Raw genomic sequence first — 72,089 nt, forward strand, 5'->3', positions numbered from 1 at the left:
TGGGCCAGACCAGAGGGGACTCAAGCTCCACCGGACCATAACCCATTGGCACAAGAACTTTCGGATGTTGCTAGTCATGAAGGTGGTATAAAAGAGCAACATATCTATCTTGTGAACAGGATTGGCCTTCATAATTGTAATTCCAATTGTTTGCGTTATCGCCGTAAGAATAAAAAAGATACTGCTCCACAGAAGTACTGTCGCTTTCATTTTGGCGATCTTGATCCACAAACCAAAAAAACAAGTGGTAAAGAGATTCATCCTTTTAATGCTGTCATAACAGAAGGGGAACATCCTAGATATGAGGGACCACGGGATCATCCTCGCTTCATGATGCATGTAAAAACACGCCTACTTAGTTGGCTAGCAAATTGTGATAGTCAACCCATTATCGATTAGAACCTTCTCGCTCTACAAAAATACATTGCTAGTTATGCTTGCAAAGGTGCTGCTTCAACGGAAGGTTTAGTACATGTTTATCGCCATCTCATTGAAAACACTGATGATGGAAGCACTGTTAAAAATTTGGCTCAACGACTTCTTCAAAAAATTGCGGGTTTAGTAGATGTTCCAGGTGCTGCGGCGGATTTCATTAATAGTGGTGGTCGTCTGACTAGATGTACCAGAAATTTTCGATACATTGGTTTCAGTGGTTTCCGAGCCTTGGATACGTCTGGTGAAGATGGAACTGTTACAAAAAGTAGCGCATTAGACAAATACTTAAGTGATAAGCGGAGAGAAACTGAGCCAGAAATATCATTATGGAACTGGAGCAAAAAGTGTAATTGTACCTGCAAAGTAGATCACGTCCCAGTTTTTACAGGAATATCTACAAAACCTGTCTGGTCTGTTACTGAGGACTATGCAAAAGCTATGCTCATTATATTTTCTGTTGGAACGTGGCACAATACCGAAGATTTGAAGGGACAACATGAGTCATTTGCTGCTGCTTTGGCTTCCCTTGTTCAAACTGAAGAATGCCCATCAATATTAATTGATTCATTGAAAGAGGCTAAACAATCATTCGATAAAAAAAGCGAGAGAACACAAAGTCACACCCGTGCAATCAATATTGAAACCAATACTCAGTGTTCGGATCAATCATCACAATATACAGATGCAAGTTCCCAATGTTCCCAAAATTCTGCCATTGCACAAATGAACATAGGTAGAGCAATAATGAGAGATATTGCTAGGCACCATGTTGCTGATATCAATGAGCCGAATGTACAACAGGTTCTTCCTGATGGTGGGCCTACATTTGATTGGAATAATTATGCAATTCAAAGTTTTGGTAGTCAATGGCCAATTAATGCTGACATATGGTTACAATCCATATCTGAAGAAGCAGAAAAAAATGAATTGCAGCATGCTGAAGATTGTACTTTACCCCAAATAAACATCTTAAATGCTAATGAATTACAAAGAACAGTCATTGGTATAAATCTTCAGCATTTATTACAAGTCGCAAAAGGAACTTCGCCAACAGGTACCCAGCCAATACGTTTATTAATACAAGGAACAGCCGGTGTCGGGAAAACATTCATCATTACCGCGCTTACTAGAATCGTTCGTCGTATTTTTAAGCAAAATTCTGCTGTACCACACAAACTTAAAAAAGATAAGAATTTAAATTCTGTCCAGCTTTCTGACTATCCGTTGGGTGATGTAGCTCTAAGAAAGCTATGAAAATATACAGGCATGCATGAAAACAATGAACTGAAATTGATTCAACTTAATATTGATGAACGTAGCATGCAGTCGAAGCTTCTAGTGGCTTGGTGTAGCCAAAGATTATGTGAGGCAACAGGAGACTTTGATAATTATTATGGAGGTGTACCAACTGTCAATTTCTTTGGGGACCTTGGTCAACTTGGACCAATTCGTGCTTTGGATTTACATCAGCTGCCGAAACATGATGATTCCACAATCAACTTTGCTGGTTATGCAATCTATCGCTCACGATGTTATTGTTCTTACAGAAACAATGCGCCAAGGACCCGATCAGTTGGCCCTTCTACAGCGGCTAATTAGAATACGCAATGGATCGATTACTCAACAAGACTGGCAAGATATAAATAGTCGTTATGAAAATGCTTTACCCCATGCCGAAAAATGTAACTTTTTGCATGGTCGCGTCCTTACATTAATGGAAACATGGAATGAAGTTAATGAGGAAAATCACAATAAATTAGCTAGCCTTGGTGTGCCTGTTGCTGTAATTCCATCAAGAGGCCGTGGTAAACACCACTCTTTGACTGATAAGCAACTGGGTCAAATACCGCTGAGATCTTTAATGGCAGTTGGTGCAACTGTAATACTCACTAAGAACCAAAAAGGTCTTACGGGCCTCGGTCTTAATAATGGTGCGATGGGAAAAGTAATTGCAATCCTTTATTCGCCAAATATGTCACCACCTGAATTTCCTATAGCTGTCATTGTCGATTTCCCAAATTATAAAGGCCCAATATGGATTCCAGAACATCCAACATGGATACCAATTACTGCTGTTGAAGGTCGATGTGAGTCTGATTGTTGCAGCAGAAATGGCCTGCTGTTAATGCCAGGATATGCAATAACTATTGCCAAAAGTCAGGGTATGTCAATTGGAGATGGTAAAACTGCCACCCACATGCGTATCAAGTTACAACAATCAATTCAGATGGAAAAAATAACCTTGGTACAGCTTACACTGCATTCTCCAGATGCGAAAAAGAAAGAAATTGGGCACTTGTCGAACCAATTACTCAAGAACGACTCTTGTACATTAATTCACATCCCCGTATGAAAGCCAGACAAGAGGAAGAGAAACGCCTGAAGGCATTATCGAATAAAACTGTCAAAAAATACAATATCACTATGGAAAAGTAAATTAACTTGTTGAAAGAACTTGACCAGTTTTGTGATGATGGTATTGAAGATGCAGTTTGTCCTTCACCATCTGTAAATTGCACATGTATAATATGCCTATCTCATTCATAATGATAATTACAATCTGAATTCACCTATTTTGCAGACAATCACAATCTTGGCCACTAAAAACCATTCTAATTATGAGAAAGGTGCAATTGCAACCTGAACAAGGTGCATTAACATTACGGCTTTGTGCTGATTATTAATGGCGTTGTAAGCCAATTGCAACCTGAACAAGGTGCATTAACATTACAGCTTTGTGCTGATTATTAATGGCGTTGTAGGCCAATTGCAACCTGAACAAGGTGCATTAACATTACAGCTTTGTGCTGATTACTAATGGCGTTGTAGGCCAATTGCAACCTGAACAAGGTGCACATGCAACCTGAACAAAGGTGCAGTACAGCATTGAGCTTTTTTATTTAATATGTTAATTACAACATAAGTCTGTCCTTCATTTTAGGTGTGACCTGCTGAGTCCCATTGGCTACCTTTTCGTGGTGCAGGTTGTCAAGAAGAGCTTGTAGACATCTAATATTTTTACTTGGGATATTAAAATTTAGTAAATATGTTTTTTAAATACACCTGATGTTGATAGGCATACACATTTTTTGAATAAGAAAAAAGTCTATATAAAAAACCCACAACTTACACAGGCCAAGTTTTAAGAAACATTTAAAAAACTTTATCAGGCTCAGAAATCTCTGACATCAAACTTATACATATAACATAAAAATACATACAAACATGTCATTTGTCAATGTTATTCATATATATCAAATTTATAGTTTAAGCAGCAAATAAGGAAAATTCAAGAAACTCTAGGCTTAGCAAATGTTTAGGTTTCTTATAAAGAAACGTGTAATTAACCTCACTTTTACAAAATTCACGAACGTATACTTTAATTGGAGAAACTTTCGCGAGAGAAACTTTCGCGGAAAAAAAAATTCGCGAAATTTTTTGGATAAACTTTTGCGAATGAAGAAATTCGGAAAAAATTCGCGAGATTAACTTTCGCGAATGAAGAAACCCGCAAATTTTTGCGAGATAAACTTTCGCGAACAACGATTTTTCAGTTAGAAAAAACTTCAAAATTCTTAGCATAATTGAAAATGTTATAAATTTTCTTTCTTGAAATAAGATTTCTAAGTATTTTGTGCGTTTTTGGTGAAAAATGATAAAATAGCTTACTGGATAAACTTTCGCGAATGAAGAAATTCGGAAACTTTCGCGAGATAAAGTTTCGCGAAAATGGCGAAAAATCGTGAATTCGCGAAAGTTTCTCTCGCGAAAGTTTCTCCAATTAAAGTATGTAAAATATTATTTAACAAAAAAATGCAAAACATTAAAATTAAGTAGAATATGTGAATTTTGTCTACATGCTCTTCAACCAACAGCCAGGGCATTAAAACTTTCTGCTTTACAGGAAGTAAATTTTGTACACTTTCTTTATCCTTTTTCATGGCTAATTACAGAACAAAAGTAGAATATTTTCTACTTCCGTTAAAAGGCTTCATTTAAATGCGTCAAGATAGATATGAAACAAATACTTTATTAGTTTTAATTTATTTATAGATTTATAGATATTTATAAATAAAATGGCACAAAATGTTGCAATGGAGCATTTATTAGAAAAGGCCAATGTAAGTATTTTTATATTTTTTTTACCCATCTAGTACAATGATAAGGCATTTTTCATGATGCAAATTTTAAGATTTTTATGTGCTACTTTAAATAGTCAGTGGATAAAATAAAGTGATTAGTCTGATCAACATGCAAGGGTTAGCATAATAGGTGCAGAGTATGGAATTAATTTAATGAGGGATTTTGTTGTAGGAGTTACAGCAGAGAGTGGACTTCCTGGAAGAAAAAGTTAAAGTAAGTTATACGTCGTAATTAGTTTGAAATGTAGAATGTGTTAAAGCAGCAACAATGCGATTAGAAAAATAGTATTAGATAAAAAGTTTACCAAGTTCACATTTTTATGGTAGTTTAGAATGTAGCATTTCCATAAGTTGTTTCATTCATTTAGGAATTACAAACTAAGAAGGTTAATTTGAGTTGGGACGCCTTTCGGGACTTCTGTGCCGAAAAACAGTCGTTGGGAGCATTTATCAGCTCCAAAAACTACAGGTCCTGGAAGGCGTCAGGTGGTGTTTGCGTTTACACCCAGGAGGTTGACCGGAGGGGAAGAATGAACATGAAGAGGAGAGGAGGCAGCTATAGCGGGGGGAGGGGAGGGAAGTGGTTTTAGGGGTTTTTTTTGTTTTAAGTTTATTTTTTGTTAATTTGTTCCAATTTATTTTAGTTTATCAAGTTATGTGTATATATATATGAGAAAATTTAGTCGTTTTGTTGACGATGCAGCACTATAATTCTGTTCATTAACAATAGCGCCAAGATAGCTTTAGAGGGAGAAGTATAAAAGACTTAATACTTTAGTATTTTCTTATTTTGTGGTAAAGTTTAGATCGGCGTTGTTCTTTAGTTTTCGAAGGTGATTGTTTAGTTTTTATTCTATCATCAACCACTTTTTGTAATTATTTATAAACTACAGACTGCGTACTTATTACTTTACATTTTCAAATATAAGCCTTGTTCTTTAGTTAAAATGTGAACATTTTGTTTGTTAATAATATATATATAACGTATTTACTTGAAAAAGCAACACCCCTCCCCCGAATTATCTTCCTTTTTGGCGTAAATATTTAAAAAATGCCTTAAATAAGCGCCTCTATTTTCTCAGGAGGTGTTAATTTCACACCAACTATTTAAAGCAGCGCTTTTTTAAAATAAAATTTGTTAACATAATACACGCTTTTTTTATAAAAATAGTGTTTTTTTTGTTGAGGGTGAAGTATTCTTATGATTTAGCAAAATATGGGGGTGAAGTATTCTTAATGTAGTCTTATTTTTCAGAGTAAAGTTTTTGTTACATGTATGAACAAGAATAACTATTTTGCGACAGCTGAATATGTTTCTTTTTCTAAGCAAACTCACCCTGGAAATATTCTTAAGATATTCTTACAATTTAGGCAATTTTCACCCTGATATTCTTATAGAAGTTATTCTTTTAAAAAAAACGTGCAGTTTAGCAATCTTTCTTTGACACATACATTTTTTGTTAGATTTATTACTTTCATTGTTTAGTTTAGAGAGAAGATAGAGCTATATTGTGGTGTCCTTGATTTTATTTAATAAGTGCCTTATTTTAGAATATAAAATTATCACCCACCTTTGAAAACTTAAAATTAAATAAGAGCCGCAGGTACTCAAGTACGGTACAGTTGAATTTTAAAAATTTTGTTAATATTTATAAAAGAATATAAACCATAAAATGTTGATATTTCTTTTTGAGAAGTTCCTTCTTTGTTTCCCGTTTATAGGTGTCATTCATTTATATCAAAATCATAGTCCAAGCGGCAAAAATAATTTTTATGGTTAAAAAAGGAAAATTTAAGAAACTACAATTATTTGAGCCTGAATCTGTTCTCATTTTGTTTTTATTTTTTGGAAAAATTTGAGTGCTTGTCTCTTATGAAATTGTTCTTATAAAAATACGTATATTTTTTTCGATATGCCGTTTTTACTTCCTAAAACAGTGAATAATTTTATGCCCCGTTGGTCTAATGGCTACGACACTCATGCAAATGAGAGATCCGGGTTCGAATCCTGGACGGGGCTAGGAAACACAATTATGCATCTAACAACGGCCAGGTAATCCGTCGGTATACCTTATGGAGGGAAAAAAAAAAACGAGTAAATTCGAGGTTTGGTGGGTTTCCCCCGACCAACATTTCCCCCATGTTTTTTCCCTGATGAGATACAAAGTCAGGGAGCCAGGGGTCAAAATTGGACAATCAAGGGCGGCAATTGACTTTGCTTTTATTCAAATACCCCAAATTTAACAAAATTAAATGTTGCCCATCGAACTTTTACTTATAGATTAATTTGTATTTAATTTGAAATTCCCGGACTATATATACCTTAGAAATATTAAGTATACGTAATCTTTGATTTGTAGGGGGAGAGTTTCTATTAAGGTGCCTGCCCCTGCCTTGCCGTTGCCTTGCCAGCACTTACGGTGCCTTTGCCTACCCTTCCTATACCTTTTCTGCTGCCTGCCCACTATGCCCTTGCCTGTGCCTCCCATGCCTTGCCTACCCCTGCCTTGCTGATTCCTCTTCCTGTTCCCTTGCTTGCCTTGCCAGCACTGACCATGCCTTTCTTTACCTGCCCTTCCTATGCCTTTTCTGGTGCCTGCCTACTAAGTCCTTGCCTGTGCCTCTCATGCCTGTGCCTCGCATGCCTTGCCTACCCCTGCCTTCCTGATTCCTTTTCCTGTTTCCTTGCCTGCCTTTGCCCTTTCCTTTCCTTGCCGTGCTTAATGCCTTTGCCTTGGCAACCTCTCCGCAACACTTTCTATACTGGTACATACTTTTTTAATAAAAAAGAACATAAAATGATGATTTAATAAGTTTTATCTATCCTACATCTCCCGTCCTTCGAACTTGTCCTCAAAAAACATTGATGGAGGGTGACCTCCGAGATAAAGTGTATTTGAAAAAAATATGATGGTTCTAAATCGCGCTACATCTAGCCACTACCGTTTCCTTGCCTGTCTTCGCCGTGTCCTTTTACTTTCTATATTGATAACAGTATCATTTAGCGATGAGCGAAAAGAAAACATTTTTTTTAGTTTTGCTACACGATTTTGTGTATTAATAGAAAATATAATGGATTGAAAGTATTGCGCCAGCACTAGAAAGAATATCAATCAATCAATCAAGCTTATTTCATTCTGACAACTCTTACAAAAAAATCGTCGTACAATGTAAAATAAATAGATAACTATATAATATATAAGTTATATAACTATTTTAAATTACTGTTAGGGAGTCACACGAGGTTAAGCAATAATAGATAAACTAAAAAATGTGGCTACCTAAGTTAGAAGGATATGTAAGTAAGTAAGTAACTGAAAATGTATTCTAAATAAATACTAAAGTTATATTCGTAAACAAAATCTAGGTGCAAAAATATATACACAAACTAAATCTTGGTAGCAAAAAAGAGTCTAACCAAGTGTTGTTGCAAAAAGTATTTACAGTAGTGTACATAGTGCAAATCAATTCTTTTATTGACTCAATAACTCTTTTCAGGTTGTAAATGAAGGTACATTTAAGGGTACTTTTTTCAATATCTAAGCAATATCGGTTCCAGTAAGATGGTCCAAATTAGGGCAGTGAAAAATATGTTTTTGTGAGGAATATTAAGACCCATGTTATGTGATTGTCTAGTGTCACGATCATGAAATTTATTTGAGTATTTAAAAAGTTTACAAATGTTAAGTTTTTATAATGAAAGTGATATCACAGACCACAGCTATTAGTGATAAATATTTGATTAAGTGTTAATAGGTTTAAGTCTGTGGATACATTGCAACGATAGAGCAGTAATTTTCTGTGATGACCGCATTATTAACAGTCACGAGTCATATGTTTTCTTTTTAGAAGAGCTGAGATAAGAATATTTTAAGCAGAATGAGTCAGCAGGGGGGCTTGACTACACTCAGTCTTGTCTTTGGAGAGTGACGACTCCACTTATTATCCCAGTCAAAAAACAAAATCAAATAAAATTAAGTTAGCAAGGGGGTTTGATCACACATGATCTTGTCTTTGAAGAGTAACCACTCGACTTATTACCCCAGTTAAAAAAAAAAAAATAGCAGGGGGGTTTGATCACACATGATCTTGTCTTTGGAGAGTAACGACTCCACTTATTACCTGAGTTAAAAACAAAGAATAGCACAGTTGAACAGAAAGTGGTCAAAGTTTACTTTAGGAAGATAGGGATGTCTAGTTTCTGCTTATGACCGTCGGCGGACCTCTTCGAGGTGACCCAGCTAGACATCCAGGGTACTTAGGTTCAGAAACCTACCTGCCCTTGGTTAAAGTTCTGTTCATCTTTTCAAATGTGTTGTGTCCTTTTTATTTTTTTAAATATTTTTTTAAATAATTCCTTTTAAAAAGGGAGATATGTGTATTTAGGGGCATTTTCTCTAGAGATAAGATAAGATAAGATAATTTTATCAATCAAAAACAGCTGTACAGTTCAAATAATTAAATAAATTTTAATATGAAGAGAAAAAACAAACAAACTATTTTTGAAGGGAGACCTTACCTAATAGCAGAAGATAAGACGAGGATAAGGCCACCCTTGGACGAGTACAATAGACTGTACAGGACACACAAGACGGCACGAACATATATAATCACCAGAAAAATGAACCGTGTGAGAACAAAGGGAAAATTTGTTACAAATTAATAAGAGGCAATAAAATACTTCTTTAGATCACTTTTCAGACCAAAGTAATCTATGGAAACAAATTTTTTAGTCATTGATGTCTGTATCTTATTCCAGGATTTAATGGTGTTAAATCTAATAGAATTTTTACCAAAACAAACCGGATTTTACAGTAGGAAGATTGATCAAGCCAGCCTTTTCTGCACGAGTGCTCTGGGCATGGTTGAAGTCAACCGCAAAAGTATTCTGGATAGTAGCAGGCATTTTATTATGAAAGAGCTTATGCAAAAACAGAATGTTCTGACACTGGACAATATCATTGAATTTGAGGATTTCCAGGTTGCCATAGATGATACTGGATGATGCTCTTCGAGATTCAAAAGTCATTAGTCTGATAGCAAAATTTTGTAAAACAGCAATACGATTAACATCAAAACTATTTGGTTGACCCCAAATTTGATTACAATATTGCAGGTGGGAATGAAAAAAAGGCATAGTAGACTAGGATAAGGACATTTTGAGGCACAAAATGACGAAGTTTAGCTAAAGCTCCATTAGCCCTCTTGAGCTTGGCAACAGTATTATTGATCTGAGTCTTCCAGCTTAAATCAGAATCTAATAGAACACCAAGATATTTAATAGAATCACTAGGCATAAGCCTTTTACCATTGATGAGAAGCCTAAAATCATAATTAAGAGGTCTATCCCAGCAAACACAAAGACGTCTTAAAGACGTCTTTTCTCGTCTCTAGCTCGTTCGGACGTCTTTCGACCAGAAAAAGACGTCTTAAAGACGTCTTTATAAGACGAGTCAAATCTCGTTTAAAAGAAACGTCTTAAAGACGTCTTTATTTGGTCTCCGTTAGACCAGTTACATCTCGTTCTAAAGAAACGTCTCAAAGACGTCTTTATTTGGTCTCTGTAAGACCAGTAAAATCTCGTTCGAAAGAAACGTCTCAAAGACGTCTTCATTTGGTCTCTGTAAGACAAGTATAATCTCATTTGAAATGAATGTCATCATTTCTTTTCGTTAGGATAATTTCACAAGAAACAAATAACTACGTTATTTCTTTGCCCATTTGCAATAATTGGCGTAGAAATAAACGTTTTTGATATTTCAGAATTTCTTATACAGAGGTAGCCAAAAATTCGAATTAAATTTGTCTAAAAAAGGATACATTTTACAATGAAAACAGCGTTCGAAAGACCGCATAGAATAAACTTGTAAAGAACATCGTTCCATTTCAACAAATGTTACATTTGACGTTTACTTTTGAAGTTAAAGGAATAATGTGCTCCATAAAACAACAAGTAAATGGTAAAGCAAAAGGCTGTTTTTACCCGAGATATGAATGGACAATGAAGAAAATATTTTGGTGATTAAAAGTAAGTATCTTAGATATTCTTTTTTGTACTTTCTCGGTCAGGAACATTTGTGATTTTTGGTCTTTCAAGGGGAGCTTTCATTAATACTTGGGAAAATAATACTTTAAATGCTTAGTTTTAGCTATTCATTTTGCTCCAAGTGCACGTCACACATGTTCGAAAGCTTTAGACCTATAAAGTTTGTTCTTGAAAAAAAAGCAGTAGCTACTTTATATATTGGTGTAATGACTGAAATGCATTTTATTAAAGGGTTGTTTGGATATAACTTCAAAGAATAAACACATCATCCAACGTGCACAATATGACAGACATATTTTACAAGCAGGGCTCAGGCCAAAGTGTTACTGATTGGCGAAATAAAATGACGCTGTTGTTCAAGACAACCTTCAAAGATACTAACTGTTATTGTTTATGGTCAACAATTTTAAATATTTCTAGTATTAGCTACGCTGTATATTTTTTTGAATGCACGCTTTTTTATAAGCAAAACAGCAGTTTAGCTTAATGAATCTTAGGTTATTCTGTTTTAAATGCTTGATTGTTGCTTATCTGTTGCTCATTGAACATTCATCTTTTAGAACAAGAAAAGTTTCCGAAAGTATATAATGAATTTGTTCTCGTTGTTGTTGCTTATAAAAAAGCTTGTATGTGATATTATTTTATTCTTATTAAACTGTTTATTTATATAAATGATAGATATATAAATTTTCTATTAAATACTACATCGTCGTTTTTTTAACCCTTTTCTTGTTTTGGTTTGTCACACCTCCATCAGAATTAAAATTACTAAAATCCTAATACGCATAGGCTAAAATTATTTGAAGCAGGCCTGCCTTGGCAGTATAACGTTTGAAACAGACTAAATATGGACGTCCTTAAGACGTTTTGATACCTACGGGAACGTCTCTTAAACGTCTTTAAAACGTCTTTAACACGTCGCAAAAAGACGTCTTTTTTACGTTTCTTAAAGACGTCTTTAGGCGTTACGCTTTTAGACGGGTCAGAGACGTCTTAGAGACGTCTCATCTGGTCTTTAAAAGACGTTTTAAAGACGTGTTTAAGACGTCTCGTGTTTACTGGGATGTGCATGTTTAAATATAATGTATTCTGTCTTGCAAGCATTAAGAGAAGTCTTATTAGCATTCAGCCAATGGCAGAGAAGCTTGAGGTCTAAATTCATTTGTTTGGCCAGTTGTTTCAAACAGTTACTGAAATGCAGGAGGTTTGTATCATCAGCAAAGTGGTGTACCATAGAATAGTTAATTGCACAATTCAAGTCGTTTATATAAATTAAAAATAAAAGTGGTCCTAAAACAGAGCCTTGAGGGACACCATGTCTGGTAAGATTATTTGCTGATCTAGCTCCATTTAAAGACACAAATTGTTGACGACCTATTAAGTAGGACCTAAATAAAGAGAGTACCTCGAATTCCATAATGATGAAGCTTTGTAAGCAGAATTTCATGATCAACAGTATCAAAAGCCTTCTGGAGATCAATAAACACTCCACATGCATAATTTCCTTTATCAAGAGCATCCATAATTTTTTGAGAGATATTCATTAGTGATTGACAGGTTGAGTAATTTTTTCTGAAACCAAATTGTTGCTTATACAGGACATTGTTAGCTTCAAGAAACCGATACACCCGTTTATATTCAAGTTTTTCAAATATCTTATCAATGTTTGAAAGTAAGGATATAGGTCGATAATTTGTAAGTTCCAATTTGGATCCTTTTTATGAATAGGGATAACCCTGGCAGTTTTTAAATTAGAAGGAAAAATGCCTGAAGTAAAAGACATATTTATAAGTTTAGAGAGTGGAACGGATAATTCAGTTTTAACAGTAGAAAAAATTTGGGAAGGAATGCTAAATGGCCCAGAAGATTTACCAAGGTCCAAGGAAGAAATACAATGGAGAACTTCAATATCATCAGTTGGTGAAAGAAACATTGAATTAGGAACAGAATCTTTTAAGAAGGAAGAGAAATGTTTTGATGTGAATGGGATGCCCATTCTTATATTGTCAGCAATTGATGAAAAATAATTATTAAAAGAGCTAGCAATTGTCACTGGATCAGTGACAAGTAAGTTATCAATGTTCATACAGGTTGGAGAAGCAGAAGCAGAAGAACGAACAGAAATTATATTTTTAACACCTTTCCAAATGTTGCCAATATTTTTTTGGTTATCACTAAAATATTTATTGAAAAAAATACTCTTGCTCAATCTACACAGAGTTACAATTTTATTGCGGTACTTTTTGAAACGCTCTAACAAGAGAGACTTAGAATATGGATCTTTTTCTCTTAAAAAATGTTTATGAAGAAGGTCACTTTTAGTAATAGAGGTAAGGATACCATTAGTAATCCAAGGATTGGATTTTTTTCTACTTTTTTTATTACAAGTCGTTTTTTAATGGAGCGTATTTATCCAAAAGACTGTTGAAACTGTGGTAAAAATTATCAAACGATACATTGGGATCATCTGTGCTTGGTTGAAGTATAGCATCCCAATCCGTATATTGTAGTTCAGTGCGAAAGGCATCATGACTGAATTTTTTCCAGTTATGAGCATAAATATCATTAGATACATGAGCCGGATTGACAGCAGACAAATCTCTTAACACCAAGAACTGGGGGAAATGATCAGATATTGAATTAATAATATTACCACACAAAGTATCCCACTTGGCAGAGTTAAAATATATATTATCTATAATTGTGCTGGTAGATTCAGTGACTCTTGTGGGCAAATTTATGAGGCATTAAATTAAACTGGGAGGTAATATTAATATAATCAGAAACTTCTTTAACCGATTCGGACATTAGAAGGTCAATATTAAAATCACCAAGGAGAAAGATTGGCTTATTTTCAGAAGACGCTTTCTCAAGAAGGGGCATTAAAAATTGGTTGTTGAACTCATCAACAGACATTGAGGGGTGTCTATAAATGCGTCCTACAATCATGTTTTTATCTTTAGCCTCTATAATTTCAATGAATTTAGATTCAAGTTCACTGCCTTTGTATGCAAGTGTATCAAGATCAAGACGTTCAATAAATTGCAAGTGATTAGAAACATACAACAGAGCACCACCTTTTTCACCTTCAGTAGGCGTGTGTGTGAAGGAGTAACCAGGTAGATCACAATTAATAGGAGGGACATTAATCTGGAATTTATTTTCAGTGATACCAATAATACTAAAGTCATGCCCAAGTTGTTGTAATAGAAGCTTCAATTCATCAAGATGTTTTGACAGAGATGCAATATTCATATGGAAAAGGGAGAATTTATGAGAAGTAACTTGAAGGTCAGTGAATTCATTTGGATCATAATATTTGCAGTTGACACACCACCCATGATTTCAGGGATGTCATTGATTTTAAGAGTATTAAGCTTTGTAAGAAATGTTTTGATTTCAAGGGAAGAAAGTGACTTGTCGTAGACTAGAGGGGGAGCTTTTATGCCAAAGGGGAGAATTTCATTATTACATTTACAGCAAAACCATTTCTGGGTAGAATTTTGAAGAGATTCATAATCCTTGACGTTGAGACCATTACATTTAATATGAATCCAGAAATCACAAATATAACACTGAATTGCCTTTTGATTACAGTTTACAGACTTCCCACATAATCCACACGGATAATTTATCATAAATATAGAGAGAAAACAAAAATTACATAAAACAAAAAACTATAGTATATACAAAAGTTTATTTAACAGACTCTATAGGCTTTCCCCTTCCCTAAACAACAAACGAGAGGAGGAAAGGCAGAGTCAGTAAAACTCCAGAACACTAAAAGCAGAACTAGCCAGTTGCTAAAATAAATAAATAAAACAACAGTTTAAAAGTTTATAACAGGAAATGATGTTGGGATGTATAATACCCAACAAAGAGGCGAGAGAACCCGCCCCCTCTTGGGAATTCAGTTCAATCGATACATACACCACATGAGACAGCAACAATGTGCAATAAATATAAGAATTATCTATTGGATGAAACAAATGTTAGGCTATAAGAAACAAACCAAATTAAATTGGAAAATATATATGCTGGAACGTCTGATAAAAGACAGCCATGTTTAGGATTCATAATGACAACTAAATTTACGGTACACCGATCATAAGATAAAGTATGATCTCGGTAGGCACAACATACTATAATACTATAAATATATATGGAAAAGGCGGCGGGAAAAAAAATAAAAATAAAAGTACGCCTTTTTATCCAAACAAAGAACAGAGAACAAAAATGGCGCGAAACTCGACAAATAAAACATGAAAAAAAAAATCAATCAAGAAGTTCACTAATATTGATATTTGGAAACAATTCTTGTAAATCAGTATCATGTAAGATTGAATTTACGATGCCATCTTCATTAATATTAACCTTCACTGTTCCATTTGAAGTCCAAAAGCCAGAGATACCGTTATTGTAAAGTTTTTTACATCTCGACCAGAGACTACGGTACATCCCACACAAACTTTCATTTATATATAATTTGGTACCGCCATCAAAACCAAACTTTGTTGAATCAATATCTTTAAGTTTTTTTTATTAGAAAGTATGGATTGCACATCCTTACGCCTAGACAATTTAACAATCGTACGACCTAGTTTGATGCGGTGACAGGCTTCTACGTTCACACTTTGAATATTTACATTTATTGAACTGAAAATGTCTAAAACTTTATCTTCAAGTAAATCATGGGAAACAGATTCCGGAATACCCACTAACTCCAAACATTCACGCCTGGAATACTGTTCTGACATACCGCATCTTTTTTCAAGTTCTCTTACTCTTGCAGAGAAGGGAAGTAACATTCTGCGAAATCGCTATGTCGCTATTAAGTGCTTCAAATTTAGAATTAATGGCGTCAAATTTATCATGTATTTCCTTCAATGCATCTCTCTCTGCCTGTATGTCAACAAACTTTTCAATCAGTTCATCTTTTTTAGACTTTAAATCAGTTTTAGTTAAAGCATAAGCCATTTCAATGTAAGTTAAAGAAATAAAAAATGATACTTCCGTTATATTAGCAAAGGCTGTCTTCGAGCTTTCTAGTGCATGAGTACACTTGGATAAACACGGATGAAAACACGTCCGATCAATTCGGAGGTGAGTAAGTGAATGAACACATCGTTGAGAGAAGTACAACCTCTAGTTTATTTCCAAAGACCTAACAGGTTGAGTTCATCATTGCGGTGCCTAGCAACCTCTCTGTATTTTTTTTTCATAATTACGAATTCATGGGCAGACCGTCGCTTTGAGAAACAACTATTCTGTCTGTTGAACTTAAAATATGTAACATGATTCTTGGATACAGCTTACTACGCATTGATATTAAATCAAGTGTTTTACTTCGGCTTATTACATCTAATAATTACGAATTCCTGGGCAGACAATTGTTTATTTTGTCTATTTTCTAAATCAAAATTTTACTTCACTATGCAGTGTTTTTCAATGTATAACATCTGCAAAATAGGTGAATTTAGGTTGTAATTATCATTATGAATTACATAGGCATATTATCTACAGATGGTGAAGAACAAACTGCATCTTCAATACCATCATCACAATACTCGTCAAGTTCTTTTAACAAGTTGATATATTTTTCTATAGTAATATTGAATTTTTTGACAGTTTCATTAGATAATGCTTTTAGTCGTTTCTCTTCCTCTTGTCTAGCTTTCATACGGGGATGTGTATTAATATACAACAGTCGTTCTTGTGTAATTGGTTCGACAAGTGCCAATTTCTTTCTTTTTCGCATCTTGAGAATGCAGTGTAAGCTGCACCAAGGTCTTCATTTCCATCTGAATGGATTGTTGTAACTTGATACGCATATGGGTGGCAGTTTTACCATCTCCAATTGACATATCCTGACTTTTGGCAATAGTTATTGCATATCCTGGCATTAACGCAGGCCATTTCTACTGCAACAATCAGACTCACATCGACCTTCAACAGCAGTAATTGGTATCCATTTCGGATGTTCTTTAATCCATGACGGACCTTTATAATTAGGAAAATCGACTACAACAGCTATTGGAAATTCAGGTGGTGACATATTTGGTGAATAAAGGATTACTTTTCTTATGGCACCATTATTTAGGCCAAGGCCTGTAAGACCCTTTTGGTTCTTGGTAAGGATTACAGTTGCACAAACTGCCATTAGAGATCTTAGTGGTATTTGACCCAGTTGCTTATCAGTGAAAGCGTGATGTTTTACGTCCTGATGGAATAACAGCAACTGGCACACCAAGGTTAGCTAATTTATTATGGTTTTTTTCATTAACTTCATTCCATGTTTCCATTATTGTAAGGACGCGACCATGATAAAAGTTACATTTTTCGGTTTGGGGCAAAGCATTTTCATAACGACTATTTATATCTTGCCAGTCTTGTTGAGTAATCGATCCATTGCGTATTGTAAGTAGCCGCTGTAAAGGGCTAACTGATCTGAACCTTGGCGCATTGTTTCTGTAAGAACAATAATATCGTGAAATGAGCGATAGATTGCATAATCAGCAAAGTTGAATTTGAAATCCAAATCCAAAGCACGAATTGGTCCAAGTTGACCAAGGTCCCCAAAGAAATGACAGTTGGTACACCTCTATAATAATTATCAAAGTCTCCTGTTGCCTTACATAATCTTTGGCTGCATCAAGCCACTAGAAGCTTCGAGTGCATGCTACGATCATCGATATTAAGTTGAATTAATTTCAGTTCATTGTTTTCATGCATGCCTGTATGTTTTCTTAGCTTTCTTAGAAGTACATCACCCAACGGATAGTCGAAAGCTGGACAGAATTTAAATTCTTATCTTTTTTAAGGTTGTGTTGTGGTGGAGTCATTGAGTGTATAGTGCAACCATTAGGTATGAGGACTGATGCTGCACCAATTGGGGCCAAGTTCATAACAGCAGAATTTCGCTTAAAAATACGACGAACGATTCTAGTAAGCCCGGTAATGATGAATGTTTTCCCGCCACCGGCTGTTTCTTGTATTAATAAGAATTGTCAGGTGGCAACTCGTACTTCTGTCACTACTGCAATAGTTACCAAACTGCAACAGTTGAAAAAGAGGTCGCAGAGTGCAGTTCAATTTTAGTTCTGCAATTAAAGCGCTTTGCCTATAACAAAGGTCTTGTGTCTAAGGTTTGTTCTCCTGTCACATCTTACCCGGGCACCGTTTCTATACCTATCACTGTAGACAGTGAAGTCTCTTGTCGCAAGCACTACAACTTAAGGGCTGTAATTAACCACTCCGGAAATTTGAACAATGGCCATTACACTACTGTTGCTTATAACCAAGTGCATGGTAAGTGGTTTCATTGCAACGACAGAGCAGTGGTCCCTTGTAAACAAAGCTTGCTTAATGGTGTGCAACCTTACATCCTTTTTCTTGAAGAGGTTAGGTAAATTGCAGTCAGCACCACAACTTCCGGCTTATGTCAGCAGGGGGTTTGACTATTCTTATATCTTTTTATTTATTTTTATTTTTTTATTATTATTATTATTATTAATATTTTTTTGTTTGTTTGTAGTCTTGTCTTTGGAGAGTGACGACTCCACTTATTACCCCAGTCAAAATAAAAGCAAAAAACAAAAAAAAAATTACGCCAGCAAGGGGGTTTGACTGTACCAGGTTCTATCTTTGGAGAGTGACGACTCCACTTATTACCACAGTCAAAAAGAAAAAAACAAAAAAAACAAAAAACAAAATAAAAATTATGTCAGCAAGGGGGTTTGACTGCACTGGTCTTATCTTTGGAGAGTGACGACTCCACTTCCTACCCCAGTTACACAAGATTGTACAGAGTAGGACAGATAAAAAGTTATGGATGAAAAAAATGTCTAGTTCCTGCTGAAGACTGTTCGAAGACCTCTTTTGAGGTGACTCAGCTAGACATTTTGGGTACCTTGGTTCAGGAATATGAGTCGAAACCCTTGTACCCTTTACAGAAGTCCTGTCCTACTCTCTATGTCTGTTTCTTTGTTTAATTTTTGTGCCAATTTCCTCCTTGGGAAAAGGAAGAATTGTGTTCCTTTATATGAGCATGTTCTTTAGAGGAGCAAAACCTCTGGAATTTAAATTTTAAGACTTAACTGGTCGAGTTTATCATTGTGCGTGCCTTTTGTAATTTTTATTCTTTCTCTATTGGCTGGGTACCTTTTGGCAAAGTTTCTTTTGCGACTTGTAATAAATGCTGAGGATTTATACCAATGACTGTTCTCTGTAATTCATTAGCATTTAAGATGTTTGTTTGGGCTAAAGTACAATCTTCAGCATGCTGCAGTTCATTTTTTTCTGCTTCTTCAGATACAGATTGTATCCATATGTCAGCATTAATTGGCCATTGACTACCAAAACTTTGAATTGCATAATTATTCCAATCAAATGTAGGCCCGCCATCATGAAGAACCTGTTGTACATGGTGCCTACCAATATCTCTCATTATTGCTCTACCTATGTTAATCTCCTGGTAAAAAGTCTAAACTTAAAGGTCTTTTACATCTCGCCTGCGATTGGATAATTTTGTCTGACTTAAAGGACGGATTTGTTTTCCCTGGGCATATTGCTTTAACATCACTCAGGCCAGATCTCGTTATCTATTCCAACAACAGGAAGCATGCGATTGTGATAGAGCTTACCTGTCCCTGCGAGAAAAATATGGAAAATTGGCATTCAACTGAGATGTCCAAATACAATCCTCTGGTGAACATCATCAAACAAAACGGTTGGCATATAGATCTTTTTGCCATCGAAGTAGGTGCCAGAGGCTACTGCTCTCGATCTGTTTCTTCGTGTTTGAAAAGACTGGGATTGGATCGCAGAAAAACTTTTGTGCATGAAAGCTTCTTTCTGTATTTGGGTCGCTAGAAATACAAAGGTATGAAATGACACATCCCTATTTCAACCAACTATTCCATACCCACTCCTCTAATGCCAAAGTCCAAACAACCCACAGTCAACAAGCCCAATACACCTGTTAAAGTAGGCCCAGACCCACCTACCCACAGCAAAGTAGATCACGCAGGATTAATAAATAAAGGAAACACCTGTTACGCTAATTCCATCCTGAAAGCATTAACTGCAATCCCATCATTTTGGTTACATTGTGCTTCGGAATCTTCTCTTGTTAATCCTCTATTGAAGTCTGTTATGCTGAGTATGTCCATGCTGTCCCAGTCTTCCACAGCTGTTGACCATTCCGCCTTCTTAAGAGCCTTGCAGCGTGAGATGTCCAGCATTAGAAAGACTCCATTCGATATTATTACCCATCAGGACGTGCCAGAATTACTGCTTCATGTCTTGGGTGAATTAACAGGCCCTTCGGTTATCGCAAATAATATTATCACCAACATTATAAGCACTACGATGTAGCTTATTTCCAAAGACCTGACAGGTTGAGTTCATCATTGCGGTGGCTTGCCACCTCTTTGTAAATTATTTTCTCATGTAATGCATTCTTCTTACCAACAAGCAGGAAGAGGAAAGTATGCCTATTTTGCCACTCCCTCAGAAATCTCAGAATGCGTTACAGGTTCAATTAGTTGTTTTTTGCAGCCCGAAAATTTGTCTGGAAATGACAGGTGGCTTTTCCCGCAGTGCTCTTCTTATCAAGACAGTACAAGCGAAACGGTTTTCACCCAGTGTGGAGACATTCTAATTATCCAACTGAAGAGATTTACGTTTCTTGATGGAAGAACCCTAGAAAATAACAAATTTGTTACCTGGCTTTCTTCAAATGACGACATTTTTAGAGTTCGCTCTCAGCCAACGGATGACATATCATTTAACAACAAATATTCGTTAGCTGCCACTATTAATCATTCGGGCACCCTAGGAGCAGGTCACTATTGGGCATTCATTAAAGATCGCAGCTGTGGCTCATGGTTAAGATGTGACGATAAATCATTTGTTAGAGTTGCACCATCCGATTTAAATAACTCTTCTGTGTATGTGTTGTTTTTTGTGAAAATGTAAAAATTGTCTGATTAACATTCACATAAAAGGGGGAGGGTTATCTTTCCCTAGCGGTTTTGTATTACCCCAGATGTTTCTGTCACAAACAGTCTACCGTGAACCTAGAGTTTGCTCACTCTTCACTCTCTTATACAGTAATCATAAAAAGCATAGCAAGGGGGTTCGACTATGTCCTGTCTTTGGGTGCGACAACCCCACTTTTTACCCCAGTCCAGTTGGAAGGCCAAAATTTGCTCACTTGGTCTACAGTGTTAACGATCCTGCTGTACCCATAGTTATTCTTGTAAGAAGCTCTGCAAGGGGGTGTGAAATTTCTCTTTCATGTCTTCGTGGTTTTACGCCCACGCATATCCCCCCAGTAACTTCAGGCTGGTCCTAAGCATCAATCACCTGTGTAAGGCTGAGTGTTGGGATCCCGTAACACGTGTAAAGCTACAGCCAGGTTCACAAGTTCTGGCACATAGGTAGTTGTTTGACCCCCTTTTTATAGTTTTTATTTATTTGTATATATATACGTTTTATGTCAATATATGTTTTTGTTTTGTTGTTGCAATATTTGTATTGTCCAGAGGGTTGCTTTTTCAACTAACTTGGTTGTACAGAACATCCTTGTAAAAGGGAGATCTTGCTTTGCATAGAGATCTTTAGAGGGTTTAACCTCTACCACTTAAAATAAGAGTCATTAGACTAGTCGAATCACTTCGGCTTGCTGTTTTGTTATCTCATAATCATTGTGCAATGCCAGAATTTTCGGAACATTGCGTCTGTATATTGTGATGATTGATCGAAGACTGAGTATTGGTTTCAATAATCATTGCACGGGTGTGACTTTGTGTTCTCTGGGGTTTTTTTTATCGAATGATTGTTTAGCCTCTTTCAATGAATCAATGAATTATTACTGATGGGCATTCTTCGGTTTAACAAGGGAACCAAAGCAGCAAATGAGTCATGTTGTCCCTTCAAATCTTCGGTATTGTGCCACGTTCGAATAGAAAATATTATGACCATAGCTTAAACTAAACTGTACCACATGTTCAGGCAGAGCACTTTAGTACAGGTATGCAGTATATCAAGTGCAACACACACACACAGCCATTAAGGTGTAATATATATTTTAGAAAATATATTTTCTTCAACTTTAGCTGAAATAAAAACACAATTTTTATATTTTACCATGTCATAGCGAAAACAGTCAGCAAACTTTTTTTAATTTTCACAAAATGTTCCTGGTATTTAAAATATATGTGTACTTTAGTGAACCATTAGTATAGGTAAACGAACCTTTCCAAAAAAAAATTTAGCCCAACTTTTGTTAAATAGAAACACAGCTTGTCCAGGTTGCGTGATTAGTACAAGTATACTGTGTCACCTCACACATACGTTTTGGCATAATACCCTTTTCAAAAACAAATAAAAATTATGTCAGCAAGGGGTTTGACTGCATTGGTATTATCTTTGGAGAGTGACGACTCCACTTCCTACCCCAGTTACACAAGATTGTACAGAGTAGGACAGATAAAAAGTTATAAAGTTGAAAAAAATGTCTAGTTCCTGCTGAAGACTGTTCGCAGTTCGTTTTGAGGTGACTCAGCTAGAGATTTTGGGTACCTTGGTTCAGGAATATGAGTCGAAACCCTTGTAACCTTCACAGAAGTCCTGTCGTACTCTCTCTGTCTCTTTGTTTGTTCAATTTTTGTGCCTATTATCTCCTTGGAAAAAGAAAGAATTGTGTTCCTTTATATGAGCATATTCTTTAGAGGAGCAAAACCTCTAGAATTTAAATTTGAAGACTTAACTGGTCAAGTTTATCATTGTGCGTGCACTTTGTAATTTTTTCATTTTTCTTTGTTTAAGTGAGTGAAGCTATTCGCGCTCAAAACAAAGGATATCCGTACATTGACGAAGTGAGAAGTAAGCAATATGGTAGCCAATCAAAAAGAGCGGTCAGTATTCTGAAAAAATATCCTGCAACATTTTATGGGAAAAGTTCCTGTGCAAGATCAAAAATTAATCGTGAAATCTGATATGTACATTTTCAAAAAAAAGTTTATTCCACCTTCGGTTTAAATAAAAACTGCGGAAACAGCTCATTGTTACTCTGTCCAGCTAATCACAACAGTTTTTTTGGAGAACAAGTTCATGACAATAGGATAAAAAAAATTTATTCCCAACTGAAGAGACACTTCAAAACAGTAGCAATTAATTGGGCTAGCTTGGTACATAATATTTTTTACACTCATGATAAAATATGCTGTTAATTTTTTTTGATTTGCTATGTCATCAAAGCACTTGACCCCTCCCCCATTCCCCATCCCCATAATCAAGCGTAAGTAATTTCGATGAAAATTTGGCTCTCCACTCCCCCTGAATGTTAGAAACACATGCCCTTTGTGGCTAAGCGGCGCCGTAGATTAGTGGTTATAGCTCTCGTACTCTGTGCGGGAAACCGGGGTTCGATTCCTCTTGGCGGCAATTCAACATGGGCGAGTAAATGTTACCATAGCCCTGGGTTAATCCATTCTCCCTCAATGTTAAAAACAGCCCTTAGCAACGTAAACAATTATTACACCTTCATGTAAAAAATAATAATTGAGAACAGAACGTACTACGAACTGCAAAAAATATGTATGAACAGCTATGTTAATTTCCTGACTTTGCTAAACTTTTTGGTTCTTGATCTTTGGTATAAAGTTGACAAACACAACAAATTGTATGGACGATTGTAGCTAGAACCAGCTATCTGATGGGGCATTCCTATATTGTAGAATTATCCCACTCACTGTGTAGAAAATGTATATAAAGGTAGCTAGCTAGCTAGCTATAGTTAGAAAATGTAGCTGAAAGAATATTTCTATTAGCAAGCTATTTTGCTGATTTTATGAGAGGCAAAATAGCTAATTTTATGCTAGAAACAGTTACCCCAACTAAGTAGTTAATTTTAAGCTAGTCTTGTAGCTACTTGTGCTAACCATAGGTACTGTTTGCTCTTTTTATGCTAGCTAGCTAAATACTATCTAAGTTCTATTATTATTCTATCTAAAAATGCAGTTTTAAGCTAGCTGGCTTTAGGTGTGAGCTGATATACCCTTTCTTCGTTTTCTTGAACAAGCCCTTTTGTCAGTTGCGATATCGCCTAGATTAACGAAAGTTTAAGTTTAAGCCGCTATGTGTCTAAGAAAAAATCATATGATATTAGTAAAATTGATTTATGTATCACGTGGCTAAAATTTGTAGACAAATTTAGTCTGAACTGGAAGCAGTAATATATACGCTTGACACTATCTTTAAAAGGCAACAAAATCTTCATCACCGTGCTAAAAACATGTTGTCTCGCTCATTAAAAATGTAATAGAGAATCTGGGAAACTGACATAAAAACAGTCAAGTTAAAAGTCCACACGAGTAGCACCACGAGTGGCCACGAATGACCACCAGTGACTGCGAGATTGTAAGGTATGGTAACGACTACAAGTCACATCTGATTGTAACCAACAAGATGGCATCACAGGTGGTGCAAACCCTAACGGTTTGCACATTGCAGGGGGTTGTGTTTGAGCAACTGCTTGGTACATTGTAGATGGTGCGAAGAAGTGAGCTGCAAATGGCATGTAGACAGAGATGTTACGGCTGATGGATCAGGAACAGCACTTGTATTGGTAGATGGTGGAGATGACACTTTTCTAAAAACTTTTTTTCCCTATGTCGTTTTTTTTAAGTCCCATTTCCTTATTTGTTTTTGAATCTTCTACTGCTTTTGTGACGTTTACCACTGTGCCTCGTCTTTTTTGTTTTGCTCTGAGCTTTTTCAACAGCTCTACTATGTAATTGAAAGTTATGTTCACCTCAGCACCTACTGCGAGTGTGTGGTAGCAAAAGTCATATATGAAATATATGAGACAATCACATGTTAAAAAAGTACGTGACAGAAACAATATGCGGTGTTTCACTGCACATACTTTTGGCAGTTCGCATTGATGGATTATTGGAATTTCTTTTGTGATACAGCCTGGATTATTGAGGGGACGTTTGGCTTTTGTAAAAAATCCTCTAACCACATTATCAGGCAAGTCAAATTGGGTGAAAGGAAAGTCTTCTGCTTCAAGCGGAAGCTTTCCTCGTCGTGTGTCACTTATGATGGTGGCAGAAGTACTTGGTCTAGGGACACAGTCGGCGTTACCAACATTCGGCTGCTGTTCAGCAGTGACTGGTAGAAGATCATCTCTTTAAGACCGCGTTGTTTGGCAAATCGATGAAAAATTTGTTCAGAAGGTTTTCTTCGATGCTCTTGGCAAGTCTTTAAAATCGTCGTAAGCATGTAACAACGACAAGTATGGTCGTGGCATTTGATATCGACCTTCGTTTTATATTGCTTTTTGTCTATCGCGATAAAGACAAATTGATCTGTTTTTTTAACTTTTGGAGTGTCACAGTCAGGGAAACATCTGTGTGACTGTTTGATGTTTTGATGAGAGTCTATCTCATTTTTACTCAAAAAATTTAACCACTCAATTGGATTTTTGGCCATAATTTTCTTCGAAATAACTTCTTCCTTGTGCATGTAATGTCATTGTTTTTTTGAATAGTTTTCTTTTATATTTCTCAAAATAATCCAAAAACGATTTCCTTTAAGTTTTGTGTGGGAACACTCAATGTTTCTCCGTTTTAGAAAGGACTTCTCTACAAGACTTTCGTAAGCCTGTTCTGATTCACATGTATATAAAGCTTCATTCCGAGAATTAAGTGGATCACCAATTATGTCGTTCACAATAGTACTTGAAACTGACTTTGGAAAGGAAAGTTTCTCTGATATAAATAGTCGTGAGGGTTTACGATACGTGTTGATAATGTAAGCAGATAGTACCGGGCGTATTATTCGGATATTGTGTAAGGTACTGAGAGATTCATTGAATTGAAAGCGTTCTTTGCATCTATAAGTAGGACTGCATCGTTTGGTTCAGTTTTAAAAATTTCCCTCGTAGCATGAATTGCCGCCTCTGCACCTGCGCCATGACCTGCACACGTTTGCAGTGGTCCAGCAGCTGCTTTTATTTCGATGTTAACTGTCGACGTTATTACCTTGCCAACAATCCTTCTAAGTAACTCTCCGACTGCTATTGGTCGTATACCGAGGTTTTTGTCGAGTGGTATTAATCGCGATGAAGTGAATGCTTCTAGGAGATCTGGGTGATAATACTATGTTACGAGGTTCTTTGCCATTCGTGCGATCTCTTCCCTCAATTCCTTTCCTTGGATGCTAAAATTTTTGAAACATAAGATGCAGTGATATATATCAGAATCCATCCTGGAACGACCAGCAGATGCCTTAGTTCTCAGACTAGTTCTAAAATAGGTTGTTCATTAATAGTCAAAAATGTGCGAGAGTACATAATCAATAGGTCCGTATATGAGCACGTTAATTTCCTTATAGATGTTATTTATTGTTTTTTTTTATAAATTGTGCATAATAATGTACATTTCCCAAAAATCGTTGTTGGACGTGAGTATGTTTTTTGGAATGATATTAATGAGTGGTAAATTCGCTTCATTGATGGTATTTACTAAATCCAATGTAAGTTGTGACGGAGTGTCTTATTCGGGTGCATCCTCTGTACATTACTGCAATGGTCGTTTTGTGCACGAGTTCATATGACGTTTCAATCCATGAGTACTTCTACAAACCTTTTTACAATGGAAGTATGTATGTGTGGTAATTTTGATGTGTTGTAATTTCTTTAGTACTCACCATTGTAATAATGATCGTACTTGTTGTTGTTACTCTTAAATTCTGTAAAGACTTTATCTGCGATATTCGAAATTGACACAAATTTGTCAATTAGTACCAAGTACCCTCTTGTCTTCTATAGTGGCAACCAGTACAACTTTTAAAAACTTGTTACCCAGTACCATATCTCTTTCTATGAAAGTACGCAGTAATCCTTAAAGGTTGTAACCCAGAACAATATCTTTCTCTACAATAGCAACCAGTACTATTTTGAACTTAGTTTCCAGTGCAATATCTTTCTCTAAGACAGTGCGCAGTACTCTTTTAAGCTTGTAACCAAGTACAATATTTTTCTCTACAATAGCACCCAGTACTATTTTTAATTTAGTATACAGTACCAAATCTTTCTCCGTAGTAGCACCCAGTGCTATTTTAAACTTGGTACGTAGTGCCAAATTTACCTCTACAGTAGCACTCAGTATTATTTTAAAAGACTCCTATAGCGTTTCAAAATTAATTCACATTCGGGTTATTCTAGAGTCAATTTCAAAAGCTTTAATGTCACCTTTATGTGCTTATTTAAATACATCTAAGACGCATTATTTAAAGGTTCTGAAATCTGTTATAAATTTTTTTAAAAGGGACCAATAAGTGGCAAAACGACATAAAGGCACTACATATCAACTGTCAAAGGCCACATGGAATATAAATTATGTAATAATCTATTGCTTGTTTCCCAATCATCCCTATCAACAAAACGGCAGATAGTATCAGCTTCAGTATTCAGATTTCTGGAAATGTCCTTTGACAGTTGATATGTTCGCTGACTCACGTAACCATAAAGTAAATAGATTTATTTCAAAGTTTTATTGTTTAGGAAGTGAAGTTGTTAACGCTTTTTTGCAGCCTTCGACTATTGAGAACAATTATTTAGTTCTCCCGACTGATGAAATAGTTTTGGTCGTAATTTTATTTTCGCAACAAATGTTATACATGTTATACATTTTCTGTTATTATCCAAAACCCATGTTCCTAAAGCATATTTGCTTGCATCAGAGAAAACAAATAATTAATGTAAACCGTCTAAACATCTGTAATTAAGTCGATCAAGGTTGCTATCCAGAAAAAGTAATTCTTGATGAACGGCTGGGAAGTTCAAAATATTATTTAGAAACTAATTTCATAGTCAATTTAGCCAGCTTTCTAGCTGTAGCATAAGGATAGTATAAGTATAAGTATAAGCTGTAGTATAAGTGAAAGAAGAGATCGTAAATAAATTTTTGTAGAGCTCATGCGATTTTCTGACACTTTAATGATGTTTGTTTTGCAATCTAAGGTAAGTTCTAACCAAGTAAGATTTTTGGGAAGGGGCGACGCAAATCCTGCTTTTTCTAAAGAATCTTTAAGAAAATTAGCGTAATTTTTTGCTATGTTAAACTATTTTTAATTCCTGCTCCGTCATCTAAATAAACACTAATCTTAATTCCATTTTCGTGCCAAAAAGCTACTAGCGGGCGAACCACTTTTGTTAAAACGAATGGGGCAGTACTTAATCCAAAAAGCAAGACTGCATTTTCAAAGTACTTTTTTATTCTATCTATAACCCCGAAAAACCTAAATAGGTTTGGTGTTCTTCAAAAAGTTAAATATGATGATAACCTTGTCCAACTTGTATGCGTGACTGTGCTTTGTTGCAAAAGATCTGAAAGATGTCCAATCATCAAATTTGATGTAATCTCTAGCCAGTTGCTTATTAACGTATCGTAAATCTAGAATCGGCCTTTTCTTCCCTGATGAGTTTGTACTAACATTCAAAGGAATAATAATTTTTGAAAGCACGGGAGACTCAACTATTCGCCCACTTTCTAATAATTCTTTAATACTGTCGGAAACAAAATTATTTTCTACAAGAGCAGATTTATTATTTTCAAAGTAAGAATTTTTAGTGGTAGAGATGAATGTATCCGGTTTTTAAAATTTCTAAAATGGTAGAGCTAGCACCAATTTCTTCCCAATATTTTAAGTTGGCTCTTAAATTCCCTTTAACACGACCAATACTAGAACACATATTAGACAATTGATAACTCTTTCCAAAGAATGGAGCGTGGCAGATTTCGAAGCATAAAAGTTAACTGGGTGGTGAAGTGAATTACTTGTTTAAGTTCGAGACGATATGCAATGGTTTTCTGGGTTTCCCCCGCTGGGTTCCAAGTCTACCTTTCTAAGGGGCGGTTTCTTGGTCAGCCCGAGCATTACGATACGATTTCTCAAGTGTTCATGTCTAAGGTCAGAAAGTTTTTTTGTTTCCAGTTTTCCTGCTTTTCATTCTGTGCCACAACCTTTCTAAGGACTGGGTTCCAAGTCTACCTTTTTTAGCCCTGGGCTCTGTGTCAGTAGGTAAAAGCAACAACGATCGACTCTTCTTTTTCCAACGTTTAACAAAAGTTATTTGTTTTGGCGGATGGTGTCAATGAATGTTCCTGGTGTCTTGTAGGAGGCAGGGGATGCTTACTCTAGGGCCCGCACCAGATCCCAAGCGTGGGTGAATTTCACCAATCCTCATGTTTCCACATTCAAAGGTGTTTGTTTCAGTACAGCCGAAATCCATTAGCTTTTCGATCATCCCTGTAAAGTGGCTTCTTATTCTTTTTTTTCATTAACATCTCTGTCTTAAAAGGCTAGTTATATCTGCATTGCGATGAAATTACTCCTATTCTCTCTCTCTCTTAGGATGTTGGGCAGTCTCTTGCCAGTATCCAGCTTTTCCGCACAGCAAGCAGATGTCGGTTGTGTAGGAATTCGACTGTAGGTGTCTCTGTAGGCAAGCCCCCTGAAATTGATTTATTGGATGAACGAGGGTTTGTAGAAGACTCTGGAAAACGACGTACAGGTTTGTTTATCCTTTTCTTCGCAAAAGCCTTTTTTTCTGCTCCACGTATTTTACGTTCGTCCTCACTGTCACTGGCTAACTCATCAGATTCGTATTCTGCCACAGGGTTCCATCCTTTAGGATATCGGTCGGCAAGTTGAATCAGCTTGTTACAACGTTTGATTGAACCTCTACATTCCTTAAGGCTTTTCAGCGGTTTAGAGGAGTAGCCGTCTTTGATTGGGGTTATGGATTCATCAATTTTCTCGGGTACTTTCCTAAAAACAGAATCTCAATCAAATCTTATTTAATTTATTGCACAGATTTTTGAGAACATCTTAAAGGTACTGTCCGGTAAAAAAATAAAACTTGATATTACTAAAATCTCGGTACAAAAGTAAAGAAAAAAGCATTTAATACAACCACAATTGTCTTTCAAAAGTTTAAACTAAATTTGGTTTCTTGTCCATGCCATTCTCAATCGCCATCTTTACTGAACTTCGAACGCGGAAAAAGGACTGAACCTCCTTTTTTTAATTGAACTTTCCGTCTTAAAAGGCTAGTCATATCTGCATTGCGATGTAGTTACTCCTATTCTCTCCGTAGTGATTGGCGCGTGCAGAAAGAGAAATGAAGAAAAAAATTTAATGTTATTCCCATTCAAATTTATTTTACGTTTTTTAATCATGTTCACAAACAGAAGTGTAATCATAATTGGATTTCAGTTTAAGCCACAACGACACAATAACAAACAACAAATTCACTCTTATAATGACGATAAAGCAGACGCACAAGAATCACCCGCTGCTTCTCGCACACATATAGATGTCAGTGGGTGGTGCTTATGTGAAAAGTGCCTTCAGCTGTTAAGTGTTTGTGCTGTAACGAGGTGGACACTATGAAATACTTCCAGCTACAGGGTACCTATATAATTTGACCTTATGTTTTTCTACTAAAAATAAATAAATAAGCGCTTGGGTACAAGGTTTTTATTGTGTATTAGATAAGAAATGTACAACAGACCAGGAAGATTTTAACAGGGTTGTGATTTTAAAGAACACTTTGTGGACAGCGTTAGTCGCTCTTCACGATCGGAAAAGCCGTGGACTTAAAAAAAGGACGAAGTTTCTAACAAGTAAGTCGCTAGCACTCTTGAAATTTCTGTTGCCATAGTATATATTTCCAATCTTATTTGAGGATGATATTTTTAGATCTTATCGATATGCGGCATACCGCCAATTCTATTGGTTTGTTCATAACCACTTGGGAAAAGGCTTTTGTCGGGTGATACCGTCTTGTGTCGTGTCTAGGATGCGTAGAGAATATCCAAGTCCGAATAGGGTGTATACTGGCTTCAAAGAAGGTGAAGAAATACCTGAAATTGATTTTTCTTGGACAAATGAAGTTGACGACCAGATTACTTGATTGTAAATTAAAAACAACCTCTCACTCAGTACTTTTTTAAATTTGAAAATAAACAGCAAGCTGTACTTAAAACGATGTTGCACAATTTTTGCACAAGTATTTACAGTTGGTTAAAATATATACATATAAAAAGTGTGATTATGAATAACCTGGAACTAATTTCTTTTTGTTTGCTAATTGAGAGGGATAGAATAGGGGTACTGGGAACGAGTTTTATAATCTAGGAGATATAAAAGTACATAAACCACAATTTATTTAATGCGTTTGTATTTCAATGCATTTTCTATAATTTGTTCTTTCGCTGGTCGGTTTCTGGAGCAATCTTTAATGAATATTTTCGTTCCAAACGACTTTTTATGGTAGCTTTCCGCTTGCATGAAGACCGTTTTAAGACTCTGATGTAAGTTAAGTAGTCATAACTTTTATCTTATTTTATAATTTTTGCTCCGTATCTTCGATTTGTTTTAGAGTACGCGATTTTGAATATGGTTATCTTTGCACCTTCCTCGTCAATACTGTATTTCTAAATAAATACATTAATTGATGATTTGGTCGACAGTGTGTAAACACGTACTTTAGGTCGACACCATTAATTTGGCTCAGAGAAAAGCTGATGTGTAGAACTGACTCTGCAATAATTTTTGACACGGTCTATTTTCTCATAGAACGTTTGAATTCGATTTAAATAAATTTTTAGCATTATTTGTCGACATAAGGTTTTTTCTACAACTTCGCGTCATTAGGTGCACAGATAAATGTCTAACGGTCTCGTGAAAAGTTTTAAAACTTTCCCAAGTTGCTCAATATTTCGCGAATATACTCTCAGCCTAATGTTTCTTATAAAAAAACGAGTAATTTTAAATTGCTGAGTTCTTTTTTGTTATGAGCACAACATGTGTTTATGTGCACGTTTATTTTTTGTCAGCCTCATTATTCTTATGAAAACTTCTTATTTTAGCCTCAAAATATGTTAACACAGTAATTGATGTTTTTTATTTTCTCATTCCTCTCTTTATTTCAAGAGGTCTTCTTTGCACAGCATGCCCAAACTATTGAAGCTCCTAATATTTAGTTCGAGCAGTTTTCTGCAAAGAGGACTGGAGGAGAAATCATTGGGAAATAAGACAGACAGATTTAAGAGAAATGATATATTTAAAACAGAAGTGATATATTAAAAACAGAAGCTAGAAATAAATGAAATAAACTTGATTACTTTTTTTCTGCATCAGAGATCTCATTTTTCTACGATGACATGAAACCTCCCTCTCTTTGAACAAAATGGATCCCAGCACAAAAAAATGATACTAATATCCACGTTAGCACGAAATCGTAGTGTCCCATTTAAGAAATGTTTTTTCCCCAAATTTAACAGAATATTCCCTAATGAAGAAATTTATGCAGCACTTCTCCATCACCATCGTAAAAATATCTCTTTAATCACAAAAGTTGCATCCGCAACTTATTTCACCATATAACACATCTGACCAAACGAAATTAAAACAACCTAACAAGACAAACAGTTAGATTTTACAGTCAGTTGAAATTAACCCGGCTGTTTCTGTCACAAGCATCTACCGTGAACTTTGCTTACTCTTCACTCTCTTATACAGTAATCATAAGAAGCATAGCAAGGGGGTTCGACTATGTCTTGTCTTTGGGTGCGACGACCCCACTTTTAACCCAGTCCAGTAGGGGAGGCCAAGTTTGCTCACTTGGTGTACAGGGTTAACGATCCTCCTGTACCCATAATTATTCTTGTAAGAAGCTCTGCAAGGGGTGTGAAATTTCTCTTTCATGTCTTCGTGGTTTAACGCCCACGCATATCACCTCAGTAACCTCATGCTGGTCCTGACCAAGGCTGGTCCTAAGCATCAATCACCTGTGTAAGGCTGAGTGTTGGGATCCCGTGATACGTGTAAAGCTACAGCCAGGTTCACAAGTCCTGGCGCATAGGTAGTTGTTTGCCCCCTTTTATAATTTTTATATATTTGTGTATATATACGTTTTATGTCAATATATGTTGTTGTTGTTTTTTTTGATTTGTTGTTGCAATATTTTTATTGTCCAGAGGGTTGCTTTTCCAATTAACTTGGTTGTACGGACCATCCTTGTTAAAGGGAGATCTTGCTTTGCATAGAGATCTTTAAGGGTTTAAAATAAGAGTTATTAGACTAGTCGAATCACTATAGCTTGCTGTTCTGTTATCTCATAATCTTATCGTAAGATCGTAAGATAAAAATGTATTTACCAGAAACGCTTGCTGCCTTTCTCTGATTCAATTCTATGGAATAATAAAATTCGTGTGATACTTTCGATATATTGAACACAAAAGCAGTTCACATAGGTTAGTCTATATTAAAGACACACTATAAATAAGGCTTCTCTAGTTGCTTTACGAGGTCTCCCTCTACGACGTTGACCTTGGGCGATTTTTAGTCTGTAAGGAAATGTCATTAAATCGACCAACATTATTTTTTTATACTTTTATATTCAAGCAACCACAACTCATTCCTGCTCAAGTATGCAAGGATTCCTAATTATTCAATTTTAGCGTAAACGTTTATTCAGACAGGGTAATTATTTGAGACCTCAGTTGTTCGTGTTTTTTCTTCTGTAGGTAATTTATTTTTACCTTTCTTTCATTGACGGAAGAGATTTTGGAGAATTGAAATCTTGTGGATAACAAATTGGCACCCAAATTAATTTCTTCGACGCTCACCAAATCAATTTTCCGCCATTTTTTTTTTTTTTTTGCCGGACTCTAAATAAAATTCTTGCCAATTTCTTATTGCTATCCGCCAATGTTTTTGGATTTTAATGGACATGATTTCGATATTGAAGAGTGGCTTACTTTTTATCTAACTTTGTATTAAAAGATATTGCCTGATTTACAAAGAAAAAAACACGTTTTTTAAAAAAATATATTTCAATTTTTTATGGACTAAGTTCCGCACATTTCATTGAATTCCCTTACTAACCAAATTTCTTCCCGCCAATTTTATTTCCTAAGGTAGACTGAATTAAAGGTTGAAAGAAGTTCTGATCAACATATCGGATCGAGTGCTTCTGAAAAACCACCTCTTTCGTCCCAATCTTAGTCGTTTATTTGGGTACAACATATAACTTTTTAACATATTACTTTTCGGTTTGTTTTGGAAAATCTCATAACAATCAGAACTACTCTCTTCTTCCTCAGACGGATTCAATATTTCAAAATTTTCATCAGATGAATCATTCAAATCTACGAGATAAATATGCGAAATTATTGTTTGTTTGTTTGTTTGTCTGTACCATTAAATTGATTGTCATTAATATTTACCTTCTTCGCATTTCATATCAAATTTCCTCTTTCTGGGTTCCTTTTCGTACTCTAAAAAAGTACATACAAATTTCACTTTCTCCCTTGATATATATTTGACAAAACATAATTCTTATCAAAGAAATTCATAGAAATGTACCTCCTTGGAGTTGTTAGGGTTTACTTTTGTTGACCGTTCTCATTCTGAAACAGTAATCTAAATAAAGAATACTTTTTATTATCGAAGATAATATATAAAACCCTGAAGTTTCTTAACTATTTGCCTGACTTTGCGACTTAACCCAACAGCAAAACTATTGCGCAGTGCAACATTGCGCTCTGGACTTAAAATATTCAAAAGTTATTTACAATGCTTTGCGACACAGTGGCAAAACTATCGCGCAACGTTGTGCTAAAGACTAAATTGTTTGTTAACTATTGATCGAGGGTTTTAAAATATGTTTCACCTATATGGACTAAATAAGAAAGCTGTACTTGTGAAAATCCTCAAATGCATTTTTCGCTTCTTTAACAGTCAAAAGTTGGCATCTGCTCACCCATGGGTTTAATTCCTTTTCGCAAGGTTATGACAGGGTAATAATTGAAGATATAGAACGTACTCAATTATTCAATGAACATAAAAAACAATTTTAATCTCAATGTCATTGTATAATATATTGTTTATTTCAAGAATGCACAACTACTACTACCAATCTTTTATCACTATTTTTCTGCTCGATAAAACGGCAACTTAAATAATGGTCACTACACAACCATAGCCTTCGACCAAATGGTACACAGGTGGATACATTGCAACGATAGAGCAGTAATTTTCTGTGATGACCGCCTTGTTAACAGTCACGAGTAATATGTTTTCTTTCAGCAAGGGGGCTGGACTACACCAGTCTTGGTCTTTGGAGAGTGACGACTCCACTTATTACCCCAGTCAAAAATAAAACAAAATCAAATAAAAATTAAGTTAGCAAGGGGGTTTGATCATACTAGGTCTTGTCTTTGGAGAGTGACGACTCCACTTATTACCCAATTAAAAAAAATAAAAAAAATAAAAAAAAAATATTAGCAGGGGGGTTTAATCACACATGATCTTGTCTTTGGAGAGTACCGACTCCATTTATTACCTGAGTTAAAAACAAAGAATAGCACAGTTGAACAGAAAGTGGTCAAAGTTAATTTTAGGAAGATAGGGATGTCTAGTTTCTGCTGATGACCGTCCGCGGACCTCTTCGAGGTGACCCAGCTAGACATCCAGTGTACTTAGGTTCAGAAATATGGGTCGAAACCTACCTGCCCTTGGTTAAAGTTCTGTTCATCTTTTCAAATGTGTTGTATCCTTTTATTATTTTTTTTTATATATTTTTTTTAATTCCTTGTAAAAAGGGAGAATTGTGCTTTTAGAGGCATATTCTCTAGAGGAGTACAACTTCTAGCTTGTTTCCAAAGACCTAACAGGTTGAGTTCATCATTGCGGTGGCTTGCCACCTCTTTGTAAATTATTTTCTTTCTTTTAAAAAATTTAATCACCTTAACATCTTTATAATTTTGCTTATTTACATCATGTTTTTTCCTATCAGTAACTGCAGGCATTTGATTATCAGCCTTTGCCAAGGTTTCCTTGGTAACCAGTATAGAAAGTGTTGCGGAGAGGTTGCCAAGGCAAAGGCATTAAGCACGGCAAGGAAAGGGCACGGCAAAGGCAGGCAAGGAAACAGGAAGAGGAATCAGCAAGGCAGGGGTAGGCAAGACAGGGGTAGGACAGGGGTAGCAAGGAAAGGGCACGGCAAAGGCAGGCAAGGAAACAGGAAGAGGAATCAGCAAGGCAGGGGTAGACAAGGCATGGGAGGCACAGGCAAGGGTACAGTAGGCAGGCACCAGAAACGGCAAAGGAAGAGTAAGGGTGTATTATTAAGCAGGGCAAGGTAAGGGCACGGCAAAGAAACAGGAAACAGCAAAGCAGGGATAAATTAGGCATGGGAAGCGTAGGCAAAGGCATTAAGGACGGCAAGGAAAAGGCACGGTAAGTACCGGCAAGGCAAGAGAAATGTCTGCTTTATGTAGGTTCCCTTTATTTAAACCCCTTCTATTAAGCCCCCCCGTCTAAAACCTCCCTAATTTATCCCCTCCCCCGCGGGGGCTAAAAAGAGGAATTACGGTATTAGTATTAGAGGTGTTAGAAAAAAAAAATCTGAGATAAGATGTATAATTTTAACCCTCTTTCCCCACCGGTCTAGCTATCCAAGCGAGACATAAAAATTATGCTTTGTAACAATTGTGGTTTCTAACAGCGGTATTTTATGAATAGCGATAGCGTAAATGGGACTAAAGTTTTTCTACTCTTACCCTCACCCTATAAGAACAAAAAACGAAAGGACAATTGGGCAGTTAATTAATGAAGTGCGGAGCAATCATATACTTAAATCAACACCTTTTAATCTAATGTGGAAACAACTTAAAAAGAAATAGTCGGTGGCCCGTGGAAAAATCCACGGTTCGTCCGTCTTTTTTATACAGCACTGCGTGCGTCTCGCTACTTGCGCAGCTAAGCTACCATTTTGCGTTACAGACAGAAGGACAGACGTAAACGGGTATTATAATATAGATAAAAAGGATTAAATGAAATAGAATTCTTTAATTCATACTAATAAAATAAAGTAATAAATAATTAGAAGGGTTAACCTTCAGTAGAACGAGAGGAGAGCAACTTCGAAGTCTGTGTCTCAGGCGGATGTTAACTGAAGCACTTGCTATAAAACGTAATTGACGAAGAAACAGGAATTATAGGATTTACGGGACCTTAAAAAATCAATGCTACAAATGATTGCACGATGAAACTTTGTAGACAACTCATAACAATTTTAACTATCTTTATTGTGAATATCACATCACAATCTCTCGTTTGTATTTTGTGGACCGGAAATGATGACCATTTTACCCAAATACCATTTGTAGTGAATATCCGCGTATATTTTACATATTAGACCGTTTAGTTACTCAAAAATTACTTTTGTCACTGACTTATGGAGTACGAAATTCTAAATCAAAAGGACTTGTTCTTGTTGAGATCTTACGTCATTCTACTAAAGGTTAACAGACGAAATTAAAAAAAAACAAAAAAACATTAGTAAGGTCTGATACGACCCCCCCGACCACGTTGACCTCCACGACCGCGTCGGCCACCACGACTGCTTCCTTCACCCTTGCTTTTTCGGAATTCTCTTCCGCCATTATGGACCCAACGTCCAAACACCTCAGCCTCCATTGAACCACTGTGGGTCAATCTGTACCTTAGAAATCGAGTCCAGACATTCACTAAAGGAAAAATAAAGGAAAGGTTAATTCAATAAATTTCATAGATAAAACTGAAGTATATATACCATAGTTTAATTACGTAACACGAACTTTGAACATTTGAAAATTGATATCTTACTTAATTCCACGTCTGGCGATGTTTCCGTGGCATCTTCCCCCTCCGTCCATTCCACACCACCTTGCTTGAGCCACCGGCCAAACGATCTGTACCCCGTTGACCCGGGATGTTTAATACGGTGCTCGATGAATTTACCATAAAGCGCGACTTAAAAGGACGATTATTTGCGATAAGTTTTTTATTCATGCATACGACTAATGATAACAATAACGATAATATACTTACCAAGTTGGCAATCAATTTGACCTTCAATTTGACCTTCCATTTTTTGTTATTTTTTGTTTTGCTAAAAAATACAAATGAAGCAGTTGCAAAAATCACAAAACAGGCCATTTTTTCTTCACTTTTATTTTGATTTCGGATACTTTTAGTTTGTATTTGTTTATGTAGCGCTCTTATGTTCGGTAACCACCAGTCTTTGGAGAGGAGGGTTAGTATTTTTGGTACATATAATATCAGAAAAGGGGGTCTAATTGGAAGTAATTAAGATTTACTGCTAGGGTGCTTTTAGGTACTTCATAATTTCCCGCAAACTACAGCATGCTCTATTTCGGTATTTATATTTTTTTACAGATATGTTATCATTCGGTCCCTTGATAATCTGGTTCAGACGATATAGTCAAATAATTCAAAAAGCCTTCTATATACTTGTATTTTTAATTTAATACAACTTTTCACAAAATTGATTTTTTTTCTCTTCTTTAACTGTTAACGTTAAAATTTATGATCTATTATATATAGTGCTAGGTAATTTAGGAAAATAATAATGAAAATCGTGACAAAATAGAGACATATCTAAGGCCTACTTTATACAGGTATAATAGCATCGCATCAAAATGATTTCAACAGACCAGTACGTATGCAGAAGATGTTATAATGTAAATAGGCAATCAGCTTCCTGTCACTGAAACATCGTACTAGATCTGAATTCCACACGACATTAATGCGACTGTATAAACTAGACATAACAAACTAACAAGCTAAATATATTAACTGCAATACTTCTAATGAATTTTTCCAATATGCAAAGTTCTCATGAGCAACAACTATACTAATATTTGATATACACAGGGGCTGATCCAGAAATTTATTTTGGCGTCGATAGCGCCGCAGATAGAAAAACCTTTAGGGCAACAAAAATACATGGCTTTAGCATATCGTTTTATTTTTTAGTATAGAACATAGTTTCTTTATGAACATATATATCTTCTCTGTGATTGAAGATATATATATATAAATATAATATGAGATATAAATTATCCAGAAAATAAGAAATAATGCAATTCTCAAGCATTTTAAATTATGTGTTTCTAAGTTGGGCGCCCAAATTAGATGTCCCCAAAATCGGTATACCGATGTCCAAATTGGCTTGGATCAGCCCTTGATACACAAGTAAATGTAACAAGTCTACTTTATAACGCTCACAATATGCTAGATAAAGCAAAAAGGAAAATATGACCTTATTGATACTAATTTTTCGCGCACCGGAAAAAAAATTATTATTTTGCGTAATAATTTTCGCGCAATAGTAATAGTAATGAATTTTGCGCGGATTTATTTTTATGCACAAAATTCAATTCCCCCAAAAATTCCGAGCTGAAAGTGACGGCCAAACCCTTTATATAGCCGAGCTTTCTAAGAATAGCCTCGTTTTCAAAATAATTATTTTCTTTAAATCTAAATAAAATCCAACTAGAATATTATATTGCTCTAAAAACTTCATTTTTGTCATGATAATTTGATATTCTATCTGAATATCTTTATTAGAAGAGCATAAAACTTTTATAAAATTTTGGATGACGTCATAATTATTATAATTTATGAAATTCGGGAAAGGTATTATATTTTTGCGCTTTATAATTTTCGCGCAAAACCTAACTTTTTTGCACAAATACGCAAAATTAGTACGAATAAGGTATTGAAATTCGTTTTTCAAAAAGAAGTATTCTACAAGAATGAATTTTTGCAAAATCGACAAAAACGTGCTAAATTAATTCCCTTATGGTAGCTAAATTTTTACTGACTAAACTCAAAAATAATCTATGTAGCAACTTATCTAGCCTACTTTATACGGCCATCTCGATTTGAATTCTAGGTGACGTTAATGCTGCCGTAAAAGTAGACCTAAGACACAAGTTTAAACTGTCTATTAACTGCAATACTCGCAAGGTTCTAACAATTTTTCTCACTTTGAAACTTCGTTGTGACTAACAACCATGAAGGATCCTATAACGGTTAAATACTATACTAATAACTGATATAAGGGATTATTTGAGGATTATGATGATTGAAAAATTGTGTAAATGCTGAAAAATAAAGTTAAGACAATTACATTTCCTAACACAGGCTAGAACTAAGCATCTATCACTTCCCACCCTCATTGCTATGATTTTAGAAAAAAGCTTGTAGAGTATATGCTTACCAAATAAATCCTTCATGTATGTTTCATTGATACCATTGCCAGGGTGCGTCATGGATACCATTGTTAGTGTAGAGAATTTTCCTAAATGATTTACAAATTTACATTATGAATTGCGCAGTCCAAAAATTAAATGACATGACAAGTATCATTTGGCCGTCCTAACTCACTGTGAAAGAGTAGTTATGAAAAATAATGATATGAAAAATTAAAAAAAAATTCACTGGCGGTACAATCTCTTAATAATGTCACATTTTATACAGAAGTGAAATTGAAACGAGTGTGGTTCCAAAATTGTTAAATTAACTTAAAAATTACATTACATAATGAAAATGGCAGTCCCACCTATGAAATATAAAATTAATTAATAAGAGCTACTTATCTGGTTGTTTTTCATTTAAAATAACTGCCACGTTATATCTTCCATTAGAATTTGAAAAAACTTGCTAACGTCTTCTACAAATTCCTTGGATTTTTTTTTATAGTACCTGAAAACAGGAAAAAGACAAAAGCGAGCAACAAAGGAACAGGAAGTGTACAGTATCAGTGAAATTACAAAATACATTAATTTTCAAATATTTGGTGCTAATTTGATTCCTTTTTAACTGATTGTACCTTATGCGTATAACTTATTTTTGTGGATTTGGCTGAAAACCGCAAAACTAAGATCTGTGAAAAATTTAAAATCTCTTATCCGTAAAAATGTTCTATTTGTTCGTACTTCAAACCTAAACCTCAGACATTGAGTTCTTTGTTTCACATTTGAAAATACTTTTTTCTGAAGACCTTTACTAATCTTTTGGCATGTGCAAAAATTTATTTCTCATATTTCTGGAAAACGAAGTCATCTAAAAATATAGCATTTTGGGCCAGCACCACAAAAATTTTGTATGCATAAGGTATTAATTGCCGTTCTCCTCCATCCCCTTACAACCGGACCTATCCTTACCAATATATCTCCTTAATGTCCTCACATAATTTTTAGGTTTTTTCCTTCATGGTTTGAAATCAAGACTGTGTGATATCTTAGGGGATCATAGTATCATTATGGTCAGTTAAAAATTATTTTCATTGTTATATAGTGAAAGTCTTTCCATTGTACTGATTTTGAGGAATATTAAAGTGTCAAATTTGACATTTCAGGATTTACTGACATTGGTTACAAAAGTCAATGATGATGATACTTAATTTGTAAAATAAAAATAAAAACACAAAAATTGTTTTAGTGAACTTAGTAAAACTTGAAACTTAGTAATCCCCCTGGGATAATTGTAAGTATACATACTAGACACGGAACTAAATGTTTAGAATGTCATACACATTAACACATAAAATTTAGTACAAAAAAAGGGGAGGAAACCAAGAAGTGACCCACTTTTAAATTGACTTAGCTTAATGTTAAAAACCTTTTGTTTTACATTCTTAGAAGGAAAAAAGACAAGAAGGTAAATCAACTCAAAAGTCAGGTTACAAACTTGATTATATTAGGGCCTTCAGTAACTTAAGACTTGGTATGTGTTAATGAGCATGTATTTTAGACAAAAAGCCTTGTAAATAAAAGATTTTTCAGTGTTAAATAAGGACAATTTAAATTTGATGCACAAATTATCAAAATTTTAAGAAACTCTGAGTGCACACAAATGCTTAGGCTTCTTACAAAAAACGAGGATTAATTTGCCTTTAAATTGAGTTTGTTGATAATAATCACACATCTTGATGCCTGATTTTAGGCAGAGTATTTTTAGTTTATTTTAACCATGATTCTTGGATACAGCTTACTATACATTGATATTAAATCGAGTATCTGACTTCGGCTTATTACATCCAATAATTACGAATTCATGGGCAGACGGTTGTTTTGAGAAACAACTATTCTGTCTGTTGAACTAAAAACTTGTACCATGATTCTTGGATACAGCTTACTACACATTGATATTAGATCAAGTGTTTGACTTCGGCTTATTACATCCAATAATTACGAATTCATGGGCAGACGGTTGTTTTGAGAAACAACTATTCTGTCTGTCGAACTAAAAATGTTTACCATGATTCTTGGATACAGCTTACTACACATTGATATTAGATCAAGTGTTTGACTTCGGCTTATTACATCCAATAATTACGAATTCATGGGCAGACGGTTGTTTTGAGAAACAACTATTCTGTCTGTTGAATTAAAAATGTTTACCATGATTCTTGGATACAGCTTACTATACATTGATATTATAATCAAGTATTTGACTTCGGCTTATTACATCCAATAATTACGAATTCATGGGCAGACGGTTTTTATTTTGTTTATTTTCTAAATCAAAATTTTACTTCGCATATTGTTTTCACAACAAATATATGAACATATACAATGTTTTTTAATGTATATTATCTGCAACATAGGTTAATTTCAGTTGTGATTATCATTATGATTGAGATGTGCATATAATACATGAGCAATCTGCAGATGGTGAAGGACAAACTGCATCTTCAATATCATCATCGCAAAACTCGTCAAGGTCTTTCAGCAAGTTAATATACTTTACTATAGTGATATCAAATTTTTTGATGGTTTCATTTGATAATGCTTTCAGCCGTTGCTCTTCCTCTTGTCCGGCTTTCATACGAGGATGTGTATTAACGTACAAGAGACGTTCTTGAGTAATTGGCTCGACAAGTGCCCAATTCCTTTCTTTTTCGCATCTTGAAAATGCAGTGTAAGCTGTACCAAGGTTATTTTTTTCCATCTGAATTGATTGTTGTAACTTGATACGCATGTGGGTGGCAGTTTTACCATCTCCAATCGACATACCCTGACTTTTAGCAATTGTTATCGCATATCCTGGCATCAATGGCAGGCCATTTCTGCTGCAACAATTAAATTCACATCGACCTTCAACAGCAGTAATTGGTATCCATGTTGGATGTTCTGGAATCCATATTGGGCCTTTATAATTTGGGAAATCGACAATGACAGCTATAGGAAATTCAGGTGGTGACATATTTGGCGAATAAAGGATTGCAATTACTTTTCCCATCGCACCATTATTAAGACCAAGGCCCGTAAGACCTTTTTGGTTCTTAGTGAGTATTACAGTTGCACCAACTGCCATTAAAGATCTCAGCGGTATTTGACCCAGTTGCTTATCAGTCAAAGAGTGGTGTTTACCACGGCCTCTTGATGGAATTACAGCAACAGGCACACCAAGGCTAGCTAATTTATTGTGATTTTCCTCATTAACTTCATTCCATGTTTCCATCAATGTAAGGACGCGACCATGCGAAAAGTTACATTTTTCGGTTTGTGGAAAAGCATCTTCGTAACGACTATTTATATCTTGCCAGTCTTGTTGAGTGATCGATCCATTACGTATTCTAAGTAGTCGCTGCAAAAGAGCTAACTGATCTGGGCCTTGACGCATTGTTTCTGTAAGAACAATAACATCTTGAAACGAGCGATAGATTGCATAGCCAGCAAAGTTGATTGTCGAATCATCGTGTTTTGGTGGCTGATGTAGATCCAAAGCACGAATTGGTCCAAGCTGACCAAGGTCACCAAAGAAATTGACAGCTGGTACACCACCATAATAATTATCAAAGTCTCCCTTAGCCTCGCATAATCTTTGGCTGCACCAGGCCACAAGAAGCTTCGACTGCATGCTACGTTCATCAATATTAAGTTGAAATAATTTCAGTTCATTGTTTTCATGCATACCTGTATACTTTCTCAGCTTTCTTAGAGATACATCACCCAACGGATAGTCAGAAAGCTGGACAGAATTTAAATTCTTATCTTTTTTCAGTTTGTGTGGTGGTGGAGTCATTGAATGTATAGTGCGACCATTAGGTATGAGGACTGATGCTGCACCAGTTGGGGCCAAGTTCATAACAGCAGAATTTCGCTTAAAAATACGCCGAACGATTCTGGTGAGCGCAGTAATGATGAATGTTTTCCCAACACCAGCTGTTCCTTGTATTAATAAACGTAATGGCTGGGTACCTGTTGGCAAAGTTCCTTTTGCAACTTGCAATAAATGCTGAAGATTTATACCAATGACTGTTCTCTGTAATTCATTAGCATTTAAGATGTTTATTTGGGGTAAGGTACAATCATCAGCCAGCTGCAATTCATTTCTTTCTGCTTCTTCAGATATAGATTGTAACCATGTGTCAGCATTAATTGGCCATTGACTACCAAAACTTTGAATTGCATAATTATTCCAATCAAATGTAGGCCCTCCATTGGGAAGAACTTGTTGTACATCCGGCTCATTGATATCAGCAACGTGATGCCTTGCAATATCTCTCATTATCGCTCTGCCTATGTTCATTTGTGCAATGACTGAATTTTGGGAACTTTGAGAACTTGCATCTGTATATTGTGATGATTGACATGAAGACTGATTATCGGTTTCATTATTGATTACACGAGTGTGACTTTGTTTTCTCTCACTCTTTTTATCGAATGATTGTTCAGCCTCCTTCAATGCATCTATTAATATAGGGGGACAGTTTTCAGTTTGAACAAAGGAAGCCAAAGCAGCAGCAAATGACTCATGTTGTCCCTTCAATTCTTCAGTATTATGCCACGTTCCAACAGAAAATATAACGAGCATAGCTTTTGCATAGTCCTCAGTAACAGGCCAAACAGGTTTTGTAGATATTCCTGTAAAAACTGGCACGTGATCTACTTTGCAGGTACAATTACATTTCTTGCTCCAGTTCCATAATGATATTTCTGGCTCAGTTTCTCTACGCTTATCGCTCAAGTATTTATCCAATGTGCTATTCTTTGTAACGGTTCCATCTTCACCAGACGTATCCAATGCTCGGAAGCCACTGATACCAATGTATCGAAAATTCCTGGTACATCTAGTCAAACGGCCACCACTATTAATAAAATCTGCCGCAGCACCTGGTACATCTACTAGACCAGCAATTTTTTGAAGTAGTCGTTGAGCCAAATTTTTAACAGTGCTTCCATCAGCAGTGTTTTCAATGAGATGCCGATAAACATGTACCAAATCTTCAGTTGAGGCTGCCCCCTTGCAAGCATAACCAGCAATGTATTTTTGAAGAGCCAGAAGATCCTGATCGATAATGACTTGACTGTCACAATTTGCTAGCCAACTAAGCAGACGTGTTTTAACATGCATCATTAGGCGAGGATGATCGCGTGGTCCCTCATATCTAGGATGTTCCCCTTTTGTTATGACAGCATGAAAAGGATGAATCTCTTTGCCACTTGTTTTTTTGGTTTGTGGATCAAGATCACCAAAATGAAAACGACAGTACTTTTTTGGAGCGGTATCCTTTTCCTTATTATTCTTACGACGATAACGCAAACAACTGGAATTACAATTATGGAGACCTATTCTATTAACAAGATAAGTATGTTGCTCTCTTATACCACCTTCATGGTTAGCGACATCTGCAAGTTCTTGCGCCAATGGGTTATGGTCTGGAGGAGCTTGACTCCCTTCTGGTGTTGGCCATTGATTTTTGTTTGGAACCCAAGTTCTAATTCCAGAGGTATCTATAATTTCATTCCCCCCAGCAGGATGCAGTGAAGTAAATATGGGTGAAAAAATGTCATCACTGTCTTCATTTGTGGTTTGGAACCAATTTTGAAGTTCTTGTGCAGCAGTTTGGGATGCTTGTGAGTCAGGTACATCATTCGACAATCCATCCATGATTGTTTAGACCTTTTGAGCGTGTTTAGAGGACGATATAATTGCGTGACCATGTATCTCACCTCGACCTTTAGCGAATTCATATCGCCACCAACTATCATTATATTGAAACACTTTCTTGTTGACTGTGGCAAAGTAATTTATAGTCCTTGCATCAAAATACTGTGTGACGATATGAAGATTTTGTAGAATCATTTCCCGCTTGAATTTGCTGTCGTTTTCCATTTGTTGCCGCACAGTATCTTCGTTTAAATTGTTTATTAAGGCATGATACTTAATAAGTAATTCATGTAATGGTTTCCAATGGAATTCTGCACAACTGTTGGTATCAAAATAGCCCGGTAAATCGCCAAACTCCTTTCGTCTGAAAAACAATAGAGCATCCACTTTTTTTTTTGGTCTCTCCAGTATGGATCAGTATTCACCAGGTTTTTTCCAATACTAATAATTTTTCGTGGAACTGAATCATCGTCATTTTGTAAATTATCTCTCAGTTCAGCAATTGTGAGATGTGCATCATTTAATTGTTGGGAAACAAGAAAGCTACCCTGCGGTAGTGCTTGCATTCGTAAGCACATATTCAATAAGAAAAATTTTAAGTATGGATGACGCGCTACACGATTATCAGAACAATAATATATATGTTCGATGTATTCTTCAAAGTTAATTTTACTCAACCTTGGAACCGTTAAGTCACAATTTCCATTAATAAAAACAGTTGGGTATGCCATAGTAAAAAAACCAGGAGTTTTTAATTCTCGAATAGGCTGCTCTCGTGTATATTCCAAATTTGCATTCGCAATTGTGCCATGTTCAAGAGCTTGATTAACTGCATCCTCAGAGCCCAAGAGCTTCTGCAGTATTGTTAGCAACTCTTTGTCAGCATCTTTAGATTCAAGTGGACAAACTAAACCAGAACGGGTTATACTTTCATCATCTTGAGGTAAGTTTTCCAGAAATTGATTTTCAGCAGGACCCTTGTCTTCCTCTGGTATAATATGTGGCATTTCAACAACAGGCAAGCCAGGTAATTCAGAACGCATCTCTGGTAAATTTTGAATGCGGTCATATTTTATCGAAACATCCTTATAGTACTCATTCGGTAGGAACTGAAAGTAGCGTCCTTTTAAAGGTTTGTCAATGTGATCAGAGCCATTGTATAGATGTTCACTATTAGTATCTGGATATTCAGTGCCACCTTCTGGGTATCCAAAACACAGCCCTCGTAATGCATTTTCAACTTTACCCCTTTGCACAGTATACTGTTAAACTGAATTTCGAGTTCCTTTTTTTTTTAATAACCACTATTGCAACCTGAGATGGTAACGATGGCAATTCTTTAGCAATTTGCATTCTCTGAGGAAAACTGATACAATGTCCTTTTGATGCAAGCATGCCATATCGCAGGAGGTGTATATTCATGATAACAGTGATACGACGAATCAATGCTACTTCCAGTATGGTCAAATTTTGAAGATATGGTGGTACCGGTAAAAAATGCATATCGTTATGGCGGATGTTATCGTGTAATGGGCCCAAATCATCATCATCAACTGACAGTATACCGGAAAATCTAGCAGGTGTTGTTACATTCTTTTTAAAACGACTAAGGCACTCCCGATGACACCTGTCACACCTTTCATCGCTGAAAATTTTCCAAGGCTTTACCGTAATTGGTTTTGTTTCATTTTCTGCAGTAGGACTGATAGGGGGAGTAGCATGAAATACTGGCCAGGTTTCACGACAAGTTTTACAGGTTGCCAAGCTATGTAACTTCTCACCTTCCTCAACTGTATTACGGCTGCCACAACATCAGGATTTTGATGAATGGTGGAGGTTTCATTTCCATAAATTTGATCTTGGTCAGTGGTCTGGTTGTCTGTGACAATTGTAGGCACTGACTGTGTGGTTGGTAAATTATTCACCTGGTTGTGTGTAATAATTGGAAGTGTATTAGGTGGCGGGCACATGTACGTTTACAGGCAGGTGGTTTTTTCAAATTAGCATTTTTCTGCTTATCCATGGCTGTTTTAGAAACGGTTTTTTTGCAGCTATAACTTATTCGCCTGTGTCTGTTTATTGTTTCGATACTTGTTTCATTAACTTTAGGTTCTTCGTATTTAATATTTAACTGAAGACACTTTAGCTTTAAAGCAGGTTCTTTATTATAATTTGGCTTGGGTTTAGGCTTGGATTTAGGCTTAACTCTTGTTGGTATTATAGCAGTAGACATATAAGATTTCATTATTTTCTCTACTAGGAGGTCTTGATTTTGATTCAAAGTAGTAACTTTCTTTTCACCAGGTTTTTGATTGGTTATATTTTCAGGATATTTCGATGATAAACGACGAATTTTTTTAGATGGACTAAGTGGCGTGGATGATGGAACAGAAGGATTGCTCACATTGTCATCAAAGACCAAGGATTGGTAGTGATTTTCATTAACCCTTCCAAGCAAAATAAAAGCACCAGCAGTGGTACCATCAGTCAATAGATGTGCCATTTGTTGTTCACCAGCAATATTGTGTGTTTCATCATGAGTAGGACTAATAAGGGTATATGGGTGTATTGCAGTACTGGTATCAGATGTTATTAAAATGTTGACACCCAGCATTATTGAAGCAGCTCGTATAAAAATTTCTACAACATCAACAGTAGACCTTGACTGAATTTGTAAGTCGCGTTCCCACTCTTCAGGACTTATTGATAAAAAGTCTCTGTTATTTTGAAAAATGCTTAAGTTACTATTTTTGCGAACAAATTTGACCACGGCTGCTCGTAGTTGGAGGTGATTTTGAAAGTGTAGTTCAGGGGAGACAATTTGTCTGATCTCAGGACGATTAAGTTGTTGTACTACTGCTCTATAAAAGCAGTTGCCATCCCCTATTGTCAATTCTCGATATGTTATATTTGACAGACCAATACTTCTAGCATAAGCAACTATATGATCAGCAGAATTTGGCTGATTTAGAAGATGGGTGGCATAAGATTCCTGTAGCGATATTTGGAAGTCAATATCGTTGTTATTAAAGGGTCCAGGATTGCTTTCAACGTCACCAGATAACAATAACATTAATTTCAAAGATGCAAGATTGATATTACAGCTGAGACAACACATGAAAATTACTGAAATAAAAAGTTTCAAAAAACTATTGAAGTTGTTATTATCCACCTTGTCAAAAAGCATTTCTGCATGGTTGTGCAAATTCATTGTTTCATTTATAATATTTTTGGAGTGGCTAGCAGCTACATTATAAAAGGAACCGATAGTGGCACGATATGCTTGGACAGATATCATGAATAATTTGTCTTGATTGCTCTACGATGCTACAATTGACTACAATGTGCACAATTTCTATGATGCTACGGTTGCTTCCTAGCTGCAGTTAGAACCTAAATCAGATATAAACAGAAGTATATCTTTTTCCTTGCCGACTTTGGCAATGTAGTTATAGTCCTTGAATCAAAATACAGGACAGAGCAGGGGACAAAAAATAAGATATAAACAGTAAGCTACAACTACTACGATATAGCTATCTAGCTAGCTACATAATAGTACGCCAAAATGCAGGGACACAGCTGGGGACAAAAAATCAGATATAAAGATGCACCTAGCTGCAGTTTACACCTAGCTGAATGTGTTTTGTTTACTAACACAAAAGAGACGGACAAAATTATCAAATAATACTTATCCAATAATCCAGAAAGTATCAATTTCGTTCCAGCAAACAAACACAACACACTCCGGTAAACTTCCAGAGGGTTTGAAAAAAGTGGCGCCAGAAAAGTATATTTCCGTCGCCTAAACCACGTGTTCTATTTTATCCAATTAAAGCGAAGAATTTTTGTGTTTGGAAAAATCTACGTGATCCATTTTGTCCAATCAATCGATGGAAAAAATGTTTGTTTTTGTAAAAACTATTTATAGTAGCAAATAGCAAATTTGCAGTTTGTTCAGGCGCAATATTTTACGGGCTAATGACATTACTTTTTGTTTATAATCTGACCAATCAGAAACTGCTGAGATGTAAATAAACATGATATCCGGCGTCCGTGTGCCTACAGTTTTAATCCTATAGCTAGGCATTCCTAATCAGGGCAAAATTTGTTGACTCAGTATAATATGTGTAGCCAAAAGATATGAGCCTGTCAAGAACAATTCTTTTTTTTCAGCTACTTTTATACTAGCCAGCTAATTTAGTTTTATGCTCACTAACTTTAGTTAGGAAGCTAATGGTCTTTTTACATGTCTTTGCATTAGTTAGGACACGTAAGTGCTGGCAAGGCAAAGGAACGGCAGGGTAGGGGCAGCCACCCTAATAGAAACTCTTCTCCCATACAACTCAAAGATTACGTATACTCAATATGTCTAAGCTATGTATCATATTAGTCTAGGAGTAGAGAACATATTGAGGTACAAATAGTTCAAGTTCAATACCTAAAAAATGGCATTAAATTACAAATTAAGTTACAAGATCAATATAGAGTGAATCAACTTAGCAGAATTATGTGCCAATATAAGAATTTAAACAATTGGTCATAATGACAAAAAAATCATGTATATTTTGATAAATTTGAGATTAAAAGTCAACTTGGTTCAAATGAATTTGAGAATATGGATTTTTACTAACTCTAACAACATTAAAAAGTCAAGGTAGAGAATTGATTAGAGAGGTCAACTAGAAAAGCATTATTTTTTAGTAAAAAAGTCTTTTTTGGTTTCTTGTGCCTACCAGGTTCATCAACACAAAACTTTTTAACAAAAAGTGACAGATCTATTACAAAAACAAAGCATTTGTGGGCTCTATAAATTAAAGTGATGAATGTATGTAACTCCCCCCTCTACAACTCAAAGATTACCTATTATACTCAATATATAGCTAATATCATATATGAATACCTGGTTGTTGTAGGTGCAAGATAATTATGTTTTTCCTAGCCCTGTCCAGGATTTGAACCTGAATCTCTCATTTGCATGAGTGTCATAGCCATTAGACCAGCAGGGCATAAATATATATATATACGAAACTTTACAGGTGAATATTATATACACTTAGGAATTTACAGCACACAGCCTAGTTAATTAACCTTTTGAGAAATGCTGGTCAAGTAACTGTGTTAAACGCTTGGTGGACCAATTAATATAAATTGTAAACTGCGCCTTAGTACAAGTTTTCATGACATTAGAATAAAAAGCTCTTATTCCAAACTGAACAGAAACTTCAAAAGTATAGCAATAAATTAGGCTAGCTTGGTACCTAGCTAGAGCTGGACTTAAACATGATATCCAGCATTGGTGTAAAGTTCAGGTCAAGTTACAGAAAAAGAAATTATATATCAAGACATTATTTGTATATATACATATAAGGAAATTAAATAAGAAATATATATATAATGAATATATTTGAAGATTTTCAAAACATGTTGACGATTGCACGAGAACCGCTTTTCAGAATTTAAAAAGCCTCAGTAATATATTGAAATAATTTTCGTTTCTGTAACTTGAGCCGCATGATGTATGCTCACCGGCAGGGTTAAAAAAGTTTATTTCCAGATGTGTGTACAATATATATAGCTAGCTACAATCGTCCACGAAAAGATGGCTCTCCCATTTCCCCTCAATGTTAAAAACTGCCCTTTAATGGCTAAGCAACGTAAACAATTACATGTGACATACCTTTATATAAACATTGATCATGAGTGAGAACATAACACACTATCTGCAAAATATCTAGCTAGCTATGTTCTTTTGCTGACTTTGCTAAACTTTTTGGTTCTTGATCTTTGGTATAAAATTGCCAAAGACAACAAATTGTATGGACGATTGTAGCTAGAACCAGCTATGTGATGGGGCATTCCTACGCTACAGTGTAGAATTATCTCACTCACTGTGTAGTATATGTAAAGCTAGCTAGCTACAGCTAGAAAATCTGTCTGAAAGAATATTTCTATTAGCAAGCTATTTTGCTGATTTAATTCCAGCTAAAATAGCTAATTTTATGCTAGATACATTGGTAGTTTTACCCCAACTAAGTAGTTAATTTTATGCTAGCCTTGTAGCTAGTTTTGTGCTAACCATAGGTACTGTTTGCTCTTTTTTATACTATCTAGCTAGCTATATGCTATCTAAGTTCTATTATTATTCTATCTAAATCTGTAGTTTTAAGCTAGCTAGCTTTAGGTGTGAGTGAGAATAAGAATGGGTTCATTACATGTAAAAAATGGTGATATACTAGCGAGCTAAACATACCCTTTCTTCGTTTTCTTGAAAATAACCTTCCAGAAGTTTCGATATAGCTTAGATTAACGAAAGTGTGAGTTTGAGGCGCTATGTTATCCGAGAAAAAGTCACGTGATATTAGTCAAAGTGACTTATGAATCACGTGGTTAGAACTAACTTAGTCTCAACTGGAAGTTCCCGCTAGGAGATCTTTAAATAAACAAAAGCACTCCATCGCCGTATATACTCGCTTAATCTGAAATTTACGAAAAAATAACCAGAAAAATTACGGGGCTACCCAGTCGAAAAACGTCCTACGAAAATTTAAATTTTGATGTATACGTGCGGAAATCCTATACACTCTCCTCCGTCCCTTATATTTGGCTTATTTAATGAGGAAATGGGCTCCGCTACGCTCCGTGCGCTGGCGCGCACTCCGCTTCTCTCCGCAATCATAGCCTTTGGCTTTTCTTCTCTTACCAAGGTATGGCACTGCTTCAAGCATTAAAAATAGCAATGATATTTAGAGCAATTGATTATTAAAAATGAAACTATTTTTAGTTTCTTTACTTGAGAAAAGTTCACGAGTGTAATGTTTGATAAGTAGCTATTATACAGAATTTGTTTACCTTAACAGCTTTCAAATGTTTCTGAACTGTTGTAACATCAGGCTTCTTCTCCTCATGACTAATTACAGGCATTTGATCAAATTCTTTTGTCAGGGTCTTCTTTTCAGTAATAGCTTCGGAATTTTCTTTTGTCTGCGAAAATTTCCAATCCTATAGGCACAAGGAATATGTAACTATTTAAATAGGTAACTCGAAGTGCCTTTTGTTATTAGCTTTTTGCTTTTTCTCTCCATATTAGAGCAGGATAATGATTTCTAAGCAGCTATTTTTAAAAATTTAGGTACTTCAACATCTTCACAATGTCTCTGAACTCTGGCAACATCAGGTTTCTTCTCCTCAAGAGTGATTGCAGGCTTTTGATCATGTTCTTTTGCCGAGGTCTTTCTTTCAGAAATAGCTCCGGGATTTTCTTCTGTCTGCGAAACTTGCCAATCCTATAGACACAAGGAATATGTAACTATTTAAAGAGGTAACTTGAAGTGTCTTTTGTTATCACCTATTTGCTTTCTCTCTCTGTGTTAGTGCACGGCAATAAGCAGTTATGAAAATGTATTTACCTCTTTACAATGTTTCTGAGCTCTTGCAGCATCAGATTTTATCTCTACAGTATTTGCAAGCATAGGGCCATCAGCCTTTGCCCACGTTTCCTCCATAATAACAGAGAAAGGCTTTTCTTCTCTCGGTGAAGTGAGCCAATGCTATAATCAAATAGATTATTTGAAGTGACTGTAAACTATTTTTTTTGAGAAAACTTCTCTGTGTTGTAAGTGCATCACAATATTGACTAAACTACTTAAAAAATTTAGGAGTTCTTTCTTTGGTACCTGAAGTTTTTTTACAAACTTTGCAATTGGAAGCTGTAATGAAAGAAATGCGGATCAATTCAAATCAATGCAATCTACTTTTAAATTAAGAAAGTGTTTGCGGAAGAAAGTTTTGCATTTTGCGGGAATTAACTTTTGCGGTTCGTGAAAATTAATCCTTTTTGCTGGAAAACACTTTTGAGCTTGCCAAATGTGAGTGATATTTTTCGCAGTAGCTTAACAGACCAGATTATGATTGAAACAAATGCTGTATCAAAAAGACCGAAATAAAGAATGAATCGTTAAAGCTGTTAACCTAGATTTTCTTTCAAGAGACATTACTATGATGTAGAATCCCGTATGGAAATAATAATTCACATGTGAACAAAAAATAATAAGAAAATAATACATCTAAAATACTAATCAATGACGACAGCTGTTTCCCTCTTCTGCCGATTCTGCTGATCATCACTCGCAAAATGAAAATCTTGCGGGAAAAACTTTCGCAGTTCACTAATATCACAACATTTTGCGGGAATAAACTTTTGCGATTCGAGCCAAAACCGCAAAAAACTGCAAAACGTTCTGCTGCAAACACTTTCTTCCTTTAATTGAATTCCACACTCATTTGAAAAATAATATTAATGTTAAATTTCACCAATGATATTAAACCTGTAGATATGGGCGATGCTTTTATTATAATTGACACTGACAAAATACAAAAAACAAAAAAACAAAAAACCAAATAAAAATTATGTCAGCAAGGGGGTTTGACTGCACTGGACTTATCTTTGGAGAGTGACGACTCCACTTCTTACCCCAGTCACACAAGATTGTACCGAGTAGGACAGATGAAAAGTTATGGATGAAAGAAATATCTAGTTCCTGCTGAAGACTGTTCGCAGACCTCTTATGAGGTGACTCAGCTAGACATTTTGGGTACCTTGGTTCAAGAATATGAGTCGAAACCCATGTACCCTTTACAGAAGTCCTGTCCTACTCTCTCTGTCTGTTTGTTTGTTTAATTTGTTGTGCCAATTACCACCTTGGAAAAAGGAAGAATTGTGTTCCTTTATATGAGCATATTCTCTAGAGGAGCAAAACCTCTAGAATTTAAATTTTAAGACTTAACTGGTCGAGTTTATCATTGTCATGCACTTTGTAATTTTCATTCTTATGGATGATTTATGTATTGAGAATGTGAAAAATATATATTCAATTGAAAGGAGAAACGAAAGAATACCAAAGTTTATTGAACACATTCCCCAAATAGACACTGTCTCTAAAAAATATAATACACACCTGGGTGTTTATTCAAAGCAATACAGTATTAAATGTAAGGAAAATGATGACAAGAAAGTTTTTTTGGCTCAAAATTTAAGAAACTAGCCAGCCTGAAAATTTGGAAAGTTAATCAACCAAGTCTTAAAACTTGATAATCTAGCAGGCAGTCTGCGAACCAATTTTTTAAATGAATGAAGTCTTTTTTTCTACTAAATCATAACATTTGCAGAGATAGCAAGTGTAAAGCTGAAATCTTGTAGAATTTGAATATCACGCTTAGCAACTTCATAGCAAGTTTAAGGTGGAAATCAATATTTTACCATTAGCAACGAGACTGAAATGAAAAATGGAGTTGCTTAAAAAAAAGTTTTTATCAACAACATACCAATATCAAATAAAATGCATACACTTTTTTTAAATAAGAACAATTTTATAAGAACAATAAGGCTTAAAGTTGTTGAAATAAGTAAGAACAAGGCTATAAATTCTGAGAAACACAGCAAACATTGAGAAATATCTTTCAGTTTATAAATTTTCACAGAATCAATCGTTGCACTTTTATGAAACTTAGATTTTAGGTTGCAAAAATTTCTAAAGAATGAAAATATTGAAAATTTAAGAACAGAATAAGAACAATTTCAGGCTGAACGAGTAAAAAAAATAAGAACACTTCAGGATGAAACCCAATTTCCTGGTTCTTATAAAAAAAAAGTGTACATGTTTTAAACATTACACTTTACTCATCCTTTTTAAAGATAGCAAATATTTTTGCAACTTAGGTGGTAGTAACCTCTTTTTAGCAGTCCAAACAGCTGCATTATTTACTCAACGTTTTATGTATACAAATATTTATACTATGAAAATATGGTCTTTAAGCGTATGAAAATGATTTTGACTTATTATCTAAAGTCGGCAGAAATTTCCAGGTAAAAATGTATAATAAACAAGAAAAAAATCCAGCTTTTTACAACTTCATGATTTTTTATTAGCTTCTGCTTTTAACTGATCTTTGGGTTAACCATGTGGAAAAGATGTGCAGAGTTTTTTCTTCATTCATATTTTTCTAACAATAGGCTTTTTTTATTAAAGGTTATTGGATAGCATCCTATGCTGCATAAAAGACTGTTGAAAGAAAAAATATCCAGATTAATTATATTTCTGCACACCATACCATACCAAACATGTCTGAAAGTTTTAAAGAAAAACGAAAAGCTATGAATATTGTTGTAAATTTCTACGTTACACGCTATCTTTGTTGATATTAAGGATTTTCTTTAATAATTCTGCCATTCATTCTGTATAATTTTACAAACACATAGCACTGGAACCATAATTGGGCAGACTTTATTAATTATTCACGACGTTTTGAGTTTAAAGAGGAGTTGTTGTAGCTGAATATTTTTGGTGAAAGATAAGAGTATTTTAGCAATGAAATCTTGAAAAGAGTGTTATAATAGTAATAATATGGAAATTGAGTGTAGAAATAACTTTTAGTAACTGCATATGTAAAAAAAGAAATTTCAGATTTTAAAAGGGTTACTGTCTCCTTAATGGTTTTCAAAAGTGCAATTTTGAGCAGGTAAATTTTGCAAACAGGGCCGAGTTATTTAAAGTTAGTTCTGCAAAAATAAGTTCCGCAAAAATTATATTATTCAATCTGAGGAAAATTGTGTCGATTCTAACCTCATTAGCTATTGATTATTGCTTAGATTCCTCATTTTGCTAAATATAAAATTTATTTATAGTGCTAATAATGTTAAACATGCTTTAGAGAGCCATACACACTAACAAGCATTTCATAGTATCAACCTGTAAGTGCTGAGCACAAGAAAATCTTCTTTAAAAGTACATATAAACACGAAAGACTTCCACTAACACAATTTTAAGAATAAAAAATTAATAAAATAAAAATACACACAATTGTGAAAATCCTAAACTATTCTACCATATGGAAATTCATTTTCACGAGAATTAATTTTAGCAAATTTTGTGAGTTTTTTTAATTTCCCCCTTCCCCCCAACTTCAAGGTTGAATTTTGAAGGTCAATCACTGTTTTGGCTCCAACACTGAGCTTGGGGGGAAGGGGGTGTTCAAATTTAATACTTGTCCACTAATTTATGTCCAAGATTGTCTAAAATCCATAAAAAATTTTTGAAAAGGTAGGTAGGACAAAATATCCATCAAAATCCAAAAAATACCTTTAAAAACTGCCTGCACAGATGCCTTCCACATTGTCACATGGCCGGCTGCCATTTTTGAATATTCGTGAGCTCAAAAATCATTTCGTGCATGTTTTACATGACACCAAAACAAACATTCAAATTTCGGCGGCAAATTCAGTATTGAAAGCGAAAGTGATTGGTGGCAACTGTACAGGCAAGGTCATTAGCGTGAAATAAACAGTTCTATAGGTAAAAGAACATAGCCGTTTTATATATTGTTTGTTTACATTAGAGCAGAGAAATACTAGCTACTGCTATACGAACCAAAGAAACTGTAAAATATAAAATATATAGCTAAATAAAAGGTCTCATAGCTTCTACTTGTAACATAGCTCATTTAATATATTACACATTTTCCCTAGTTTGATAAAACAACCTAAGATTGTAGTCTTACACTGTGTAGTGGCTTCGCCTGTGACTGCTCCTTTTGTTAATTTTAGATTGTCTTGTATAGACACACACACACGTCAACACTAAGAGCGCGAAATGGCCGAAAACAACCAGGTTGATTTCACACAAAGTTTTGTAGGTGACCGAGCCGCACGAAGGACCTATTTAATAACCATGCAGTCAGGTGAACAAAACAATATTTCCAACACGAGAAAGCTTCGGACGATGCGTTGCAAACTATTTTAATTCGGGCTCTGGACAAGCGAAGGTTGACTACTGGGCCTGTTGTCTAGAGCAGCACCAGGACAGCGGGGAGCACTACCACATGAGTGTTAAATTAACAGGACCTAAGCGATGGAAGAACGTGAAAAACCAAGTGTCGCAGTCACACGGCCAAGTCCTACACTTTTCAGATTCACACGACAGTTACTATAGTGCGTACAAGTATGTATGTAAAACTGATCGTGAGGTTTATAAGAGCAAAGGACATCCCAACCTAGAGAATATCGGCTCTCCCAGAGCAAAACTATGTATAAAGTCGTATCGTCAAAAACATAAGCTATCTAAACAAAATGGTGCAAACAACACCGATAAACATAACAATAATGAACACAACATGAGCAAAAAAGCTAAGGTTGCACGGTTGACACATTTAGAAGTAGGCGAGTTTATCATTGCACATAATATAAAAACAGTGAAGTCTTTGTTTAGCGTTGCCAATGAGGGACTGAACGCAGGCAATAAGGACTTAGCAAACTTTGTTATGCCGCGTTCAAAGAAAAGTTTGTCCGAATTGGTAGATAATGCGTGGACCATGAACAGTGCGAAAGTTGATTTGCAGAGGGATTCGTTGACCCGAATGGGGTTGTTGACGCAGGCGAGAGAGAGTCCATGTGTGAGCGGCTGCAATTCGCAGTGGTTACAATGTGCGATGGAGGTGTTGTTTAACAACAGCATCAACCCCCTAGTTTTTGCTGCCAGTGTTCGAAATCTTTTAACGAAGGGCAGAGGAAAATTTCGAAATATCTTTATCACGGGCCCGGCAAATTTTGGAAAAACGTTTTTACTGTCTCCCTTGCAAAAAATCTACAAAACGTTTTGCAGTCCGGCTAATGACAAGTACGCATGGCTCGGAGTTTAAAACAGCAAGGTTATCTTCCTGAACGACTTTCGTTACAACACCGAAGTGATAGCATGGAAGGAGATGCTGTTGCTGCTTGAAGGCCAGACGGTGCACCTTCCAACCCCCAAAAATATTTACTCTGCTGACATTACCATTTCAAACGACATACCTGTTTTCGCAACAGAAATAAGACCTATCACGTTTCCCGGCAATACAACACAACAGACGATCGGGAAAACGAGATGATGGCAGCCCAATGGAAAGTGTTCGAGTTCCACCATCAAATAGCCGAGCGAGAGCAAAAGGAGATGCAAGCTTGTCCGCGGTGTTTTGCTGAGTTTGTTTTCTCAGAGGATTTGTAGCCTGAACACTTTGCTGTGTTTTACCAACACGTTACCATACTACTACACGTTACCGTACACGTTACAGTTATTATAAGTGATAAACCTTAGTGAAAGGAACACGTTACCACACGTTACCATCACATTTTATAAGCTTTATATAACATTATTTATCACAAAGTTGACGGTAACGTGTTGGATATAGGCACTCCACAGTCTAAAAAGCACGGTAACGTGTACGGTAACGTGTAGCATGATGGTAACGTGTGCAAAAAAACTTCTGTTTCCCTTATGTGCAATATCTTGAGAGTTTTGTTGTTTTTATAAGAGTTTGAAAAGACAAATGCAACCTTCAGCAACACAACATAGATCTAAACATAAATTAGATGCCGTAAATATATATAAACGCAAGAATCTCGTGCACCTTACTATGAAAATTTTTTTACACAGAAGTTTTCAGTGGTGGGTTATACCGTGCCAGACAACAACCTGGTATTTTGAGAACCCCACGTTAAATAGCTGTGCACGGATTCTTGCGCATATCAAGTTAATATTTTATTCTCTGGCCCTTGGCCTTCACCACCATGTCTCGCTTTGACATACTTTCTATTAAATTATTGATTATCTCGATAGGAAAATTTAATATGCAATTCTTTACACGTAAGGAAAATTCTTCAAAAGACTCTCTGCTTATTTGCTTTGACACAGCCTTAAGTTGCATTTTTTTTTGAACAAGATGAAAAAAATTCTCTATTGGGTTTAAATCTGGACTTCGCGCTGGTATCGAAAATATTTTAGCACCAACCTTCTCAATTTGAATTCGTGCGGCCTTGCTATTTTGCCTGGGACAGCCATCCATCAGAAACGTTTTGGACTCACACTTGTCTTGACACTTTTCAAATGCTTGGGGGAACGTCGCTTTCACTATGTTGCCAAACTTTTCTCCTGTGATCGGTCCAAAGTACTGCTCGCAAATAACTGCTCCGTGGTTATGCGATATCGCAACCATAAAGTTTGCGTTCCTCGATCCCTCTTTTTTCCCTTTTGCAACGCAACCAAGCCGTAGTCCCTCGCCAATTCTACGCCATTCTCGAGCTTTTGGTGCACGCGCTTGGGACATTGGGTTGACCTTGTGCTCAAACCCTTTTCCATCGAGATAAAAAGAAATGGTGCGGTTCCAAAATTCCTGCCCACGCTGTACTGCCTTAATTTTCCGAGCAAACTTCATACGCAACTGTGTGTCCTTTAATGACATTAGTCCCTTTTTCCTTGACTGCAGGTACTTAAAGCCACTTCTTGCCAATGTACGTCTTATCGTTCTGTTTGATACCTTGTTTACGCCTGATTCCACTTGCACGCGTGCAGATGTGAAGGAACCTTCTCCTCGTAGCTTGTAGACAGAGCGGATCACGCTGCGGTTGTCTTGTACAGTCAGTTTCCGTGGTCGGCCTTTGTTGCACTTGCGTTTGTCGGCAACGGGCTCGCCATTAATTGATTTCTTTGCATGGATATAAATAGCACCTTTGCAGTATTGCGGGAACATTTGTAGCAGGGCTTTTCCTCTCACACCACCCAACTGATATGCCGTTCTGATTTGACACGAGTGCTCCAAAGGGATCTTACAGCGGCGTTCTTGTTTATTTTGCATTTTTGTTTTGACCTGTTATGAGAAACTTGTCTTATTTATATTTTGTTGCAGGATATTATGTGTTATTGATAAAGCACTGATAGTTTATAGATGTAAACGACTTAATACATATAAATTGAGAGAAGATATCTTAGTGAACTTCAAAAAACTTTATGTCATTACTCGAACCCACATCAACACAAAGAACTTGTATAAGAACACTAAACGCATTATTCAGTTTGCTTGTCAGTTTTATAGGAGAAAAAAAACGAGAAAATTATCAAAACTTTCAAAACTTGATGTAGCGACTCTGCCCCCCTCTAAGAAAGCATTTATATAAGAACACGAAGTCATGTTTTGTTTGTTTGTTTGTTTGTTTGTTTACATAAGAAACACAAGAAAATTATTGAAACTTTTTGGCAGTTATGGAATATTAAAACCAAGGCATGAAGCCGAAGTGGCCTAGCTAGCAACTTATCTCATGGACAATCAAAAGCTTGCACGTAAACAAACCAACCAAAATTGACTAAGTCTTCAAAATTAGAGACAATCTTGGACAAAATATGTATGGACTTTTTAATTTCCCTCTTCCCCCCAATTTCAAGGTTGAATTTTGAAGGTCAATCACTGTTTTGGCTCCAACACTGAGCTTGGGGGGGAGGGGGTGTTCAAATTTAATACTTGTCCACTAATTTATGTCCAAGATTGCAGCAAAAATTATTGTGAAACTCCATATTCGCAAAATCACGAAAATTATTCCCGCGAAATTTGGATTTTTCTTTCTTTTTTTGAAAAACGATTTACGCAAACTTTTTCTCCTGATTTTCCTAGCATCTATATTATAGATATTTAAATGTTAACTTCTTCAGCAATTTTAATTTATTTCTCCTACAGAAAAAGCCCCTGAAAATGGTATAATATAAGAAGAGGAAATGCTGTTAAGTTCTTCTTTCGCGAAATTTAATTGTTGTGAAATATTATGACCTGCATACTTAGCAAAAAGTAGTTCTGATGAAAAGTATTAAAAAAAGCATAGCTGTTTTTTTAGATGGTAAAGATTATAGACTTTTTCAGATGATGGAGTCTAAACAAAAGTCACATAAATTTGACTGTGGCTAAGGAAATCTACTTTTCTGGGTGTAAATTAAAGAGAAGAAACAAAGTGTTTTTTTTTTACTGTTTCCCTTAAAAATTGATTTAGCTATTCTGTTGTGTTAACAGTATAATATACATCATACAAAAGAAAGAAATATTTCAACTGCCAATGAATTTTCCTGAATTGCAAATGATTGATGTTTTTGACTGAAAGAGCTAACCTTACGCCACAACAGCATTGGTGCATTATAGTTATATCGAATTTCTTCTCCAATCTCGATATCTCTCAAGGCGAAAAGCCATAGGTGAGTTTGACCATTTATTTTGATCCCTTTCATTGCACAATTTGCTTTGATGCTGTCATTACCAAGTTTACCAAGCCTGTTGCAAAATGTGGCATCAATGCTGAAAACACATCAATATATATAGTTTCATTAACAGATATGAAGAAAGCTGTCCAAATGTTTTCACAGAGATTATATAATGTTTCTTATTTTTGGCTTCCATTTGTCCAATCTGTCTGATGACCAACTGTTATTTTAATTGCTGAAGTTATGTTGGAGGTTATGGTCATTATGGCATAAACAATAGAATTTTTATCTCACTGGAAGTTTAAAAATACAGTAATGAGTATATTCTGTAGCTGAATTTTAGACTCACCATATTTTGTTGTAGAAAAAAGACCCTAATGTAGCATCATAGGTATCACATCGTCTTCTTCCTTCCTGTGAAGATATCACTTCCCTTGGATACTTCAACAATAACATTTTCTTTTCAAAACGCTTTACAGCAAAGATACCAAAGCATGAAAAAAAAAACCCAGAAATGTGGCACATATTCCAAGTCCCAAATCAGTTTTAAGTATATATATTACAAAATTTACTTATTACTTAAAGGAGAATTAAGGTAAAAAAAACAACCTTAGCTTAAAATGAGCGTTTTACCGTCCTAAAAATTCCTAATTATTTATATATAGCTGTAAATTAGCAGTGTTTAGAAAAAAGTGTGGCGTCACTAGTGCGAGACAGTTTCGATCCGCATGTGTAAACATTTATTTCTGCGCTATTATCAGCGATCAGTTAAATTTCACTTGATTGCTTTTATTGTGCCTATTTATTTATAACAAAAAATCAAAAAGATTAAATTTTAACCTCAATTCTCCATTAACAAAAATCATGTTTAACAAGCATTTATTTTTGTTCTTTTTGTAATTTTTTTGTTTCTCTTCAGAGTTAAGTTGTTTGCTTCTTTTCTGTTTCTTAATAAACTAGAAAAGCTGCACAGCGTGATACGGGAGAGCAGACCTCGAGAAAATAAAAATGTGAACAATTCAAGCTTAAATAATACTAAAAAGACCAAGAGGCCTTAACGGTAATAGCGAGGTCAAGTTATAAAAGTTAGAGGCATTTACTTTCTTAACTATGAAACTAATATAGACTACATAAATGTTGGTTATAAAAAACACATCAGAAGATAGCAAATGAAACGATGTACATGTTACCTAAAATAAGTACAAGTTAACTAAATACAAATGAAAGTGTTTTTATGATAAAACTGGTTTTCTTATGACGTTTTGCTACTCAGAAGATTGAAACAAATGAAACATAATTACCTAAAGTAAATACACAGTAACTTAATAAGAAAGTGTGTTTTAACAACGAAAAGAGGAAAGTTTAGAAATATATATTAGGCAATCCGATTTGTTTTTCTTAATTAAATATAATATAAAGCATATATAAATATGTATTAAAAAATAAGTTCCCTGTGTGAAAATAAACAAAAGACTACTACAGAAAAAAAAGAATTTTCCAGGCTTCTCAGTTCAACAGAATCCGACTGAAAATGCAAACATACTTGGTTAACCAAAAAGCTTTCAAAAATTTATTTGTCAAAAGCTTCACAACAAGATCAGGTCAATCTGGATTAGGAAAAGTATAAGGTCAGCTCTAATCAATCTACTTTAAAAAACAAAAGAAAATGGATGATAAAAATCAATATAACAATGTCTATGCTAACTAATATGAAAAATTATTGCTCTTCTTTAGAACATTTTTTGAAGTCAATGATTTTCCATTTTAGTTATTATATTTCTATGATTATAGGAATAGTCAATCGAATCCAGATACAACAATTTTTTTATTAATTCATCACCATTTTTAAGAGATTGGATTGTTTCCTCCCCAAAGAATTTGGTTAAGACGTCAATTGGTAAGTTAACCTTCAATTCGTCGAATTCTACGACACATTACAACTTCAAAATGCAGCTTGTTGGCTTCATCTTGCGCGAACAGTGATCACATTGGACAATACGAGCACCTGGCACAATTGATACTTTACGTCCACAAGTTTTACTGGAACATGTTGGAAACAAGGTTGCATCTGCGCATAAAATTTCAGGACAGCACAGAATGGTTTCTTTTTGACTTGATTCTCCCTCATTATATTGATTTAAATCAATAATGCTCCAATCAAGAGCTTCAGTTTTGTTGATAGTTTTAATTCGAAATAATCTTTCAAGGTTACTTCAGTGAAAGTATACCAGTTTGTAAACTCGGTAAATTCTTGGTCAAATAAGTCTTCCCACATTGTTAACCGTATATGATCAGTGCCATCAAACAAAACTGCACTGCGTATTCTCTTTTCCACATTACGGTTTACGATAACTTTTTCAGAATCGTCAAGCCACTTTAAACAACCGGATACTGTACACAATGAAAGTGGAGCTCTCTAGCGCACTTTCGACTTATTGCCGTTTTTCACTCAAAACCCCAATTTCAAGAGTCTACCGCAGCACTGTTTCCTCGCTATATTGATCCTCTGTGCAAAGGGTCTCTTTCCTATTTTCAAACATGTGACATCATACCTCAAATGAGTAAAACACGTGACACCATACCTCAAATGAGTAAAACATGTGACATCATGCCTCAAATGAGTAAAACATGTGACATCATGCCTCAAATGTTGTCACCCTGGTTGGGGTCACAACATAAAATAAAATGTCAAGTGCGTTAGAAAATTTTCCAACATATAATAAAGCAATGAGTTTCTTTAGAAATGCAATTAGTAAATTATATAGCGCTGTATCTGCACCAGTGGCAGCAACACGTGATGCACTCGCAAAGAGACTGCAGAGTGTACGAGACACTGTTTCTTTATTATACCACAATGCTAAGGAGAGGCTTGGTTACGGTCAAGCCTTGAAAGCCACCGTTGAAGACGCTGCTGTGGAAGAAGAACAAGTGGAAGAAGTGGATCACAGTGCTGTTGAAAGGGAAGGTGGATTTGATGGTAATTATCGACATTTCCGAAGTGAAGAAACACCAGAAGGTCAACTGGTGAGTATTGAACAGTACCTGGATCAACAGAAACAACATGTGGAGAAAGTCATCACAGACTTGCAAAACACTAGACAGAATTGGAAGATTCTACTGAATCTCGTGGTGGAGTTTGTGCACAAGGAAAATCCTTCCGACAAGTTCACAAAACCAATATGAAGTGAAGCTGTCACAATTATGGAAGAATTATGACAGCTATTGACAATTATGCACCACAACGAAATCAAAAACGATCCTCAACGCATCTCGAAGCTCGGACCGTTTGTTGAACAGTACAATTGGAGTGGCATCGAGTACCCAACTCCCAACACACACTGGAAAAAGTTTGAAGGGCAAAACCCCAACGTGGCGTTGAATGTCTACTTTTCTGAAGAAGATTTTCAGGTCAGGCAGGCATATGTTTCAAAACACAACACGACACGTGAAAAGGTGGCAGATGTTTTAATCATTCAAGAAGGGAATAAAAAGCACTACGTTGCCATTAAAAGATACCCTGCGCTCATGCGCGGTTTATCATCTAGACATCGAGGTGATCACTACTGTCGAAACTGCATGCACGGATTCCGCAGTCAAGAGACACGAGACAATCACATGAAAGTGTGCATGGACCATGATTTTTGCGAGATTGTCATGCCTAAAGAAGGAACAGTCCTCAATCACGAAGATGGGCAAAAGTCGCTTAGAATGCCATTTGTCATCTATGCAGACACAGAATGTATCTTGGAACCTGTTCAAGGTTGTGATGGAGACCCTGAAAAATCACACACCAGAGACGTCAGCAAGCATGTGGCTTCAGGATATGCCTTCATAACTAAATTTGCACATGGAGAAGTTGAAGAATCATCCGACTGCTGTCGTGGAAAAGACTGCATGGAAAGGTTTTGTAAGGGACTGAGAGATCAAGTCAATAGAGCTATCAGACATCCACAGAAGAAGATGATCCCGTTGACACACGAAGAGAAAGAAGCCCACAAGTCTGCAAAAAGATGCTTCATTTACAATGGGTTTTTCAAGAAGAACAACAAAGACATCACAATGCGCCAAGTTCGAGATCACTGTCACTACACTGGTCAGTATCGAGGAGCTGCACACAGTTCGTGCAACCTAAAATATCGCATCCCCAACGACATTCCGGTGGTCATGCACAATCGCTCACGGTATGACGATCACATCATCATCAAGCAACTGGCCAGGGAATTCAAAAGCCACGAGTTTGAATGTCTGGGTGAAAACAGCGAAAAATACATCAGCTTCTCCATCAAGCAATCCGTCACATTTCAAGGAAAAGACGGCGAACCGCTGAAGCAGATGAAAAAGAACAAGAAAACCAACCAAATGAAAGAAGAGAAAATCAGCACGACCTGCAAAATCAAGTTTATCGACAGCTGCAGGTTTATGCAAAGCTCATTGTCAAGCCTTGTAGATAATTTAGCTGGAACCAACAGTGTCAGCTGCAACGACTGCAAATCAAACATGGAACTCATCGAGACTGACTCAGAGTACAAGGCGCAATTCAAGTGCCAAACCCGTTACTGCTCTTACAAGACGGTGGAACTGAATGAGCATTCCATGAAGAAGAAATTTTCCAACACATTCAAGCATGCAAAGGGCAATGACGAGCACTTTAGACTTTTGCTGTGTAAGGGTGTTTACCCCTACGAATACATGGATGCGTGGGAGCGTTTTGAAGAGACAGCACCTCCTCCAAAAGCACAATTTTACAGCAGCTTGAACCTTGAAAACATCACCGAAAACGACTACAAGCATGCTCAAAAGGTGTGGAAGGCTTTCAACATCAAAAACCTTGGGGAGTACCACGATCTCTACGTGATGAGCGACACGCTTCTTTTAGCAGACGTTTTTGAAAATTTTCAAGACACTTGTCAAAACATCTACGAGCTTGATCCAGCGTATTTTTACACTGCTCCAGGCCTCGCATGGCAAGCAGCTCTAAAAGTGACGGGTCAGGTGCTCGAGCTTCTCTCAGACATCGACATGCTACTGATGGTTGAAAAGGGGCTCGGGGGTGGTATTTGCCAAGCAATCAAGCGCCATGCTAAGGCGAACAATCCGTACATGGGGGAATTGTTTGATGTCAACCTGTTGATCTCGTATCTGCTGTACATCGATGCCAACAATCTGTACGGAGGTGCCATGTCACAAAAGCTGCCAACACACGGATTTAAGTGGCGTGAAGACCTTGAAAATTTTACTCAAGCTTTTATAGAAAATTATAAAAATGGAGACGATGGCTATTTTCTTGAAGTGGATGTCCACTACCCGAAAAAGCTGCACAAACTCCACAACGACCTTCCATTCTTGCCTGAAAAGATGCGTCTGAACAACGACTGTGAAAAGTTGACGTGCAATGTGTTTGACAAGAAAAAATACGTGCTGCACATTCGCAAATTGCAGCAGGCACTGCAGCATGGATTGGTTCTCACCAAGGTGCACCGAGTCATTGAGTTCAAGCAAAGTGCTTGGCTGAAACCCTACATTGACATGAACACAAAGCTGCGAAAGGATGCCAAAAAAGACTTTGAGAAAGACTTTTTTAAGCTGATGAATAATAGCGTCTTTGGCAAGACCATGGAGAACGTTCGCAAGCACCGTGATATCAAACTGGTGACAACGGAATGGAGGCGCAAGAAGCTCGCATCAGCTCCAAACTATCACAGCACATCAAGATTTGACAAGAAATTTGTGGCAATGGAAATGAACAAAGTGAAGGTCGTCATGAACAAACCTGTCTACCTCGGCCTCTCCATCTTGGACTTGAGCAAACTCACGATGTATGAGTTTCACTATGACTATATCAAGCCGAAGTTTGGTGCAAGCGCAGAGCTTTGCTACATGGACACAGATAGTTTCGTCTACCACATCAAAACAGACGATGTCTATAAAGATATCGCAGGTGACGTTGAATCAAGGTTTGACACATCGAATTACAGTCCCGAAGACAAACGTCCCTTGCCTATTGGCAAAAACAAGAAAAAATTGTGCTTAATGAAGGATGAACTTGGTGGCAAAATCATGATCGAATTTGTTGCATTGAGGTCAAAAATGTATGCGTACAAGACACTCGAAGGATACGTGCAAAAGAAGGCAAAAGGTACAAAAAAGTGTGTCGTCAAGAAACAGATCACGTTCGCAGACTATTTGAACAGCCTGCAGACCTGTCAAAATTTGTATCGCACGCAACTGAGATTTACCAGTCGAAAACACGAGATTTTTACCGAAAAGCTGAACAAAATTGTGCTGAGTGTTGATGATGACAAGCGACTTCAAGCTCAAGGTGGGTTCACCTTTGCACATGGAAGCAGTCCTGGATTGGTTTGCAAGCAAGAATTTCTCACCAGAGTGTGGCATCCCGACCATGTTAAACTGTTTTGAGTCTCGCGGGATGCTTCAAAAATTTATTTGCATCTCACACGTCTCAGTGTTTTCAAAATGTCAAAATTGTCTGTTACAAACGTTTGCATTCAGCATGGTCTTGATCACGGAAATGCATTAAAAAAAATGATACTTGAACTCTTGTTGGTAATGTTGTACGTAAGTTTTTTGTACGTCTACTGCAAGTTTTCCTCTCTAATAAAAGTTATGTCAGAACTGAATGAAATTTTAGACGTCTTAGACACACCGTCACCAGCAATGAGAAAGCGGGAAAAAGTCAAGCAAAACTTGAGTGTCGTCAACTCTCTGTGAAAAAAGCAGTGGACGCCTGAGTTGCTGGATAAAGCGACATAGAAACAACTTGACAACCTCTTGAAGAAGCTCGAGGCACAAGCGCAAAAATCAGCAGCAAAAGACATGCTGTCGAAAATGTCAGGTGTTGACAATTTTCAGACCATGATGAGCGACATAAACGCAAACTTTCTGATTTAAAACTCGACTTCAGAGTTGATTGATAATGTAACGGAGAAATTGCCATCGTTCACAGGGAACTCTCCGATGGACGTTGCAGGGTCATACATGTATGAAAAGTGCGGGCTGTGGCTCGCTCCCGTCTCTCTGTTTTGCAGAGTTTTCAACCATCTGAACTGGAAAAAATTCAGCGAAATTGCCGAGGAGCGTCAAGCGCAAATCAAACTGCGAAAAGATTTTCCGGATGAAATAGAACCAAGTTTCGCAGAGCAGAAGCCGTCTTGATGTAAAAAAAGATTTTTGTACGTCTCACGACTTACAAATAAATGAGTGAATCTAACCAAGTCATAACCAAGAAGAATGAGGGTCGTGTTGCTGCTGGCAAGAGACTTGCTGAATGGAACCGCAAGAACAAGGCCAAGTTGAAGCAAGTACCTGCTCAGGTCGAGACAAGTGAGAATTCAAGTACCTCAGCAAGTACTTCGCAAGAGGGTCAGGAACCTGTCGCAGGTCCTCACAAGTTCAGTGCATATCTCTATGGCGCTGGAGGTATTGCCGTTCTTGCCGTTTGCGTGGCAGTTTATTATATACGTAAGAAGCCTAGCGTCGCCGCAGGAGTACGCGTGTCAGCGGAAGGGCCGTCTCAGCAGCAAAAGCCTTCGGAAATTGACATTTTTCACATGCGATAAACCTTAATAAATGAGCACCAAAGAGTATGAGAAAGAAATAGTTGATTCCTTGTGGGAAGCTGGTAGACTAGTGTCCTATACTATTCTCTTGGCGCTAGGCGGGAAACAAGTTCTGGGAGTTTCTAGACCGGGGGCTAAGATGGACATGTCGGACGGCTTGAAGCTCGCTGGCTATATGACAGGAGCGATAATATTCGACGATTACGCGATAAAACATCAGTGGTATAAACGTTCCCTAATGCCTCCGAAAGTCTAGCCTTGAATAAATATGACTCTTATTAAAGACCCGCATACGACAATCTTCACCGGGCCTACAAGTTGCGGCAAGACGCAGCGTGTCCTGGATTTACTTGAGAACGAGTACAGGCATCATTTCGACAACATTGTAATTCTCTGCCCTACAATTCGCTGGAACAAGACCTATCTTGAGAGGTCCTCGATGTGGAAAGATGACTATGTGTCCTTGGTGGAGCCCAAGGAGCAGCTGTTCGAGTGGATCCAAAAACTGTCGTCGTTGCTTGCGGGCGAAGAGACGCTTTTCATCATTGACGATATGATAGCTGACGAGAGTCTCGACAAAAAACGTCAATCCCTGCTTGAGCTTGCCATCAGCGGTAGACATCCCAAACACAGTCTCTGGTTACTCACTCAAAGCTACACGGCCATTCCGAAGAACCTTCGAAGGCAAAAAAGCAGCTATTCATGTGGTACCCCTCGGAAAGGAGCGACATAAAAATGGTAGACAAAGAGACAAATATAATCAACGACTGGGAGACCATCAAGACTGAATTGAAAAAGTCCAAGCATGCAAGCCTGTACGTAAGACTGGAGCATTCTAGAAGTTACAAGATCGCCTAGACGGGCTTCGCAGGAGCAGGTACAAAATACGGCTTGGCGACGCTATTACTAACCTCTCTAGGACAGATCTGTCCACCCTCAGCCAGATACAGTTTTACATATAATAAAAGATGGATAATGAGAGCGTAATTAAGGCTGTGTATCAAGCTCTTTTGAGAGCCCATGACAGACTGATAGATGCAGTGAATGACGATGACACCAAACTGGTAAACACGACTCGGGATATTGAAGAGTTATGCAAAAAATATCCATGGCTTTTCAGCATCTGAGGCCTGGAACCTGATGCAAGATCCTGAGGACGCACACGACAAGACGAAAAGTTTCAAAAGGCAGATGATAAACTTTATGCGCGCTCTGAAATGGATGAAGTGCTGCGGGCGCCTCACGCCTGACAAAATCCAGACTGTCCATGTGATCATGATGCGCGGAGAAAAACACAAGAGCGACGACTAAGGTATTCGCTGTTTTTCACGAATTTGCCCCTGTTTCTGCAATTCCAAGGTTAGTGACAGACGCCCTGGATCGATACTACTCTACAGAGACTGACGATCCGATATGGAACGCGGCGAGGTTGTTTATAGACTTGATTAATATCCATCCATTCGAAGATGGGAACGGGAGGTTATGTAGGCTAGTTATTTCTCACGTACTTGTGGACAGTGGGTTGAGCCTCTTTCCAGTTTTGCTTAGTTCGTTCCACAAACGCTACAGGCGCCATTACATTCAGGCTGTTAAAAGGTTTGAAGAGAGACTGTCGCTACTTTACACGATGGTCTGCAAGTCTTTGGTGAAGGTATGGGATAATTTCGAGCAAAACTTGGCTCTACTAGATTCCTCGTTGAGCCTTGGCGTGTATAAGAAAGATGTCCTTGGTCAGTAATTTTTTCGAAGGCAGCAAAGTTCGTTTTTTATACATTAAGGAAAGAGGCCAATGCCTCGTAGCCAAACACGTGTGGAGAGCTGTCGGCTATAACGATAATCATAATGGTAGAAAAGCTATCCAGGCACATGTACCGGAGAAGCATGTAAAGCGGGCCTGGGAGGTTAAAAGTACCGCAGAAGACAAGGGGGTCGATATCGACCCTCTTCATTCAGACACGATGCTACTGACAGAGCCAGGCCTTTATTGCTTCCTCTTATGTGAGCCACGGGTTCACATTAACCACGCTTATGGGTATCAACTGTTCCCCCGTACCGGGGGAACCGGTGAAATGGCCCTCGGGCTCGTGAAATTTACCATTTTTTAACCGAGTCAGGAGGCAGCTTCGTGTCTTCAGGAACCCGCAAAAGCTCTTCTTTCACAAACACACGCTCTGGACCATATGCAAGGTAGTACATCGTTCGGTTGTTTGGTTCGTTGACGATGCGGTCAAAACGGAACGTTTTTTTCGACCAAATCATGTCAGTTGCACGTCTTCTCTGATCTCCATGCTCTACACCAGGCTGCATCAAATATCGGTAGAGACCATCTTCTGCCAGAGGCTTCTTGTCAGGCTTGTAGCTTGCTTTTTGTGGAACCTCGTCGAGTTTGACTGCATCGATAGGTTTCATCTTGATTCCAGCGGTTTTTGTTTTGTTCATCTGATCGACAATTTTGTAGAGTTGCTTGACCCATATCGTCGAGACCTTACCCTCTTCGTTGAGCTCTTGAGCATCTTGAGCCTTGAAGAGACGTCTCGCGAGCTGCTTGTTGAAGTTTTCTACAAAGGCAGTGTGGTGATGATGGTACTTTGTCACCGTCCTGTCGATCTTGACGTCATGTTTTTGAAAGGTCTTTGTAACGTCTGCAAGGAACTCGGTTCCTGCATCTATCATGACAGCCTCGGGCCACGTCAAGGGTCTGGCCTTGTAAATGTCCTCGATCATTTTGGCCACTTCTGCAGCCTTTTTCGTTCGCAGGGGTCTCGCCACTTTGAACCTGCTGGCAATGTCAATTTCAGTAAGAATGTATTTGTATTTCGAGCCATACAGGCGATCATGAGGCATGCTAAGCAAATCAAATTGATGTACTGCATTTGGAACGGTTACGGTGTAATGAGGATGTTTTACCACCTTTGGCTCTGAAATGAGAACCTGCCAGAAGGCCTGGTGGGCAAGGTAGATTTTGACCTTTTTCATAGACAAACCACTAAGTTCAACAAGTTTT

At 36.4% G+C, this 72,089-nt stretch overlaps 2 protein-coding genes and 1 long non-coding RNA gene across 3 annotated transcripts; 1 reads left to right on the top strand and 2 right to left on the bottom strand.

Moving 5' to 3' along the window:
• Window positions 1-36,558: 36,558 nt before the first annotated feature.
• LOC130642158 (uncharacterized) lies at window positions 36,559-40,241 on the bottom strand. Its single transcript, XR_008982553.1, has 3 exons — window positions 39,782-40,241; window positions 37,585-37,645; window positions 36,559-37,506 (listed from the first exon to the last, which is right to left on the bottom strand). It is a non-coding gene; the product is annotated as an uncharacterized LOC130642158 (long non-coding RNA).
• Window positions 40,242-42,195: 1,954 nt separating this feature from the next.
• On the bottom strand, window positions 42,196-45,462 carry LOC130642401 (uncharacterized). The gene has a single exon (XM_057449488.1). It carries the CDS (start codon window positions 45,460-45,462, stop codon window positions 42,196-42,198), a length of 3,267 nt encoding a protein of 1,088 aa, XP_057305471.1.
• A 19,277-nt stretch (window positions 45,463-64,739) lies between these two features.
• LOC130642402 (uncharacterized) lies at window positions 64,740-67,925 on the top strand. The gene has a single exon (XM_057449489.1). The coding sequence runs from the start codon at window positions 64,740-64,742 to the stop codon at window positions 67,923-67,925; it is 3,186 nt and encodes a 1,061-aa protein (XP_057305472.1).
• The last annotated feature ends 4,164 nt before the right edge of the window (window positions 67,926-72,089 follow it).

This window comes from Hydractinia symbiolongicarpus, chromosome 4 (assembly GCF_029227915.1).
Source record: "Hydractinia symbiolongicarpus strain clone_291-10 chromosome 4, HSymV2.1, whole genome shotgun sequence".
NCBI lineage: Eukaryota > Metazoa > Cnidaria > Hydrozoa > Anthoathecata > Hydractiniidae > Hydractinia > Hydractinia symbiolongicarpus.

What these genes read in the sequence shown, in the direction of transcription:
- LOC130642401 (XM_057449488.1), bottom strand. Translation starts at nt 45,462, where the DNA reads ATGGATGGATTGTCGAATGATGTACCTGACTCACAAGCATCCCAAACT.
- LOC130642402 (XM_057449489.1), top strand. Translation starts at nt 64,740, where the DNA reads ATGCACCACAACGAAATCAAAAACGATCCTCAACGCATCTCGAAGCTC.